Below are 72,089 nucleotides of genomic sequence, written 5' to 3'. Positions count from 1 at the left end.
ACACGGTGACACAGAGAAAGGTGCACATGACATTGAAGAGGAGGTGATAGATGACCCAGTTGTTGACCCAGATTGGCAGCCATTGGGGGAAGAGGGTGCCGCTGACAGTAGCTCAGAAGCGGAGGAGGATGATCCGCAGCAGCCATCTACATCGCAACAGCGTTCATCTGGCAGGCCCGTCTCAGGCCAAAAACGTTTGTCAAAAAAAAAAGTTTTAGGACAGCGTGGCCATCCGGTGAAAGTAGCACAGCGTGCAATGCCTGAAAAGGTATTCCATAGTAGGAATAGTGGAGTGTGGCAATTTTTTAACCAAGATCCGAATGATCAGTGCAAAGTTATCTGTAACAAATGCTCAAAGACCTTTAGCAGAGGGAAGGATCCCCAAAATGTAAATACAACGTGCATGCGTAGACATTTAACCAGCATGCACTTGCAAGCCTGGACTAACTACCAAACGTCCTGTACTGTTGGTGCACCTGCTCAGAATGAAGGTAGTCAGCAACGCTACATGGCTTCCCTAACTGTAAGCCCACCGGTTAGGACACCACCAGCAGCAAATGTGGAGGTATCGTCGCAAGGCCAATGCAGTCAGGGAATCACAAGGTTTTTGATAGGAAACACTGTATGTAGGTCAACATCGAGAATACCATCACCAACCCTCTTCCAATCCGCCATGTCCACCACCACCACCACCGCTAGTTCCACCATATACACCTCTCCAGTCCAGCTCACCCTGCAAGAGACTCTCGTTAGGAAAAGAAAGTACTCACCCTCTCATCTGCGTACACAGGGTTTGAACGCTCACATTGCTAGACTAATCTCGTTAGAGATGATGCCCTACCGGTTGGTTGAAAGCGAAGCTTTCAAAACCCTGATGTCCTATGCAGTACCACGCTATGACCTACCCAGTCGACACTTCTTTGCGAGAAAAGCCATCCCAGCCCTCCACCAGCATGTCAAAGACCATATTGTCCATGCACTGAGGCAATCAGTCAGTAGAAAGGTGCACCTCACAACAGATGCATGGACCAGTAGGCATGGCCAGGGACGTTACGTGTCCATCACGGCACACTGGGTTAATGTGGTGGATGCAGGGTCCACAGGGGACAGCCATAGTGGGACAGTTCTGCCTAGCCCACGGTCTAGGAAACAGTTGGCTGTAGGCGTTCGCCAGCCCTCCTCCTCCTCTTCCAGCAGAAGCGAAAACTCATCCACAGAGTGCAGTCGCACGACCACTCCATCCGCAGCTGCCAGTGTTGCACACGAGGTGTCCCATTATGGAACTGCTAGTGGTAAACGTCAGCAGGCTGTGTTGGAAATGAAGAGTTTGGGCGACAACAGACACACCGCAGAAGTTCTGGCAGAGTTCTTGCAGCAAGAAATTCAGTCATGGCTGTGCAGTGTACATCTTGAGGCAGGCAAGGTAGTCAGTGATAACGGAAGGAATTTTATGGCTGCCATAGCCCTTTCAGAACTGAAACACATACCTTGCCTGGCTCACACCTTGAACCTGGTGGTGCAGTGCTTCCTCAAAAATTATCTGGAGTTACCAGCCCTGCTCCTGAAGGTGCGAAGACTTTGCTCGCACATCTGCCGGTCGCCTGTACACTCCAGTCGTATGCTGAACCATCAGCGATTGCTGAATCTTCCCCAGCACCGCCTAATAATCGACGTTGCAACAAGGTGGAATTCCACACTGCACATGCTTCAGAGGCTTTGCGAATAGTGTTGAGCATTCCGATACCGCAAGTATCGGGTATCGGCCGATACTTGCGGTATCGGAATTCCGATACCGGTATTCCGATACTTGCCGCGTATCGGATACCGGAATCGGAAGTTCCAAGATTCAAAATTCAGAAATTCAGCCAATGAGAATGATTCCAAGTGTGGGCACATCCTGTTTAGCATGGAGGGCATGAAACTACTGGCAAGGCTGTGATTGGCTGCTGAAATTATGTCATGATGCAGTTTAAAAGTCGCTGGCGCCATTTTCCGATCACTCTGCTGTGAATTCAGTTAGTGACAGGACGCTGTTTGCTGACTGAGGGACAGTTTAGAGATAGCGATTTGCTTCTTTGTGCTTTCCAAAGGCTAATTTAGCAACCGCTGTGTTCACCTACTATTCACCTTGCTTTTGCCTTGTAGCGCTGTTTTCACAGCGATCTGCAAGGTCTGTGTGTGTGTGTGTGTGTGAGTGCAGCCCACTCTCTAGTCTGAGTGCAGCCACATAGGCCATCCATAGCTGGTTGTATTCAGTTCAGGGAGGGTGGTTCATTGCCTCATACTGTTCTTTTTTTTTTTTTTTTTTTCAAGTAGTGTAGTCTGCTGCTAATTTATTCAAAAAAATCCTATTAGTGTCTTTCCACCCGTCTCCAGCTAATTTGTGGAAAAACACTACATAGGATAAAGTAGAGGAGGGTTTTTGGGCCTTGCAGCGCCGTTTACGGCTGTCTGCACGGTCTCCGTGTGACTGCAGCTCGCCCTGTAGTCTGTGAGCAGCCGTAGCCTGGTTGTCTGCAGCTCAGGGTTGTTCACTGCGTCATACCGCCAAATCAATTTTAATTTTTTTTCAAGTAGTGTAGTCTGCTGCTAAATAATTTAAAAAAATCCTATTAGTGTCTTTCCACCCGTCTCCAGCTAATTTGTGGAAAAACACTACATAGGATAAAGTAGAGGAGGGTTTTTGGGCCTTGCAGCGCCGTTTACGGCTGTCTGCACGGTCTCCGTGTGACTGCAGCTCGCCCTGTAGTCTGTGAGCAGCCGTAGCCTGGTTGTCTGCAGCTCAGGGTTGTTCACTGCGTCATACCGCCAAATCAATTTTAATTTTTTTTCAAGTAGTGTAGTCTGCTGCTAATTAATTTTAAAAAATCCTATTAGTGTCTTTCCACCCGTCTCCAGCTAATTTGTGGAAAAACACTACATAGGATAAAGTAGAGGAGGGTTTTTGGGCCTTGCAGCGCCGTTTACGGCTGTCTGCACGGTCTCCGTGTGACTGCAGCTCGCCCTGTAGTCTGTGAGCAGCCGTAGCCTGGTTGTCTGCAGCTCAGGGTTGTTCACTGCGTCATACCGCCAAATCAATTTTAATTTTTTTTCAAGTAGTGTAGTCTGCTGCTAATTAATTTTAAAAAATCCTATTAGTGTCTTTCCACCCGTCTCCAGCTAATTTGTGGAAAAACACTACATAGGATAAAGTAGAGGAGGGTTTTTGGGCCTTGCAGCGCCGTTTACGTCTGTCTGCACGGTCTCTGTGTGACTGCAGCTCTATCTGTTGTCAGTTCAGCCCCCAAAAAAGAAATAAATAATAAAGTTCACCAAACACACCAGTTACACCACTTTACATTTGTGTAGGCCACATTAGCTCATATTAAAGTCTAGTCCACACTTTAGAAAATTAGTGTTTCTTATACCTGTTAGGAGGAGTTGCTCAGGAATAAGCACACAAATCCGTTAGTACTTTTCTGCTTATCTTTATCAGTCAACCAAGATGAAGAAGGCAGTGAGTAAGGCACGTGGGCGTGGGCGCGGAGCAGGGAGGGGACGTGGGGATTCTGTGCCTGCTGCGGGCACCGGTGACTCATCAGCACCCACTTTCACCAGGCAACAGTCGTTCATGCGCAGCTTTGTGTCAGAGCGCCGTACACCGCTGCTGCGTGAAGACCAAATTGAAGCCGTTGTCGGATGGATGGCAGCTAATGCATCAACTTCCATTAGTGCCACATCCTCTCAGACACAGAGCACTGGAGAGCAGCCATCTGTCTCTTCACCACCTGCCAAATTGCCCAGGCAGACAGAGAGCCCAGGACAGGAGCCGTCTCTACTTCTGTTCTCTGAATCTCTTGGCTTGGAAACAGGGGGCCAGCCAAGCAGCATTGGAGAAATGGAAGAAGAGGCAGGGTGCAGTGATGCCCAACAGCTTTTTCTGTCTTCCTCTGAAGAGGCGGGTGGGCCAGTGGCTCCGGTCACCACATCGCAGGCCGCATCAGCTGATGATGACACTCAGGTGCCACTTACTGGTGCGTGCTCTGCTGCTGAGACTACCCAGGAGGAGCAGTTGGGGGCAGAGGGTAGTGTAGATGATGAGGTCCTCGACCCATCTTGGCGTGAGGGACAGGAAGGTGGTGGGAGCAGCTCTGAGGAAGAGATTCCCCGTACGGCCCAAAGAGGGAGAGGGAGGGGGAAGACTGCGGATCCTGCAGCCTCCGCTTTGGCACCCGTTAGGAGCATGTCTCTTCCAAAAGCCAAAAAGGGCGCTCCCAAGACTTGCAGTGCCTGGTCCTTTTTTGACACAGTTGCAGATGACATTTGCTATGTCAGATGCAACGTGTGTCATCACAAAGTCAAAAGAGGTCGAAATGTCAGCAGCCTCAATACCTCCAACATGTGGAAACATGTGCGCACCAGGCACCCGGCGTTGTTAGAAAAACACACTGAAGAGGTAGGCCAACCAACAGCGGCAGCTACCACCTCTTCAGCTCGTGTTGCCTCTTCCTCTAGCTCACACGCAGCTGGTTCGGCTTCCTCCCAGGATCGCCGTGGAAGAACCTCTGGCCCTGTTGTCCAGAGACCCGCTGTAATTCCACCCGCAGCACCACTTTCCCAGTCATCCACACACTCCCAGCCCAGTCTACAGCCATCGGTAGTACAGGCATGGGAGAAAAGGCGGCCTTTCTCGTCAAACCACCCACGAGCACAGGCTCTGACTGCAGGCATTGCCAAACTTCTGTCACTGGAAATGCTGTCATTCAGGCTGGTGGAGACTGACAGCTTCCGTGACTTGATGTCATTGGCAGTCCCACAGTACAATGTGCCCAGCCGCTTTTACTTCAGCAGGCAAGCCGTCCCTGCCCTGCACAAGCATGTGGAGGGACACATAAAACACGCGCTACTGAACGCCGTCAGTAGCAAGGTCCACCTCACCACCGATGCGTGGACCAGTCAACATGGACAGGGGCGATACCTTTCCCTCACTGCCCATTGGGTTAATGTCATTGAGCCGGGTACAGACCGTGCGAGTGGCGCAGGACGTGTCCTGCCCACTCCAAGGATTGCAGGAATCCATTCTGTACGCATTGACTCCTCCTCTTACACCAGTTCCTCAGAATCATCGCTGCAGGAGCCGTCACAGTCCACCTCCACATGGACCCGTGATGAACGTGTACCTGTTACGACCGACATGAGCACAGCCGTGGCCAAACGTCAACAGGCCGTGTTGAAATTAATTTTTTTTGGGAATCGTAGCCACACAGCGCAGGAGCTCTGGAATGCCATCAAGCAGGAGAGCGATGTGTGGTTTGTGCCAGCGAATCTCCAGCCAGGCATGGTAGTGTGTGATAATGGCCAAAATCTGGTGGCAGCTCTGGGCCTCGGCAACCTCACTCACATCCCATGTCTGGCACATGTGCTCAATTTGGTCGTGCAGAGCTTTTTGAGGGACTATCCGGATCTTGATGCACTGCTGCACAAGGTCCGCCTAGAGTGTGCTCACTTGCGGCGTTCCAGCACGGCAAAAGCGCGCATTGCGGCTCTGCAGCGCCGACACCGCCTGCCGGAACATCGCATCATATGTGACCTACCTACCAGGTGGAATTCCACGTTACATATGTTGGAGCGGTTGTGTGAGCAGCAGCAAGCTGTAATGGAGTACCAGCTGCTTCAGGCGCAAAGAAGTCGCACTCAGCGCCGTACAGACTTCACAACCACAGAGTGGGCCACTATGAATGACGTCTGCCAGGTTTTGCGTCCCTTTGATTATTCCACGCGGATGGCGAGTGCAGATGATGCACTAGTCAGCATGACTGTCCCCCTTATCTGCCTGCTTGAAAAATCACTGCAAGCGCTAAGGGATGATGTTGTGGAAGAGGTGGAGGATGAGGATTCACCATTTCCATCATCTTCTGGACAGTCAGCGCCACGTGGTTCCTCACAAACGCTTAGGCAGGGGACAGTTTGTGAGGAGGATGAGGAGGAGTCAATGGAGGAGGAAGACGTCCGTCCAGAGGAGGGAGTTACCGAATTGTCCAGTACTCAGTGTGTACAGCGAGGGTGGGGTGATGACGAGCGGGCAGAGATCACGCCTCCAGCAGGGGACAGCGTTTCTTGGGCAGTTGGCAGTCTGCAGCACATGGTGGATTACATGCTGCAGTGCCTGAGAAACGACCGCCGCATCGCCCACATTCTCAACATGTCTGATTATTGGGTGTTCACCCTCCTCGATCCTCGCTACCGGGACAACGTAGAAAGCCTCATCACACCGTTGAACCGTGAGCGAAAAATGCGGGAGTACCAAGACACACTGGTCAATTCCATCATCTTCTCCATTCCAACTGAGAGAAGTGCTGCTAGTGCATTCCAAAGCAGCTCAGTGCGTCCAGGCAGTGGTGGAGGCTCTGCACAAAGAGGGAGCAGAAGCAGTGCCTCTGCCCAAGGCAAGACCAGTATGGCCCAACTGTGGCACAGTTTTCTGTGCCCCCCACAAAAGTCTACACCATCACAGACGGCTCCAGTCAGCAGGAGGCAACGGTTCCGTCAGATGGTGACAGACTACATGTCTTGCCCTCTTGCTGTACTCCCAGACGGCTCTTCCCCTTTCAAGTTTTGGGTCTCAAAGCTGGATACATGGCCAGAGCTAAGCCAGTATGCATTGGAGGTGCTGTCTTGCCCTGCGGCCAGTGTATTATCGGAATGTGTCTTTAGTGCTGCAGGTGGTGTACTAACTGACCGTCGCATGCGACTATCCTCCGATAACGTTGACCGGCTTACTTTCCTGAAAATGAACAAGGCCTGGATCTCGCAGGAATTTGCCACTCCTCCTCCTGATTAAATAATTAGGTCACTGTATACGTTATCCAGGTCTCCTGTTGTGTTCATCTTTCTACCACCTGAACTTAAATTCCTGTGCTCCAACACCGCCAGTTGAGGCTCAGAAGTGCCGTCTGCACAGTCAAAACATACGACCCAGTGTTATTGGGTTTCAGTAACGTCAGCTGATCCCCAGCTGTGTAGCCGGCAATGTGTCATGCGACCGCCACGCTGACACAACAACTGAAATGTAAGGGAATCTGTCCCCCCCCCCCCCAAGGCGTTTGTTACTGAAAGAGCCACCTTGTGCAGCAGTAATGCTGCACAAGGAAAAGGTAGCTATTTTTGTTTAGCTCCTTGCACACGCAGAACTTAACACTTATAAAATGTGTCCCCTGCAACCGTAAAACCGTCCCGGAGGTGGGACTTTCCTTCGTAATGTGACGCAGCACAGCCGTCATTCCTACCCCCCCGGCGCCGCGCACCGGCTCCTCAGCGTTGTTTTATTCCGTCCCGGAGCCTGCGCTGTTATGTTATCCCGTGGCCAGGCACACTTAGCGCTGCCGGTCTTCTGGCATCATTTGGTGTCAGGATGGCTGCGCCTGTGCGGCCGCGCTGGCAGAGAGCCCGCCTCGCAGTGTCTTCTGATTTAATCCCACTGGGGGCCTGGGATCCATGGACATGCGCAGTGCATATCTGAACCTCCACCTCTCACTCATTTCCCTATGGCTTCTTCAGACTGTTCGGTGTCAGCTGGTCCCTAATAGCATGCCACGGCCGTGACACCGCACAGTCTTAAGAAGCCGTAGGGAGGGGAGTGAGAGGCGAGGATATGCACTGCGCATGTCCATGGATCCCAGGCCCCCAGTGGGATTAAATCAGAAGACACTGCGAGGCGGGCTCTCTGCCAGCGCGGCCGCACAGGCGCAGCCAGCCTGACACCAAATGATGTCAGAAGATGGGCAGCGCTAAGTGTGCCTGGCCACGGGATAACATAACAGCGCAGGCTCCGGGACGGAATCAAACAACGCTGAGGAGCCGGGGCGCGGCGCCGGGGGGGTAGGAATGACGGTTGTGCTGCGTCATATTACGAAGGAAAGTCCCACCTCCGGGACGGTTTCACGGTTTCAGGGGACACATTTTATAAGTGTTTAGTTCTGCGTGTGCAAGGAGCATGATGAAAAGAGCCACCTTTTCCTTTTGCATCTTTTGTGCTGCACAAGCTGGCTCTTTCAGCTACAAACGCCTTGGGGGGGGGTTAAAGGTTCCCTTTCGACTTTCTCAGGCTTCGGCCTACATTGTGTTCCTCTGCTTTTCCACCTGTCCCTGGGCTCCAACACCGCCAGTTGCCGTCCAGAAGTGCTGTACGCACAGTCAACAGTCCCTCCTCTGTTATTGGGGTTCAGTAACGTCAGCTGTTCCCCTGCTGTGTGTGTGGCAATCCCTCCTACCTCCTCCAACCTCCTCCTCCTCCACCTGTCCCTGGGCTCCAACACCGCCAGTTGCCGTCCAGAAGTGCTGTACGCACAGTCAACAGTCCCTCCTCTGTTATTGGGGTTCAGTAACGTCAGCTGTTCCCCTGCTGTGTGTGTGGCAATCCCTCCTACCTCCTCCAACCTCCTCCTCCTCCACCTGTCCCTGGGCTCCAACACCGCCAGTTGCCGTCCAGAAGTGCTGTACGCACAGTCAACAGTCCCTCCTCTGTTATTGGGGTTCAGTAACGTCAGCTGTTCCCCTGCTGTGTGTGTGGCAATCCCTCCTACCTCCTCCAACCTCCTCCTCCTCCACCTGTCCCTGGGCTCCAACACCGCCAGTTGCCGTCCAGAAGTGCTGTACGCACAGTCAACAGTCCCTCCTCTGTTATTGGGGTTCAGTAACGTCAGCTGTTCCCCTGCTGTGTGTGTGGCAATCCCTCCTACCTCCTCCAACCTCCTCCTCCTCCACCTGTCCCTGGGCTCCAACACCGCCAGTTGCCGTCCAGAAGTGCTGTACGCACAGTCAACAGTCCCTCCTCTGTTATTGGGGTTCAGTAACGTCAGCTGTTCCCCTGCTGTGTGTGTGGCAATCCCTCCTACCTCCTCCAACCTCCTCCTCCTCCACCTGTCCCTGGGCTCCAACACCGCCAGTTGCCGTCCAGAAGTGCTGTACGCACAGTCAACAGTCCCTCCTCTGTTATTGGGGTTCAGTAACGTCAGCTGTTCCCCTGCTGTGTGTGTGGCAATCCCTCCTACCTCCTCCAACCTCCTCCTCCTCCACCTGTCCCTGGGCTCCAACACCGCCAGTTGCCGTCCAGAAGTGCTGTACGCACAGTCAACAGTCCCTCCTCTGTTATTGGGGTTCAGTAACGTCAGCTGTTCCCCTGCTGTGTGTGTGGCAATCCCTCCTACCTCCTCCAACCTCCTCCTCCTCCACCTGTCCCTGGGCTCCAACACCGCCAGTTGCCGTCCAGAAGTGCTGTACGCACAGTCAACAGTCCCTCCTCTGTTATTGGGGTTCAGTAACGTCAGCTGTTCCCCTGCTGTGTGTGTGGCAATCCCTCCTACCTCCTCCAACCTCCTCCTCCTCCACCTGTCCCTGGGCTCCAACACCGCCAGTTGCCGTCCAGAAGTGCTGTACGCACAGTCAACAGTCCCTCCTCTGTTATTGGGGTTCAGTAACGTCAGCTGTTCCCCTGCTGTGTGTGTGGCAATCCCTCCTACCTCCTCCAACCTCCTCCTCCTCCACCTGTCCCTGGGCTCCAACACCGCCAGTTGCCGTCCAGAAGTGCTGTACGCACAGTCAACAGTCCCTCCTCTGTTATTGGGGTTCAGTAACGTCAGCTGTTCCCCTGCTGTGTGTGTGGCAATCCCTCCTACCTCCTCCAACCTCCTCCTCCTCCACCTGTCCCTGGGCTCCAACACCGCCAGTTGCCGTCCAGAAGTGCTGTACGCACAGTCAACAGTCCCTCCTCTGTTATTGGGGTTCAGTAACGTCAGCTGTTCCCCTGCTGTGTGTGTGGCAATCCCTCCTACCTCCTCCAACCTCCTCCTCCTCCACCTGTCCCTGGGCTCCAACACCGCCAGTTGCCGTCCAGAAGTGCTGTACGCACAGTCAACAGTCCCTCCTCTGTTATTGGGGTTCAGTAACGTCAGCTGTTCCCCTGCTGTGTGTGTGGCAATCCCTCCTACCTCCTCCAACCTCCTCCTCCTCCACCTGTCCCTGGGCTCCAACACCGCCAGTTGCCGTCCAGAAGTGCTGTACGCACAGTCAACAGTCCCTCCTCTGTTATTGGGGTTCAGTAACGTCAGCTGTTCCCCTGCTGTGTGTGTGGCAATCCCTCCTACCTCCTCCAACCTCCTCCTCCTCCACCTGTCCCTGGGCTCCAACACCGCCAGTTGCCGTCCAGAAGTGCTGTACGCACAGTCAACAGTCCCTCCTCTGTTATTGGGGTTCAGTAACGTCAGCTGTTCCCCTGCTGTGTGTGTGGCAATCCCTCCTACCTCCTCCAACCTCCTCCTCCTCCACCTGTCCCTGGGCTCCAACACCGCCAGTTGCCGTCCAGAAGTGCTGTACGCACAGTCAACAGTCCCTCCTCTGTTATTGGGGTTCAGTAACGTCAGCTGTTCCCCTGCTGTGTGTGTGGCAATCCCTCCTACCTCCTCCAACCTCCTCCTCCTCCACCTGTCCCTGGGCTCCAACACCGCCAGTTGCCGTCCAGAAGTGCTGTACGCACAGTCAACAGTCCCTCCTCTGTTATTGGGGTTCAGTAACGTCAGCTGTTCCCCTGCTGTGTGTGTGGCAATCCCTCCTACCTCCTCCAACCTCCTCCTCCTCCACCTGTCCCTGGGCTCCAACACCGCCAGTTGCCGTCCAGAAGTGCTGTACGCACAGAGCCAAACACCTCGCCAATGTGTTAGTGGGGTTCAGCACCGCCAGCTGTTCCCCTGCTGTGTATACGGCAACGTGTACTGCGACCGCCACGCAGTCACAACAAGTTTACTTTAAGGGAACCTGTCCCCCCCCCCCCCCCCAGGCGTTTGTTACTGAAGGAGCCACCTTGTGCAGCAGTAATGATGCAAAGGGAAAAAGTGCCTCTTTTCGTGGTGCTCCTTGCACATGCGGAACCTAACAGTTATGAAATGTGTCCCATCACAGCGTTAAACCGTCCGGTAGGTGGAACTTTCCTTTGTCGTGTGACGCAGCACAGCCATCATTTTTACCCCCTTGGCGCCGTGCGCCGCCTCCTCAGCGTTGTTTGAATCTGTCCCGGAGCCTGCGCTGTTAGGTTAGCCCTTGGCCATGCACACATTTTGCGCTGCCCGTCTTCTGACATCATTTGGTGTCAGGCTGGCTGCGCCTGTGCGGGTGCGCTGGCCGAGATCCCGCCTCGCAGTGTCGTCTAATGTAATCCCACCGCGGGCCTGTGATCCGTGCCCGTGCGCAGTGCATATCCTCGCCTCTCACTCCCCTCCCTACGGCTTCTTCAGACTGTGCGATGTCAGCTGGTCCCTAATAGCATGCCACGGCCGTGACACCGCACAGTCTGAAAAAGCCGTAGGGAGGGGAGTGAGAGGCGAGGATATGCACTGCGCACGGGCACGGATCACAGGCCCGCGGTGGGATTACATTAGACGACACTGCGAGGCGGGATCTCGGCCAGCGCACCCGCACAGGCGCAGCCAGCCTGACACCAAATGATGTCAGAAGACGGGCAGCGCAAAATGTGTGCATGGCCAAGGGCTAACCTAACAGCGCAGGCTCCGGGACAGATTCAAACAACGCTGAGGAGGCGGCGCACGGCGCCAAGGGGGTAAAAATGATGGCTGTGCTGCGTCACACGACAAAGGAAAGTTCCACCTACCGGACGGTTTAACGCTGTGAGGGGACACATTTCATAACTGTTAGGTTCCGCATGTGCAAGGACCATAATTAAAAGAGCTAAGTTTACCTTTTCCAGCATTAGTGCTGTACACAATGGCTCTTTCAGCTACAAACGCCTGGGGGGGGTTAAAGGTTTCCTTTCAACTTGCTCGAGTGCAGGCTTCGGCCTACACTCCGCTCCCCCTGCTCCTCCTGCTGACCCTGGGCTCTAACACCGCCAGTTGGGGCCCGGAACTGCTAGCTGCACAGAGAAAAACACCAGCCAATGTGTCAGTGGGGTTCAGCACCGCCAGCTGTTCCCCTGCTGTGCAGCCGGCAACGTGTCCTGCAAAAGCCACGCAGACACAAGAACTGAAATTGAAGGGAACCTGTCCCCCCTCCCCCAGGCGTTTTTACGTTATCCAGCCACCTTGTACAGCGGTAATGCTGCATGTGTGCAAGGTGGCTCAGAAACGTATTCTCCTCGCACATGTGGAACGGAAAACACGTCTGCAATGTGTCCTCTGTGTGACCATTTAACCGTCCCGGTGGTGTGACTTTCCTTTGTAATGACACGCTGCAACCCCCTTGGTAGCGCTGCCCGTCTTCTGGCATCATTGTTTGGCTGGCTGCGCCTCTGCGGCCGCCCTGACCCACACAACGCCCCTCGGTGTCTTATTTATTGGGACTGCGAGGGTGTGATTGATGGGCAGGATCAGTGCATCAGTTCGCCTGTCCCTCCTCTCCTTCCGCCTTCTTCGGACTGTGCGGCTTCATGGCCGTGGCATGCGATAAGGGATCAGATGACGCCGCACAGTCTGAAGCGGGTGTAAGGACCCGAGTGTGAGAGGCCAACATATGTGCTGCGCAAGGCCCTGAATCCCAGCCCCGCAGTGTTTTGACAATGTTAAGACACTGCGGGGCTGGGATTCATGGTCATCGCGAAACGCACCGGCCGACATTAAATGATGTCAGAAGATGGGCAGCGCTAACAGCGCTAGGCCAGGGGATAACACGACAGCGCAGACTCCTGTACAGCAAATAACAACGCTCAGGAGGCTGCACCCAGCACCAAGGTGGGATTCTTGACATCTGTGCTGCGTCTCATTACAAAGGGAACTCGCGCCTCCAACACAGTTTGACTGTATAAAGGGCTAAATGTTATACGTGTTTCATTCAGCGTGTGCAAGGAGCGAAATTAAAAGAGCAACCTTTGACTTGTGCAGCACTACTGCTGCATAAGCTGTGGCTCTTCTACTTTCTAACCCCTGAGGGGGGGTTAAAGGTTACCTTTGAAATTGGTTCAAGTAGGCTTCGGCCTACACTCTGCTCCCCCTGCAGAGCCCGGGCTCCAACACCGCTAGTTGCTGTCCGGAAGTGCTGGCTGCACAGAGCCAAACACCTCGCCAATGTGTCAGTGGGGTCCAGCACCGCCAGCTGTTCCCCTGCTGTGTAGCCGGCAACGTGTCCTGCAAAAGCCACGCAGACACAACAGACCCAAAGCTGCCGCCAGTGCAGGCTTCGGCCTACACTCCCCTCCCCCTGCTCCTGCTCCTCCTCCTCCTGCTGACCCTGGGCTCTAACAAACCGCCAGTTGGGGCCCAGATGTGCTAGCTGCACAGAGAAAAACACCAGCCAATGTGTCAGTGGGGTCCAGCACCGCCAGCTGTTCCCCTGCTGTGCAGCCGGCAACGTGTCCTGCAAAAGCCACGCAGACACAAGAACTGAAATTGAAGGGAACCTGTCCCCCCTCCCCCAGGCGTTTTTACGTTATCCAGCCACCTTGTACAGCGGTAATGCTGCATGTGTGCAAGGTGGCTCAGAAACGTATTCTCCTCGCACATGTGGAACTGAAAACACGTCTGCAATGTGTCCTCTGTGTGACCATTTAACCGTCCCGGTGGTGTGACTTTCCTTTGTAATGACACGCTGCAACCCCCTTGGTAGCGCTGCCCGTCTTCTGGCATCATTGTTTGGCTGGCTGCGCCTCTGCGGCCGCCCTGACCCACACAACGCCCCTCGGTGTCTTATTTATTGGGACTGCGAGGGTGTGATTGATGGGCAGGATCAGTGCATCAGTTCGCCTGTCCCTCCTCTCCTTCCGCCTTCTTCGGACTGTGCGGCTTCATGGCCGTGGCATGCGATAAGGGATCAGATGACGCCGCACAGTCTGAAGCGGGTGTAAGGACCCGAGTGTGAGAGGCCAACATATGTGCTGCGCCAGGCCCTGAATCCCAGCCCCGCAGTGTTTTGACAATGTTAAGACACTGCGGGGCTGGGATTCATGGTCATCGCGAAACGCACCGGCCGACATTAAATGATGTCAGAAGATGGGCAGCGCTAACAGCGCTAGGCCAGGGGATAACACGACAGCGCAGACTCCTGTACAGCAAATAACAACGCTCAGGAGGCTGCACCCAGCACCAAGGTGGGATTCTTGACATCTGTGCTGCGTCTCATTACAAAGGGAACTCGCGCCTCCAACACAGTTTGACTGTATGAAGGGCTAAATGTTATACGTGTTTCATTCAGCGTGTGCAAGGAGCGAAATTAAAAGAGCAACCTTTGACTTGTGCAGCACTACTGCTGCATAAGCTGTGGCTCTTCTACTTTCTAACCCCTGAGGGGGGGTTAAAGGTTACCTTTGAAATTGGTTCAAGTAGGCTTCGGCCTACACTCTGCTCCCCCTGCAGAGCCCGGGCTCCAACACCGCTAGTTGCTGTCCGGAAGTGCTGGCTGCACAGAGCCAAACACCTCGCCAATGTGTCAGTGGGGTCCAGCACCGCCAGCTGTTCCCCTGCTGTGTAGCCGGCAACGTGTCCTGCAAAAGCCACGCAGACACAACAGACCCAAAGCTGCCGCCAGTGCAGGCTTCGGCCTACACTCCCCTCCCCCTGCTCCTGCTCCTCCTCCTCCTGCTGACCCTGGGCTCTAACAAACCGCCAGTTGGGGCCCAGATGTGCTAGCTGCACAGAGAAAAACACCAGCCAATGTGTCAGTGGGGTCCAGCACCGCCAGCTGTTCCCCTGCTGTGCAGCCGGCAACGTGTCCTGCAAAAGCCACGCAGACACAAGAACTGAAATTGAAGGGAACCTGTCCCCCCTCCCCCAGGCGTTTTTACGTTATCCAGCCACCTTGTACAGCGGTAATGCTGCATGTGTGCAAGGTGGCTCAGAAACGTATTCTCCTCGCACATGTGGAACTGAAAACACGTCTGCAATGTGTCCTCTGTGTGACCATTTAACCGTCCCGGTGGTGTGACTTTCCTTTGTAATGACACGCTGCAACCCCCTTGGTAGCGCTGCCCGTCTTCTGGCATCATTGTTTGGCTGGCTGCGCCTCTGCGGCCGCCCTGACCCACACAACGCCCCTCGGTGTCTTATTTATTGGGACTGCGAGGGTGTGATTGATGGGCAGGATCAGTGCATCAGTTCGCCTGTCCCTCCTCTCCTTCCGCCTTCTTCGGACTGTGCGGCTTCATGGCCGTGGCATGCGATAAGGGATCAGATGACGCCGCACAGTCTGAAGCGGGTGTAAGGACCCGAGTGTGAGAGGCCAACATATGTGCTGCGCCAGGCCCTGAATCCCAGCCCCGCAGTGTTTTGACAATGTTAAGACACTGCGGGGCTGGGATTCATGGTCATCGCGAAACGCACCGGCCGACATTAAATGATGTCAGAAGATGGGCAGCGCTAACAGCGCTAGGCCAGGGGATAACACGACAGCGCAGACTCCTGTACAGCAAATAACAACGCTCAGGAGGCTGCACCCAGCACCAAGGTGGGATTCTTGACATCTGTGCTGCGTCTCATTACAAAGGGAACTCGCGCCTCCAACACAGTTTGACTGTATAAAGGGCTAAATGTTATACGTGTTTCATTCAGCGTGTGCAAGGAGCGAAATTAAAAGAGCAACCTTTGACTTGTGCAGCACTACTGCTGCATATGCTGTGGCTCTTCTACTTTCTAACCCCTGCAGGGGGGTTAAAGGTTACCTTTGAAATTGGTTCAAGTAGGCTTCGGCCTACACTCTGCTCCCCCTGCAGAGCCCGGGCTCCAACACCGCTAGTTGCTGTCCGGAAGTGCTGGCTGCACAGAGCCAAACACCTCGCCAATGTGTCAGTGGGGTCCAGCACCGCCAGCTGTTCCCCTGCTGTGTAGCCGGCAACGTGTCCTGCAAAAGCCACGCAGACACAACAGACCCAAAGCTGCCGCCAGTGCAGGCTTCGGCCTACACTCCCCTCCCCCTGCTCCTCCTCCTCCTGCTGACCCTGGGCTCTAACAAACCGCCAGTTGGGGCCCAGATGTGCTAGCTGCACAGAGAAAAACACCAGCCAATGTGTCAGTGGGGTCCAGCACCGCCAGCTGTTCCCCTGCTGTGCAGCCGGCAACGTGTCCTGCAAAAGCCACGCAGACACAAGAACTGAAATTGAAGGGAACCTGTCCCCCCTCCCCCAGGCGTTTTTACGTTATCCAGCCACCTTGTACAGCGGTAATGCTGCATGTGTGCAAGGTGGCTCAGAAACGTATTCTCCTCGCACATGTGGAACTGAAAACACGTCTGCAATGTGTCCTCTGTGTGACCATTTAACCGTCCCGGTGGTGTGACTTTCCTTTGTAATGACACGCTGCAACCCCCTTGGTAGCGCTGCCCGTCTTCTGGCATCATTGTTTGGCTGGCTGCGCCTCTGCGGCCGCCCTGACCCACACAACGCCCCTCGGTGTCTTATTTATTGGGACTGCGAGGGTGTGATTGATGGGCAGGATCAGTGCATCAGTTCGCCTGTCCCTCCTCTCCTTCCGCCTTCTTCGGACTGTGCGGCTTCATGGCCGTGGCATGCGATAAGGGATCAGATGACGCCGCACAGTCTGAAGCGGGTGTAAGGACCCGAGTGTGAGAGGCCAACATATGTGCTGCGCCAGGCCCTGAATCCCAGCCCCGCAGTGTTTTGACAATGTTAAGACACTGCGGGGCTGGGATTCATGGTCATCGCGAAACGCACCGGCCGACATTAAATGATGTCAGAAGATGGGCAGCGCTAACAGCGCTAGGCCAGGGGATAACACGACAGCGCAGACTCCTGTACAGCAAATAACAACGCTCAGGAGGCTGCACCCAGCACCAAGGTGGGATTCTTGACATCTGTGCTGCGTCTCATTACAAAGGGAACTCGCGCCTCCAACACAGTTTGACTGTATAAAGGGCTAAATGTTATACGTGTTTCATTCAGCGTGTGCAAGGAGCGAAATTAAAAGAGCAACCTTTGACTTGTGCAGCACTACTGCTGCATAAGCTGTGGCTCTTCTACTTTCTAACCCCTGAGGGGGGGTTAAAGGTTACCTTTGAAATTGGTTCAAGTAGGCTTCGGCCTACACTCTGCTCCCCCTGCAGAGCCCGGGCTCCAACACCGCTAGTTGCTGTCCGGAAGTGCTGGCTGCACAGAGCCAAACACCTCGCCAATGTGTCAGTGGGGTCCAGCACCGCCAGCTGTTCCCCTGCTGTGCAGCCGGCAACGTGTCCTGCAAAAGCCACGCAGACACTTGCTCTTGGACCTTCTGCTCCCCATCCTGGTTCCAGTACCGTCAGCTGGTTCCGGGCAGAGCCTTTGGCTTAGGTGCCTCCCTTTGGTATCCGAGTTCCACCAACGTCAGGTGTTCCTTGGTAGTGCTTTCAGGCACGGGTACCTCCTGCTTAGTAACCGGGTTCCAGTAACGTCAGCTGGTCCTCGGTAGTTCCATTGGCTCTTGGACCTTCGGCTACCCATCCGGGTTCCAGCACCGTCAGCTGGTTCTCGGCAGTGTCTTTTGCTCTTGTACCTTCTGCTCCCCATCCTGGTTCCAGTACCGTCAGCTGGTTCCGGGCAGAGCCTTTGGCTTAGGTGCCTCCCTCTGGGTATCTGAGTTCCACCAACGTCAGGTGGTCCTTGGTAGTGCTTTCAGCACAGGTACCTCCTGCTTAGTAACCGGGTTCCAGTAACGTCAGCTGGTCCTCGGTCGTTCCATTGGCTCTTGGACCTTCAGGTAGCCATCCGAGTTCCAGTTCCATCAGCTGGTTCTCGGCATTTTCTCAGCCTTCTTGTACCTTCTGCTACATTTCCAAGTTCAAGAGACTAAACACGATGACCCGGAAGACCACCCCTAAGATGACGACGACACCAGAGACGACAACCACCGTGATGACGACGACCCTGGAGACGATGACCCTGAAGACCACCCCGATGACGACGACCCCGGAGACCACCCCGATGACGACGACCCCGGAGACGACGACCCTGGAGACGACGACGACCTGGAAGACCGAGAAGCAGAAGAACAAGAGGCTGCAGAACAAAGAGCAGAAGGACATTAAGCATAACACAAAATATCAGAGCAAAAAATATTATGTAAATTATAAGCAGAAGAAGACTAAGCAGTGTATGGGGGTGAGTCCGTTCCTCCTCGTGGTGCCCCTGGATAAAGCCTGATGCTGCAGGCCAAACTGAACGCGGACAAATGTAACTGTTTTGTGACAGGCAGAACGGAAGGTGTAATCTTCAAACTTTTATAGATAACAACTACGGGAATGCCTGTCACAAATAAGAATATGATGAAGAAGTAGAATATGATGAAGATAATAGTAAACTAAAAACAATATGAACAATGTAACCCAAAAAATAATAGGTAGAAGATGAAGAAGAAGATGAATAAGGTGAAGAAGTTGATGTCAAAGAAGCTGATGATGAGGATAATTAAGAAGAAAGCGTGGGAGAAGTAAAAAAAAAGGTGAAGGGCGTGGAAGCAGTGAAACATCAATATCTGACATTAAAAAAAAAATTAACATAGTCAAATTCTTTCTAACGCCGAACGTCATAAAAAAAAACGCAAAATCCTGCTATTCTATTACATTGGGCTAAACCTCTGTGCCTTTAATATCTCCGCCACGTCCCCCAATACATCCTACATTATTCTTAGTTGTTTTCCTTCATGTAGAATGAACCTACAAGTGTATAAAGGGTTTATTTTAATTCCGATATTTTCGTCCCATTGACTTGCATTGGGATCGGGTATCGGTATCGGATTAGATCCGATACTTTGACGGTATCGGCCGATACTTTCCGATACCGATACTTTCCGATATCGGAAGGTATCGCTCAACACTATTTGCGAACAGAGACATGCTGTAAAGTATTTGTGGGAGGATACACATACACGGGCAGGCAGTTGGATGGCAGACATGGAGTTGTCAGGTGTGCAGTGGTCGAAGCTACAAGACCTCTGTCAAGTCCTTCAGTGTTTTGAGGAATGCACATGGCTGGTAAGTGCAGACGACGCCATCTTAAGCATGAGCATCCCACTAATGCGTCTGCTGATGCAAAGTTTGATGCACATTAAGGAGCAGGCGTCTGCAGCCGAGGAGGAGGGAAGCCTTGATGGCAGTCAGCCATTGTCTGATCAGGGAACTCTCCTGGACAAGGTGGTGGACGAAGAGGAGGGGGAGGATGATGGGGATGAATATTTATGGGAGGAGGATGCTTCTCAGGGGGCAATAGAAACTGGTGACGTTGCAAGGGCAGGTACAGGGTTTTTGCGGGAGACAAGTGATGTTGATTTGCAAGACAGTGCTCCTCAACCCAGCACAAGCAGTGAATTGACACCTGGAACATTGGCCCACATGGCTGAGTATGCCTTGCGTATCCTAAAAAGGGACCCCCACATTATCAAAATGATGTCTGATGACTAGTGTTGAGAATTCCGATACCGCAAGTATCGGGTATCGGCCGAAATTTGCTGTATCGGAATTCCGATACCGAGTTCCGATATTTTTGCGATATCGGAAATCGGAATCGGAAGTGTGCGGTGCGTATGGTTCCCAGGGTCTGGAGGAGAGGAGACTCTCCTTCAGGCCCTGGGATCCATATTCATGTAAAAAATAAATAATACAAATAAAAAATATTGATATACTCACCCCTCCGGCGGCCCCTGCTCTTAGCGGTGCCTCCGTTCCTAAGAATGCAGGGAGTAAAGGACCTTCGATGACGTCGTGGCTTGTGATTGGTCACATGAGCGGTCACGTGACCAATCACAATCCGTGACGTCATCGAAGGTCCTTAACTCTGCATTCTTATGAACGGAGGCAGACGCTGGGACCGGTGAGAGCCGAGGCCGTCAGAGGGGTGAGTATATCAATATTTTTTATTTTTATTCTTTCTTTTATACATGAATATGGATCCCAGGGCCTGAAGGAGAGTTTCCTCTCCTTCAGACCCTGGGAACCATTCCGATATTTTGTGTCCCATTGATATGCATTGGTATCGGGTATCGGTATCGGCGATATCCGATATTTTTTGGATATCGGCCGATCCAATCCGATACCGATACCTTTGCATATCGGAAGGTATCGCTCAACACTACTGATGACGATTACTGGTTGGCCTGCCTCCTGGATCCACGATATAAAGAAAAATTACAAAATATCATGCCACATGAGAACCTTGAGCAAATATTGGCTATCAAACAAGTAACTCTTGTAGACCGTTTGGTTCAGGCATTCCCAGCACACAGCGACGGTTATGGTTCTCACACAAGCTGTAGGGGGCAACATGGCAGTGGTGTTAGAGGTGCACAAATCAGAAGTGGCGTTGGACAGAGGGGTTTTATGACCAGGTTGTGGAGTGATTTCGCTATGACCGCAGACACGACAGGTGCTGCTGCATCAATTCAAAGTGACAGGAGACTACATTTGTCCAGTATGGTTACAAACTATTTTTCCTCCCTTATCGATGTTCTGCCTCACAGGTCATTCCCCTTTGATTACTGGGCATCTAAAATAGACACCTGGCCTGATTTGGCAGAATATGCATTACAGGAGCTCGCTTGCCCTGATGCTAGCGTGCTATCAGAAAGATTCTTCAGTGCTGCTGGTTCAATACTGACCGAAAAAAGGATTCGTCTGGCTACCCAAAATGTTGATGATCTAACCTTCATTAAAATGAACCAATCATGGATTTCAAATTATTTTGCCCCACCTTCCCCTGCTGACATGTACAGGGCCGTCTCCAGGTTTTTGAGGGCCCTGGGCGAAAGAGTCTCAGTGGGAACCCCCTTTAACACATACCACGATTCATGATCGCATATAAACACAGCCGTGTAGTATATAACACAGCCCACGTAGCATATAGCACAGCCACGTAGCATATACCACAGCCATGTAGTATATAACAGCCCACGTAGCATATAACACAGCCACGTAGTATATAGCACAGCCCACGTAGCATATAACAGCCCATATAGTATATAGCACAGCCACATATTATATAACACAGCCCACGTAGTATATAGAACAGCCATGTAGTATATAGCACAGGAAAAAAGGAGAAGATCCAGCTCAACGATATAGTGAAAAGTCCATAGTTTTATTTCACCTCGAAAATAGCATGGTGTAAGGACAAAACATCAGCATACAAAAGGGTTAAAAACCAAGATCAACGCGTTTCCGGTGACTAAGCACCCTTAATCATGATACCTGGCACATGTCATGTCTCGTACTTTTATACTGGTATCCGGTCGGCACACCGGCATGACAATTAATCAATCCAATAGAATGGACACACATGAAAAATAAGCACAAAACAAGCATGGTAATAGAACTAAGGCAAATGTTCTAGTTGGATGGAATTACGGAAAAAGGAATACAGAAAAAGCATAGAAAAACTACATACAAAATTTAACACTGAAATAATTAATTAAATAAATAGATCTATACAAAGTTTAATTATAATTGTAATTAAATAACCTAAAATATATAGAAAAAATTATTTATATGATATATAATAAAATATATTCTAATGACAATATGAAAAAAATACTATTTTTAAATATAAATTAAATTTGTGGAAGCAACCTAATCCACTTGAGTTGATGACAATTTTACATGGGAGGGAGAGAAATTTACAAGGGAAAACAAAATCGCCTGAAGTGGGACACGAACTCATATGAGTTCTTTATTCGGAGGTGAGACATGCATGTAAATCTCGTAATGAACAGAGCTACAAGCTTCTTTGACTCGAGAGTCGGCCTTGGAATGTTACGGACTTATAGATGGCCAAGGCTGAAAGAGCAAAGTAAACAAATTAGAGGCAATCAAAGTCGAAGTGAATTAGTGCACAGCAGGAGACGCCGTTACAATGTAGAAGCGGCCGACAGGAAGGAATCATTTTAAATGGATAGTAAATAATAGATAAATAAATAAAAAAATATTATACATAACAGGAAAACAGGGAAACATACAGAAAATGTAACCTATACATATAGTAAGCAGATAAACGAATGCGCAGTCCATAAGCTGTCAGAAGATTAATAGAAGAGCATTAGATCCTTTCTTTTGTTTAAGCCATGTGGTATTCTAGTACCAAGCTTGAAGATCCACCATGTTTCTCTATTTCTAAGGATCACCTCAACATCTCCTCCTCTAAATGATTTATGAATTTTTTCAATCGCATAAACTTTAAGTGACTCAAGATTTGAATGATGAAAATTAATAAAATGTTGTGAAACTTGTGATATGTTTCTGTTGACATTGATATTCTCAACATCATAAATGTGTTCACGGATGCGTGTTTTTAGGGAACGTATGGTACTCCCCACATATTTGAGGTTACACATTGTGCATTCCATGATATATACCACATTTTTGGTGTTGCAATTCAAAAATGTTTTGATAGGGAAAGTATTCTGGTCACTAGCATCAGTAAAATTACAGCGTTTTCCCGAAAATGTGCAAGTTTTGCATGTCACCGCACCACATTTGTAAAAGCCTTTCGTACTAAGCCAATGAGAGGGCTGTGCAATAGGGGTATTGAGAGAGCTCGGTGATAAGCTGGAACCCAAAGAAGGTGCTTTTCTGGATACAATTCTACATCCATTACTCAAAATTTTGGCTATATCAGGATCCTCTTTTAGAATAGTCAAATTATTAATAATCGTTTTTTTGATTAAATTAAACTGATTACTATACTGGAGAACTATAGTGATTGGATCTTGAGGAAGTAGACTTTGGTTTTGTTTTTTGTGAAAACGTGGTCGTCGTGCGACGATTTTTTCTGCTCTTTTTAAGTGCCAGTCACTATAGCCTCTCTGTGAAAGTCTTTCCTTTATACCCTCGATTTCTTGTGAATAATCTTTCTGTGTGCTACAGTTACGTTTTGCTCTTACCATTTCCCCCACAGGAATACTTTTAATTGTATGTTTGGGATGGTGACTGTTTGCGCGCAATATCATGTTTCCTGCCGTGGTTTTCCGAAATGTGGAGGTAACAATAGGAGCATATGGTATGCCCTTCAATTTTAGGTCTAGAAACTCTATACAGGTGTAATCTTGGCGAGAAATAAATTCAAGATTAAAGGGATTGCCGTTGAAATAATTTGTTAAATCCTGTACGGTAGATACATCAGAATTCCAGATTAATATCAAATCATCGATGTATCTACCGTACCAACATATGCAGTCCTTAAATGGGTTTTCATCATTGTATATATAGGATTCTTCCCACCAACTCATTACCAAATTGGCAATGGAAGGTGAGTATTTAGCACCCATTGACACTCCGCTAATTTGCATGAAATACATTTGATTAAAGCAGAAAAAATTGTTGGTCATGAGAAAAGAGGTGACCTTTATAACATAGGACTGAAGGTCCGCAGAGAAATCACTATATTTCTGCATGTGAAATTTAAGAGCAAATAACGCCACTTCATATGGTATAGAGGTATATAACGAAGTGACATCTGAGGTGATCCATGAAAAGTTTGGCTGCCATATGAACTCCTCCATGAAGTTGAGGACATCAGTACTGTCCCTAAGATAGCCAGGAGTTCTCTGGACGAGAGGCTGGAGGAGCAGATCCAGCCACTCCCCCAGCCTCTCACCCAGAGATCCAATACCCGATACAATCGGCCTCATGGGTGGTGGATATTTATTTTTGTGGGTTTTGGGTAAGGCATACAAAATTGGAGTTACTGGATTTAAAACTTTCAGATGGTCACCTTCCTTTTTGTTAAATAATCCCAAATTAAGCCCCTCGTCTATCAGACTATGGATTCTATTTTGTATTTGTAGAGTGGGATTGGCAGGCAGGCACTTGTATACAGTTGAATCCATGAGCATGTCATTAACCCATGTGATATAATTAGCTTTGTCCATTATAACAACGGACCCACCCTTGTCAGAGTTTTTAATGACAAGGTCGTCATTATTTTGTAGTTCACGAAATGCCTTCTGTAACCTGGGTTTAAGATTACTATTGTGCAGGTGTCTGTCCCGCATGCCTTCAGAGAGATTTCTCAACTGAGATTCCATCACATTTTGAAATCTGTCCATAGCAGGTTTGCGTGCTTGGACAGGATAATAATGAGGGTTAGGCACTTTAATTACATTTTTTGGAATAGTTAAATCTTTACTCGCATCTAAACTTTCTTCCTGTAGTTCTAATAGACACATGAGTGATAACTGGTCTGAAAAGTCAAGAGATCTGAATACATTATTATGAGAATTAGTATTGCTTTTTACCTCTGATGAATCATCCTTAAAATGCAATTTAAGAGTGATATTTCTAATAAATCTATTCACATCACAAACCGTGGAAAAAAGGTCAAAATTGCAGCTTGGTACAAAATTAAGGCCATATGATAGAAGTTCTTGTTGGTCATCTGTAAGGGAAAAAGAAGACATATTGACAACATTGTAATGACCTAACGCTGGCGTCTGAGATGATATCTCGGAGGATTTCTGTTTGCTTCGGTGTTTCCTTCCTTTTCTTCGATAGATCTTCTGTTGAAAAACGGAGGTTTGCTTTTTTTGTAATAGGAGTTTTTTGAACTCTGTGCAGGTTCAGAGTCTGAGTCCTCCGTGGCTCCAGTTGAAGTATCCAAATCTGACGAGCTGAAAGTGACCTGTCTTCGCATGCGATTTCTATGCGTGCGGTTTCTGTGGGGTTTAAGGATTGAGCTTTGGGATTGGTTCATTTTATCCCACCTTCCCCACTCATAAACCTGTTCATTAGCATAGTCATAAAGATCACGATCCAACTTGCGTTTTTTTATGTCCATAATAGCTTCCTCCGCTTTAGAGATTTTAGAGTTACTGGTGTTAATGAACTCATCGAATTGTGCTGATGTCATTTTGTCCTTCACTTCTCTGGTCATAGTCTCGATGTTTTGTTGCAACTGAATCAGAGAATTTTCCTCGTGTTGTATTATCAGTGCAATTAGTTTCAACGAACAGTCAGATAAAATTGTGTTCCACTCCTGAACAAAGGTGTCTGAAAACACAGTGCTAGGAATTTTCTTCACTCTCAACCCTCTTGGGATGACATTTTTTTCTTTATAGTTTTTCAGTGAACTAAGGTCCCACCAAAGGCGGTTCTCCTTAAGCATTGAAGATAATAAATTATCAAGTAATCCATCCTTATTACTAGTCACAGGAGTTTCCTCCGTGGCTGACGATGCAAACAATTTCTCTGCTTTGTTTTGTCTTTTTGACCTATCCATTTTGTTGCATCAAAGTCCGTTATGCTGATGTTTAGATAAGATAAATCCTTTTGCCAAAATAAATAATGGGGGTCCAGGCAAGCACGGAGACACAAATAAACAGAGTAAAGGAACAAAGTCCAGCTCACCATACCGACATTCCCCAGGTCTCGGAGCACGGAACCGCTGTGTCAGGGCGTGAACAAACAGGAAAAAAGGAGAAGATCCAGCTCAACGATATAGTGAAAAGTCCATAGTTTTATTTCACCTCGAAAATAGCATGGTGTAAGGACAAAACATCAGCATACAAAAGGGTTAAAAACCAAGATCAACGCGTTTCCGGTGACTAAGCACCCTTAATCATGATACCTGGCACATGTCATGTCTCGTACTTTTATACTGGTATCCGGTTGGCACACCGGCATGACAATTAATCAATCCAATAGAATGGACACACATGAAAAATAAGCACAAAACAAGCATGGTAATAGAACTAAGGCAAATGTTCTAGTTGGATGGAATTACGGAAAAAGGAATACAGAAAAAGCATAGAAAAACTACATACAAAATTTAACACTGAAATAATTAATTAAATAAATAGATCTATACAAAGTTTAATTATAATTGTAATTAAATAACCTAAAATATATAGAAAAAATTATTTATATGATATATAATAAAATATATTCTAATGACAATATGAAAAAAATACTATTTTTAAATATAAATTAAATTTGTGGAAGCAACCTAATCCACTTGAGTTGATGACAATTTTACATGGGAGGGAGAGAAATTTACAAGGGAAAACAAAATCGCCTGAAGTGGGACACGAACTCATATGAGTTCTTTATTCGGAGGTGAGACATGCATGTAAATCTCGTAATGAACGGAGCTACAAGCTTCTTTGACTCGAGAGTCGGCCTTGGAATGTTACGGACTTACGGACTCAACTTCATGGAGGAGTTCATATGGCAGCCAAACTTTTCATGGATCACCTCAGATGTCACTTCGTTATATACCTCTATACCATATGAAGTGGCGTTATTTGCTCTTAAATTTCACATGCAGAAATATAGTGATTTCTCTGCGGACCTTCAGTCCTATGTTATAAAGGTCACCTCTTTTCTCATGACCAACAATTTTTTCTGCTTTAATCAAATGTATTTCATGCAAATTAGCGGAGTGTCAATGGGTGCTAAATACTCACTTTCCATTGCCAATTTGGTAATGAGTTGGTGGGAAGAATCCTATATATACAATGATGAAAACCCATTTAAGGACTGCATATGTTGGTACGGTAGATACATCGATGATTTGATATTAATCTGGAATTCTGATGTATCTACCGTACAGGATTTAACAAATTATTTCAACGGCAATCCCTTTAATCTTGAATTTATTTCTCGCCAAGATTACACCTGTATAGAGTTTCTAGACCTAAAATTGAAGGGCATACCATATGCTCCTATTGTTACCTCCACATTTCGGAAAACCACGGCAGGAAACATGATATTGCGCGCAAACAGTCACCATCCCAAACATACAATTAAAAGTATTCCTGTGGGGGAAATGGTAAGAGCAAAACGTAACTGTAGCACACAGAAAGATTATTCACAAGAAATCGAGGGTATAAAAGAAAGACTTTCACAGAGAGGCTATAGTGACTGGCACTTAAAAAGAGCAGAAAAAATCGTCGCACGACGACCACGTTTTCACAAAAAACAAAACCAAAGTCTACTTCCTCAAGATCCAATCACTATAGTTCTCCAGTATAGTAATCAGTTTAATTTAATAAAAAAAACGATTATTAATAATTTGACTATTCTAAAAGAGGATCCTGATATAGCCAAAATTTTGAGTAATGGATGTAGAATTGTATCCAGAAAAGCACCTTCTTTGGGTTCCAGCTTATCACCGAGCTCTCTCAATACCCCTATTGCACAGCCCTCTCATTGGCTTAGTACGAAAGGCTTTTACAAATGTGGTGCGGTGACATGCAAAACTTGCACATTTTCAGGAAAACGCTGTAATTTTACTGATGCTAGTGACCAGAATACTTTCCCTATCAAAACATTTTTGAATTGCAACACCAAAAATGTGGTATATATCATGGAATGCACAATGTGTAACCTCAAATATGTGGGGAGTACCATACGTTCCCTAAAAACACGCATCCGTGAACACATTTATGATGTTGAGAATATCAATGTCAACAGAAACATATCACAAGTTTCACAACATTTTATTAATTTTCATCATTCAAATCTTGAGTCACTTAAAGTTTATGCGATTGAAAAAATTCATAAATCATTTAGAGGAGGAGATGTTGAGGTGATCCTTAGAAATAGAGAAACATGGTGGATCTTCAAGCTTGGTACTAGAATACCACATGGCTTAAACAAAAGAAAGGATCTAATGCTCTTCTATTAATCTTCTGACAGCTTATGGACTGCGCATTCGTTTATCTGCTTACTATATGTATAGGTTACATTTTCTGTATGTTTCCCTGTTTTCCTGTTATGTATAATATTTTTTTATTTATTTATCTATTATTTACTATCCATTTAAAATGATTCCTTCCTGTCGGCCGCTTCTACATTGTAACGGCGTCTCCTGCTGTGCACTAATTCACTTCGACTTTGATTGCCTCTAATTTGTTTACTTTGCTCTTTCAGCCTTGGCCATCTATAAGTCCGTAACATTCCAAGGCCGACTCTCGAGTCAAAGAAGCTTGTAGCTCTGTTCATTACGAGATTTACATGCATGTCTCACCTCCGAATAAAGAACTCATATGAGTTCGTGTCCCACTTCAGGCGATTTTGTTTTCCCTTGTAAATTTCTCTCCCTCCCATGTAAAATTGTCATCAACTCAAGTGGATTAGGTTGCTTCCACAAATTTAATTTATATTTAAAAATAGTATTTTTTTCATATTGTCATTAGAATATATTTTATTATATATCATATAAATAATTTTTTCTATATATTTTAGGTTATTTAATTACAATTATAATTAAACTTTGTATAGATCTATTTATTTAATTAATTATTTCAGTGTTAAATTTTGTATGTAGTTTTTCTATGCTTTTTCTGTATTCCTTTTTCCGTAATTCCATCCAACTAGAACATTTGCCTTAGTTCTATTACCATGCTTGTTTTGTGCTTATTTTTCATGTGTGTCCATTCTATTGGATTGATTAATTGTCATGCCGGTGTGCCGACCGGATACCAGTATAAAAGTACGAGACATGACATGTGCCAGGTATCATGATTAAGGGTGCTTAGTCACCGGAAACGCGTTGATCTTGGTTTTTAACCCTTTTGTATGCTGATGTTTTGTCCTTACACCATGCTATTTTCGAGGTGAAATAAAACTATGGACTTTTCACTATATCGTTGAGCTGGATCTTCTCCTTTTTTCCTGTTTGTTCACGCCCTGACACAGCGGTTCCGTGCTCCGAGACCTGGGGAATGTCGGTATGGTGAGCTGGACTTTGTTCCTTTACTCAGTATATAGCACAGCCCACGTATCATATAACAGCCCTCGTAGTATATAACACGGCCCACGTAGTATATAGAACAGCCATGTAGTAAATAACACAGCCCACGTAGCATATAACAGCCCACATAGTATATAACATGGCCCATATAGTATATAGAACAGCCACGTAGTATATAGAACAGCCATGTAGTATATAGCACAGACATGTAGTATATAGCACAGACATGTAGTATACAGCACAGCGCCCCTCCCCCCAAGAATGGCCCCATAGTCCAGTACTCACTGTTAGTTACAAAAAAAAACACTCCTCACCACTCAACGTTCTAGCGCCGCGCTGCTCCCTCCCTGCTCCGGTCTCAGCGGCTGCCGCTGCACTACCTGACACACAGCGAGTGCGCGATGACATCATCGTGCACCCACAGCGGCAGTGTCAGAGGCAGAGTGGGGAATGATGTGAGAGGGAGCGTCTGGTGACGCTCTCTCCTCAATCATTTGCTTTGAACTTTACCGGCAGACACCGGTAAAGTTCAAAGCGGCGGCGGGGAAGTTGGCGCTTGCGACAGGCGGCTCCCCCTGCCTCACAGGGGCCCCATAGCAGCTGCATGATGTGCCGCTAGCTGAGGGCCCCTGGGGGAGCGGGGGCCCTAGGCACTGGCAGCTGCCTGCCCCTAACGCCGGCCCTGAATGGGCCCCCCTGTCTTGCCAGGGCCCCGGCACTTGCCCGGGTACGCCGGGTGCTGACGCCGGCTGTTGTGAATTCTGCTCTTGGGCTCCCTCTGGTGATTGTAAGTGGTAGCGCTGCTGTCTCTGAATCGCAGCATTTATCAGGTGTGTTCACTTTCTGCAAATCTGACTGGGCTATTTAGTCTTGCTTCACCCTTCAGCCAGTGCCAGTTGTCCATTGTTCCTGGAGGATTCACATCTCTGCCTGGTCTCTCCTGCTTTGCAGTTCTTTTCAAAAAAGATAAGTTCTGGCCTTGATTTTTTGCTGTCCACATGCTGTGGACTTATTGTTCAGTTCTTTTCCATGTTTTTTGTCTTGTCCAGCTTGGTCTGTATAAGGATTTGTTTAGCCAAGCTGGTATCTCTGGAGATGCAGATATACCCTCCATATCTTTAGTTAGATGTGTGTGTCGTTTTTGTATGTTCTGTGGTGGATATTTTCTAGTGTTTTTATACTGACCGCATAGTACTCTGTCCTATCCTTTCTATTTAGCTAGAAGTGGCCTCCTTTGCTAAATTCTGATTTCAGTCTGTGTATGTTTTTTCCCTCTCCTCTCACAGTCAATATTTGTGGAGGGCTGCCTATCCTTTGGGAATTTTCTCTGAGGCAAGATAGTTTTCCCTTTTCTATCTCTAGGGGTAATTAGTCCTCCGGCTGTGTCGAGATGTCCAGGGAGCGCTAGGTACATTCCACGGCTACTTCTAGTTGCGGTGTTAGGTTCAGGGTCTGCGGTCAGTACAGGTAAAACCTTCTCCAGAGTACGTCTCATGCTGCTCTTAGGCCACCAGATCATAACAGTACAACTGGCCAACAATGAGTTAACCGCATCTCAGAAGAAGGGAAAGAAAGTGCTGAGCCATTTTTTTTTCTGTACTCTGTTGTGTTTTTTTTTCTTCCCTCTTTACCTCTGGGTGGCTCAGGAGTTCGGCGCTGGTATGGATGTTCAGGGATTGGCTTCTCGTGTGGATCAACTTGCTGCTAGAGTACAGGGTATTTCCGATTATATCGTTCAGACTCCGGTTTTAGAGCCTAGAATTCCAACTCCTGATTTGTTTTTTGGGGATAGGTCCAAATTTCTGAGCTTTAAAAATAACTGTAAACTGTTTTTTGCTCTGAAACCCCGTTCCTCTGGTGATCCCATCCAGCAGGTTAAAATTGTTATATCTCTGCTGCATGGTGACCCCCAGGATTGGGCATTTGCCCTGGAACCTGGGAATCCGGCGTTGCTTAATGTAGACACCTTTTTTCAGGCGCTTGGGTTATTGTATGACGAACCTAATTCAGTGGATCATGCTGAGAAGACCTTGTTGGCCCTGTCTCAGGGTCAAGAAGCGGCAGAATCATATTGCCAGAAGTTTAGAAAATGGTCTGTACTGACTAAATGGAATGAGGATGCTGTTATGATCCTAGTGGCTGAGGATCACAAAACGGACTAGCTAAGTTTATGAACATAGACACGAGCTCTAGGGAGGTGGTAACTGGACTGACCGCAAACCTGATCCTAACCAACACACTAAAGGAAGCCGGTGAACATGCCTAAAATCCTGGACGTCTTGACGCAGCCTGAGAAACTATCTACTCCTGGAGGGAAAGTAAGACCTCACTTGCCTCAAGAGAAATCACCCCAAAGATATAGGAAGCCCCCAACAAATAATAACGGTGAGGTAAGGGGAAAACACAAACGTAGAAATGAAAACAGATTAAGTAAATGAGGCCCGCTAATACTAGATAGCAGAAGACAGATAGGGAACTGTGCGGTCAGTAAAAAACCCTATGCAAAATATCCACGCTGAGAATACAAGAACCCCCACACCAACTAACGGTGTGAGGGGAGAAACTCAGCCCCCTAGAGCTACCAGCAAGCAAGGAAATCACATATTAGCAAGCTGGACAAAAATAAACCAAGAAACATGTGACCACTGATGGTCAAAAAATGAACCAAGCAAAACTTAGCTTCTATTGAAGAGACTGATAACGAAGGACTGCAGGAGAGCTCCAAAATAGCACTGAAGACATTGACAGCAGGCAACAACTGAGAGTCCAGGTGAACTAAATAGGAAACCAGCTAAGAGATAACGAGACAGCTGATCCTGCCTCAGACCTGCAGAATGACACAAAGAACCAACAGAGGGAGCCCAAAGACAGCACTCACACAGTACCAGTTGTGACCACAAGAGGGAGCCCAAAAACAGAGTTCACAACAGTACCCCCCCTTGAGGAGGGGTCACCGAACCCTCATCAAAACCCCCAGGGCGATCAGGATGAGCCACATGGAAGGCATGAACCAAATCGGCCGCATGAACATCAGAGGCGACAACCCAGGAATTATCCTCCTGACCATAGCCCTTCCACTTAACCAAATACTGAAGCCTCCGTCTAGAAATACGAGAATCCAAGATCTTCTCCACCACGTACTCCAATTCGCCCTCAACCAGCACCGGAGCAGGGGGTTCAACAGAAGGAACCACAGGCACCACATACCTCCGCAACAAAGACCTATGGAACACGTTATGAATGGCAAACGACGCTGGGAGGTCCAAACGAAATGACACCGGGTTAAGGATTTCCAAAATCTTATAAGGACCGATGAAGCGAGGCTTGAATTTAGGAGAGGAAACCTTCATAGGAACATACCAAGAAGACAGCCATACCAAATCCCCAACAAGAAGTCGGGGACCCCCACCGCGACGGCGGTTGGCAAAGCGCTGAGCCTTCTCCTGTGACAACTTCAAATTGTCCACCACATGGTTCCAAATCTGCTGCAACCTATCCACCACAGAATCCACCCCAGGACAGTCAGAAGGCTCAACCTGACCCGAGGAAAAACGAGGATGAAAACCAGAATTGCAGAAAAAAGGCGAAACCAAAGTAGCAGAACTAGCCCGATTATTAAAGGCAAACTCGGCCAATGGCAAAAAAGTCACCCAATCATCCTGATCAGCAGAAACAAAACATCTTAAATAAGTTTCCAAGGTCTGATTAGTTCGCTCGGTTTGACCATTCGTCTGAGGATAGAAGGCCGACGAAAAAGACAAATCAATGCCCATCTTAGCACAAAAGATCCGCCAAAATCTGGACACAAACTGGGATCCTCTGTCAGACACAATATTTTCAGGGATGCCGTGCAAGCGAACCACATTTTGAAAAAATAGAGGAACCAAATCGGAGGAGGAAGGCAACTTAGGCAAGGGCACCAAATGGACCATTTTGGAAAAACGATCACACACCACCCAGATGACAGACATTCTCTGAGAGACTGGAAGATCCGAAATAAAATCCATGGAAATGTGCGTCCAAGGCCTCTTCGGGACAGGCAAAGGCAAAAGCAAACCGCTGGCACGAGAACAGCAAGGCTTAGCCTGAGCACAAATCCCACAGGACTGCACAAAGGAACGCACATCCCGCGACAAGGAAGGCCACCAGAAGGACCTAGCCACCAAATCTCTGGTACCAAAAATCCCAGGATGTCCTGCCAACACCGAAGAATGAACCTCGGAAATAACTCTGCTGGTCCATCTATCTGGGACAAACAGTCTCTCTGGTGGGCAACGGTCCGGTCTATCCGCCTGAAATTTCTGCAGCACTCGTCGCAAATCTGGGGAAATGGCAGACAAAATCACTCCCTCTCTGAGGATACCAGCCTGCTCTGAAACTCCCGGAGAGTCAGGCACAAAACTCCTAGAAAGAGCATCAGCTTTCACGTTCTTCGAACCAGGCAGGTACGAGACCACGAAATCGAAACGGGAGAAAATCAACGACCAACGAGCCTGTCTAGGATTCAGCCGCTTGGCAGACTCGAGATAAATCAGATTTTTGTGATCAGTTAAGACCACTACACGATGCTTAGCTCCCTCTAGCCAATGTCGCCACTCCTCAAATGCCCACTTCATAGCCAACAACTCCCGATTACCAACATCATAATTTCGCTCGGCAGGCGAAAACTTTCTTGAAAAGAAAGCACAAGGCTTCATCACAGAGCAATCAGGGCTTCTCTGCGACAAAACAGCCCCTGCTCCAATCTCAGAAGCATCAACCTCGACCTGAAAAGGAAGAGAGACATCAGGCTGACACAAAACTGGAGCCGAAGAAAACCGGCGCTTCAGCTCCCGAAAGGCTTCCACGGCCGCAGGAGACCAATTAGTCACATCAGAACCCTTCTTGGTCAAATCCGTCAAGGGTTTAACCACGCCAAAAAATTAGCAATGAAGCGACGGTAAAAATTAGCAAAACCCAAGAACTTCTGAAGACTCTTAACAGATGTAGGCTGAGTCCAGTCATGAATAGCCTGGACCTTGACTGGGTCCATCTCAATAGTAGAAGGAGAAAAAATAAAACCCAAAAAGGAAACCTTCTGTACTCCGAAGAGACATTTAGAGCCCTTCACAAATAAGGCATTAGCACGCAGGACCTGAAATACCATCCTGACCTGCTTCACATGGGACTCCCAGTCCTCAGAAAAGACCAAAATGTCATCCAGATACACAATCATAAATTTATCCAGATATTCTCGAAAGATGTCATGCATGAAGGACTAGAACACAGAAGGAGCATTAGAGAGTCCAAAAGGCATCACCAAGTACTCAAAATGGCCTTCGGGCGTATTAAATGCTGTTTTCCATTCATCCCCCTGCTTAATGCGCACAAGGTTATACGCACCACGAAGATCTATCTTGGTGAACCAACTGGACCCCTTAATCCGAGCAAACAGATCAGACAACAATGGCAAAGGATACTGAAATTTGACCGTGATTATATTTAGAAGACGATAATCTATACAAGGTCTCAGAGAACCATCCTTTTTGGCCACAAAAAAGAATCCTGCACCAAGAGGGGAGGAGGACGGGCGAATATGTCCCTTCTCTAAAGACTCCTTTATATAGCTCCGCATTGCGGCATGTTCTGGTACAGACAAATTAAAAAGTCGTCCCTTAGGGAACTTACTACCAGGAATCAAATTTATAGCACAATTACAATCCCTGTGAGGAGGCAGGGCACCGGATCTGGGCTCATCAAATACATCCTGGTAGTCCGACAAAAACTCAGGGACCTCAGAAGGAGTGGAAGAAGCAATTGATACCAAAGGAGCATCGCCATGAATCCCCTGGCAACCCCAACTTGACACAGACATAGCTTTCCAATCCAGAACTGGATTATGGGCCTGCAGCCATGGCGGACCCAATACGACAACATCATGCAAATTATGCAGCACAAGAAAGTGAATCACCTCCTGATGTACAGGAGTCATGCACATGGTCACCTGAGTCCAATATTGAGGCTTATTCTCAGCCAATGGTGTAGCATCAATTCCCCTCAGTGGAATAGGGAATTCCAAAGGCTCCAGGACAAAACCACAGCGCCTGGCAAACGACAAATCCATCAGATTCAGGGCAGCACCTGAATCCACAAAAGCCATAACCGAGTAGGATGACAAAGAACAAATTAAAGTAACAGACAAAATGAATTTAGGCTGTATAGTACCAATGGTGACAGGTTTAGCGATTTTTTTAACGCGCTTAGAGCATGCTGAGATAACATGAGTTGAATCACCACAGTAAAAGCACAACCCATTTTGACGTCTATGATTTTGCTGCTCAATTCTGGTCAGAACTCGGTCACATTGCATAGACTCAGGTCTCTGTTCAGAAAACACCGCCAGATGGTGCGCAGATTTGCGCTCCTGCAAACGCCGATCAATCTGAATGGCCAAAGCCATTGAGTCATTCAGACTTGCAGGAGTGGGGAACCCCACCATAACATTCTTAATGGCTTCAGAAAGACCTTCTCTGAAAATTGCAGCCAGGGCACACTCATTTCAGTAAGTACCGACCATTTCCGAAATTTTTGACAATACACCTCAGCTTCATCCTGGCACTGAGAAAGAGCCAGCAAGGCCTTTTCTGCCTGGTTCTCAAGATTAGGTTCCTCATAAAGCAGTCCAAGCGCCAGAAAAAACGCATCCACATTCAGCAATGCAGGATCTCCTGGCACCAGAGAGAAGGCCCAATCTTGAGGGTCGCCACGTAACAAGGAGATAACAAATTTTAACTTGCTGAGCGGAATCACCAGAGGAACGAGGTCTCAAAGATAGAAATAATTTACAATTATTCTTAAAATTCAGAAACCTAGATCTATCTCCAGAAAACAACTCAGGAATAGGTATTTTTGGCTCTGACATAGGGCTATGAACAACAAAATCTTGAATGCTTTGCACCCTTGCAGCAAGATGATCCACACTAGAAGTCAGACTCTGAATATCCATGTCTGCAGCTGAACACAAAACCACCCAGAGATTAAGGGGATGAGAGAAGCTGGACAGACTGCAGCAAAGATAGAGAGAAAAAAAAAAATTGTACTCAGGGCTTCTCTTATCCCACTTCTGCGATGCATTAAACACTTTTTTGGCCTGCTGTACTGTTATGATCCTAGTGGCTGAGGATCACAAAACGGACTAGCTAAGTTTATGAACATAGACACGAGCTCTAGGGAGGTGGTAACTGGACTGACCGCAAACCTGATCCTAACCAACACACTAAAGGAAGCCGGTGAACGTGCCTAAAATCCTGGACATCTCGACGCAGCCTGAGAAACTATCTACTCCTGGAGGGAAAGTAAGACCTCACTTGCCTCAAGAGAAATCACCCCAAAGATATAGGAAGCCCCCAACAAATAATAACGGTGAGGTAAGGGGAAAACACAAACGTAGAAATGAAAACAGATTAAGTAAATGAGGCCCACTAATACTAGATAGCAGAAGACAGATAGGGAACTGTGCGGTCAGTAAAAAACCCTATGCAAAATATCCACGCTGAGAATACAAGAACCCCCACACCAACTAACGGTGTGAGGGGAGAAACTCTGCCCCCTAGAGCTACCAGCAAGCAAGGAAATCACATATTAGCAAGCTGGACAAAAATAAACCAAGAAACATGTGACCACTGATGGTCAAAAAATGAACCAAGCAAAACTTAGCTTCTCTTGAAGAGACTGATAACGAAGGACTGCAGGAGAGCTCCAAAATAGCACTGAAGACATTGACAGCAGGCAACAACTGAGAGTCCAGGTGAACTAAATAGGAAACCAGCTAAGAGATAACGAGACAGCTGATCCTGCCTCAGACCTGCAGAATGACACAAAGAACCACCAGAGGGAGCCCAAAGACAGCACTCACACAGTACCAGTTGTGACCACAAGAGGGAGCCCAAAAACAGAGTTCACAACAGGATGCCTTGGCGGCAATCTTCAGAAAGGGTCTTTCTGAATCCGTTAAAGATGTTATGGTGGGGTTCCCCACGCCTGCTGGTCTGAGTGATTCTATGTCTCTGGCCATTCAGATTGATCGGCGCTTGCGCGAGCGCAGAGTTGTGCACACTATGGCATTGTCTTCCGAGCTGAGTCCTGAGCCTATGCAGTGTGATAGGATTGTGTCTAGAGCTGAACGACAAGGATTCAGATGTCAGAATAGGTTGTATTTTTACTGCGGCGATTCTGCTCATGTTATTTCTGATTGCCCTAAGCGTACCAAGAGAATCGCTAGTTCTGTTACCATCAGTACTGTGCAACCTAAATTTCTGTTATCTGTGACCCTGATCTGCTCATTATCGTCATTTTCTGTCATGGCATTTGTGGATTCAGGCGCCGCTCTAAACTTAACCCCTTCGTGCCATGCGCCGTACTAGTACGGCGCTGCCGGCACTGCATTAGTGCCAGCCGCAGTACTAGTACGGCGCCCCGATCACCACGGTCTCACGCTGAGCGCCGCGGTGATCGGGTGCGGGTGTCAGCTGTATATGACAGCTGACACCCCGCAGCAATGCCCACGATCGGCGCTATAGCCGATCGCGGGCATTTAACCCCTCTGATGCCGCTGTCAATAGTGACAGCGGCATAGAGGGGGATCGCGCAGGGACGGGGGCTCCCTGCGCTCTCCCACCGGAGCAACGCGATAAGATCGCGCTGCTCCGGTGACCTGGAAGGAGTCCCCGGATCCAAGATGGCTGCGGGACTCCTTCCGGGTCATGAGATGACCCTGCTTGCCGGCGTCTGCTGAGAATTCCTCATAGCAGGCGCCGGCAAGCCTCTGCAATGTGCCTGTCACATCGGTGATCTGACAGAGTGCTGTGCACACTGTCAGATCACCGATCTGTGATGTCCCCCCCTGGGACAAAGTAAAAAAGTAAAAAAAAAAAAAAAATCCACATGTGTAAAAAAAAAAATAAAAAATTCCTAAATAAAGAAAAAAAATAAAAAATATTCCCATAAATACATTTCTTTATCTAAATAAAAAAATCACACAATAAAAGTACACATATTTAGTATCGCCGCGTCCGTAACGACCCCAACTATAAAACTGTATCACTAGTTAACCCCTTCAGTGAACACCGTAGGAAAAAAAGAAAAAAAACGAGGCAAAAAACAACGCTTTATTCTCATACTGCCAAACAAAAAGTGGAATAACACGCGATCAAAAAGACGGATATATATAACCATGGTACCGCTGAAAACGTCATCTTGTCTCGCAAAAAAATAGCCGCCATACAGCATCATCAGCAGAAAAATAAAAAAGTTATAGTCCTCAGAATAAAGCGATGCAAAAACAATTATTTTTTATATAAAATAGTTTTTATTGTGTAAAAGCATCAAAACATAAAAAAAATTACATAAATGAGGCATTGCTGTAATCGTACTGACCCGAAGAATAAAACTGCTTTATCCTTTTTACCAAACGCGGAACGGTATAAACGCCCCCCCTAAAAGAATTTCAGGAATTGCTGGTTTTTGTTCATTCTGCCTCCCAAAAATCGGAATAGAAAGCGATCAAAAAATGTCATGTACCCGAAAATGGTACCAATAAAAACGTCAACTCGTCCCGCAAAAAACAAGATATCACATGACTCTGTGGACCAAAATATGGAAAAATTATAGCTCTCAAAATGTGGTGATGCAAAAACTATTTTTTGCAATAAAAAGCGTCTTTTAGTGTGTGATGGCTGCCAATCATAAAAATCCGCCCAAAAAACGCTATAAAAGTAAATCAAATCCCCCTTCATCACCCCCTTAGTTAGGGAAAAATAATAAAATTTAAAAAAATATATTTATTTCCATTTTCCCGTTAGGCTACTTTCACACTAGTGTCGGTACGGGGCCGTCGCGCTGCGTCGGCCCGACATACCGACGCATACTGTGCAAGCGCCACACAACGGGGGCAGCGGATGCTGTTTTTCCACGCATCCGCTGCCCCATTGTGAGGTGCGGGGAGGTGGGGGCAGAGTTCCAGCCGCGCATGCGCGGTCGGAAATGGTGGACCGTCGGCACAAAAAAAGTTACATGTAACGTTTTTTGCTGCCGGCGGTCCGCCACAACACGACGCAACTGTCGCACGACGCTTGCGACGTGTGTCAATACGTCGCAAATGTTAGTCTATGGGGAAAAAACGCATCCTGCAGATGCGTTTTTTCGCCAAAACGACGCATTGCGACGTATGCAAAAAAACGCTAGTGTGAAAGTAGCGCTAGGGTTAGGACTAGGGTTAGGGCTAGGGTTAGGGTTGGGGTTAGGGTTTCAGTTAGAATTGGGGAGTTTTCACTGTTTAGGCACATCAGGGGCTCTCCAAATGCGACATGGTGTCTGATCTCAACGCGTTTGTTTGCGTTAAAAACGCATGCGTTTTTATAGAAAAAAAACAGAATACACACTGAAAAGTCACCCACCACCATCAAGGTGATAAAGGGATCCAAACCCTAACCCTACCCCTAAACTCACCCCTAACCGTTTAATGAACATTTTTTGACAGTCATAGTGCCACGTATTTCAGTGCCAAATATTTCAGTGCCACGTATTTCAGTGCCACGATATTTCAGTGCCACGATATTTCAGTGCCACGATATTTCAGTGCCACGTATTTCAGTGCCACAATATTTCAGTGCCACGTATTTCAGTGCCACGTCTTTCAGTGCCACGTATTTAAGTGCCACGATATTTCAGTGAAATACGTGGCACTGAAATATTGTGGCATTTACGTGAAATACGTGGCACTTAAATACAGGGCACTTATATACGTGGCACTTATATACGTGGCACTTATATACGTGGCACTTAAATACGTGGCACTTAAATACGTGGCCACTGAAATATCGTGGCACTTATATACGTATATAAGTATATACGTATATAAACGTATTTCAGTGCCACGTATTTCAGTGCCACGTATTTCAGTGCCACGTATTTAAGGTTAGGGTTAGGGTTAGGGGTAGGGTTAGGGGTAGGGTTAGGGGTAGGGGTAGGGTTAGGGGTAGGGTTAGGGGTAGGGTTAGGGTTTTTTGGTTTTTTCTTGTTTTCTTGTGTTTTTCTATAAAAACACATGCGTCTAAAAAACGCATGCGTTTTACCGCGTTTACATGCGTTTTTTCACACATGCGTTTTTTAAATAAACGCATGCAGATAAAAACGCAAGTGTGAAACCAGCCTTACCCTTGGGAAAATAAAAACGTGGGGGCTAAAATATAATTTTTGTGGAAAAAAAAATATTTTTTATTTTCACGGCTCTGCGTGATAAACTGTAGTGAAACACTTGTTGGTTCAAAGTTCTCACAACACATCTAGATAAGTTCCGTGGGGGGTCTAGTTTCCAATATGGGGTCACTTGTGGGGGGTTTCTACTGTTTAGGTACATCAGGGGCTCTGCAAATGCAACATGACACCTGCAGACCAATCCATCTAAGTCTGCATTTCAAACGGCGCTCCTTCCCTTCCGAGCTCTGCCGTGCGCCCAAACAGTAGTTCCCCCCAATGTATGGGGTATCAGCTTACTCAGGACAAATTGGACAATAACTTTTGTGGTCCAATTTCTCCTGTTACCCTTGGGGAAAAAAAAATTGCGGGCTAAAACATCATTTTGTGGAAAGAAAAAATGATTTTTTAATTTTCACAGCGCTACATTCTAAACTTTAGTGAAACAATTGGGGGTTAAAAGGGCTCACCACACATTTAGATAAGTTCCTTAGGGGGTCTTCTTTCCAAAATGGTGTCACTTGTGGGGGTTTCCACTGTTTAGGCACGTCAGGGGCTCTCCAAACACGACATGGGTTCCGATCTCAATTCCAGCCAATTTTGCATTGAAAAGTCAAATGGCGCTCCTTCCCTTCCAAGCTCTGCCATGCGCTCAAACAGTGGTTTATCCCCATATATGAAGTATCAGCATACTCAGGACAAATTGCACAACAACTTTTGGGGTCCAATTTATCCTGCTACCCTTGGGAAAATAAAATATTTGGGTCAAAAAGATCATTTTTTGTGAAAATTAATATAAATTTTTTTTTACGGCTCTACATTATAAACTTCTGTGAAGCACTTGGAGGTTCAAAGTGCTCACCACACATCTAGATTAGTTCCTTAGAGGGTCTACGTTCCAAAATGGTGTCACTTGTGGGGGTTTCCACTGTTTAGTCACGTCAGGGGCTCTCCAAACACGACATGGGTTCCGATCTCAATTCCAGCCAATTTTGCATTGAAAAGTCAAATGGCGCTCCTTCCCTTCCGAGCTCTGCCATGTGCCCAATCAATGGTTTACCCCAACATGTGGGGTATCGGCGTACTCAGGACAAATTGTACAATGACTTTTTTGGTCCAATTTCTCCTGTTCCCCTTGGTAAAATAAAACAAATTGGATCTGAAGTAAAAATTTTGTGAAAAAAAAGTTAAATGTTCAATTTTTTTTAAACATTCCAAAAATTCGTGTGAAGCACCTGAAGGGTTAATAAACTTTTTGAATGTGGTTTTGAGTACCTTGAGGGGTGCAGTTTTTACAATGGTGTCACTTTTGGGCATTTTCTGTCATATAGACCCCTCAAAGTCACTTCAAGTGTGAGGTGGTCCGTAAAGAAAATGGTTTTGCAAATTTTGTTGCAAAAATGAGAAATCGCTGGTCAACTTTTAACCCTTATAACTCCCTAACAAAAAAAAATTATGTTTCCAAAATTGTGCTGATGTAAAGCAGACAAGTGGGAAATGTTGTTTATTAACTATATTATGTGATATAACTCTCTAATTTAAGGGCATAAAAACGAAAAATTTGAAAATTGCTAAATTTTCATAATTTTCGACAAATTTCTGTATTTTTCACAAATAAATGCAAGTCATATCGAAGAAGTTTTACCACTATCATAAAGTACAATATGTCACGAGAAAACAATCTCAGAATCACCAGGATCCGTTGAAGCGTTTCAGAGTTATGACCTCATAAATTGACAGTGGTCAGAATTGTTAAAATTGGCCGCCCGTGTCACTTAGGTGAAAACAGGCTTTGGGGTGAAGGGGTTAATGGACTTAGAATATGCCAGACGTTGTGGTTTCCCCTTGCAGCCTTTGCAGAGTCCTATTCCTTTGAGGGGCATTGATGCTACACCATTAGCTAAAAATAAACCTCAGTTTTGGACACAGCTGACCATGTGCATGGCGCCAGCCCATCAGGAAGATTGTCGTTTTCTGGTGTTGCATAATTTGCATAATGCTATTGTGCTGGGTTTCCCATGGTTACAGGTGCATAATCCGGTATTAGATTGGAAATCTATGTCTGTGACTAGTTGGGGTTGTCAGGGGGTTCATGGTGACGTTCCTTTGATGTCAATTGCCTCCTCCCCCTCTTCTGAAATTCCTGAGTTTTTGTCAGATTTCCAGGATGTATTCGATGAGCCCAAGTCCAGTTCCCTTCCACCGCATAGGGACTGTGATTGTGCTATTGACTTGATTCCAGGCTGTAGGTTCCCTAAGGGCCGACTTTTCAACCTGTCTGTGCCAGAACATACCGCCATGCGGAGCTATGTTAAGTAGTCCTTGGAGAAGGGACATATTCGGCCATCTTCTTCACCATTGGGAGCAGTTTTTTTTTGTTGCCAAAAAACATGGCTCCTTGAGACCCTGTATTGATTATCGCCTCTTGAATAAGATCACGGTCAAATTCCAATACCCTTTGCCTTTGCTTTCTGATCTGTTTGCTAGGATTAAGGGGGCTAGTTGGTTTACTAAGATTGACCTTCGAGGGGCATATAATCTGGTTCGTATTAAACAGGGTGACGAATGGAAAACTGCGTTTAATACGCCTGAAGGCCATTTTGAATACCTTGTGATGCCATTCGGACTCTCTAATGCTCCATCTGTGTTTCAGTCCTTCATGCATGATATATTTCGGAATTATCTTGATAAATTCATGATTGTATATTTGGATGATATTTTGATTTTTTCAGATGATTGGGAGTCTCATGTGAAACAAGTCAGGATGGTATTTCAGATCCTTCGTGATAATGCCTTGTTTGTGAAGGGGTCTAAGTGCCTCTTTGGAGTACAGAAGATTTCTTTTTTGGGCTTCATTTTTTCTCCCTCATCTATAGAAATGGATCCGGTTAAGGTTCAGGCCATTTATGATTGGATCCAACCCACATCCGTGAAGAGCCTTCAGATATTTTTGGGCTTTGCTAATTTTTATCGCCGTTTCATTGCCAACTTCTCCAGTGTGGTTAAACCCTTGACCGATTTGACGAAGAAAGGCGCTGATGTGACGAATTGGTCCTCTGCGGCTGTTTCTGCCTTTCAGGAGCTTAAACGCCGATTTACTTCTGCCCCGTGTTGCATCAGCCGGATGTTTCTCTTCCTTTTCAGGTTGAGGTTGATGCTTCTGAGATTGGGGCAGGGACCGTTTTGTCTCAGAGAAATTCTGATGGTTCCTTGATGAAACCGTGTGCCTTCTTTTCTCGAAAGTTTTCGCCTGCGGAACGCAATTATGATGTCGGCAATCGTGAGTTGCTGGCTATGAAGTGGGCATTTGAGGAGTGGCGACATTGGCTTGAGGGGGCCAAGCACCGTATTGTGGTCTTGACTGATCATAAGAATCTGATTCATCTCGAGTCTGCCAAACGGCTGAATCCTAGACAGGCCCGATGGTCCCTGTTTTTCTCCCGTTTTGATTTTGTGGTCTCGTGTCTTCCGGGTTCTAAGAATGTTAAGGCTGATGCCCTCTCTAGGAGCTTTTTGCCTGATTCTCCTGGGGTCCTTGAGCCGGTCGGTATTCTGAAGGAAGGGGTGATTCTTTCTGCCATCTCCCCTGATTTACGACGGGTTCTTCAGGAATTTCAGGCTGATAAACCTGACCGCTGTCCAGTGGGGAAATTGTTTGTTCCTGATAGATGGACTAGTAAAGTGATTTTGGAGGTTCATTGTTCTGTGTTAGCTGGTCATCCGGGGATCTTTGGTACCAGAGATTTGGTTGGTAGGTCCTTTTGGTGGCCTTCTTTGTCACGGGATGTGCGTTCTTTTGCGCAGTCCTGTGGGACTTGTGCGCGGGCCAAGCCTTGCTGTTCCCGCGCTAGTGGGTTGCTTTTGCCTTTGCCGGTCCCTGAGAGACCTTGGACGCATATTTCTATGGATTTTATTTAGGATCTTCCGGTTTCCCAGAGGATGTCAGTTATCTGAGTGGTTTGTGACCGGTTTTCTAAGATGGTTCATTTGGTACCTTTGCCTAAGTTGCCTTCCTCTTCTGATTTGGTTCCGTTGTTTTTTCAGCATGTGGTTCGTTTGCATGGCATTCCGGAGAATATTGTGTCCGATAGAGGTTCCCAGTTTGTTTCTAGGTTTTGGCGGGCCTTTTGTGCTAGGCTGGGCATTGATTTGTCTTTTTCTTCCGCATTTCATCCTCAGACAAATGGCCAAACCGAGCGAACTAATCAGACTTTGGAAACTTATTTGAGATGCTTTGTGTCTGCTGATCAGGATGATTGGGTGGCTTTTTTGCCATTGACCGAGTTTGCCCTTAATAATCGGGCTAGTTCTGCTACCTTGGTTTCACCCTTCTTTTGTAACTCTGGTTTTCATCCTCGTTTTTCTTCGGGGCAGGTTGAGCCTTCTGATTGTCCTGGGGTGGACTCTGTGGTTGACAGGTTGCAGCAAATTTGGGCTCATGTTGTTGACAATTTGGTGTTGTCTCAGGAGGGGGCTCAGCGTTTTGCTAACCGTCGTCGCTGTGTTGGTTCCCGGCTTTGGGTTGGGGATTTGGTCTGGTTGTCTTCCCGTCATGTCCCTATGAAGGTTTCTTCCCCTAAGTTTAAGCCTCGGTTTATTGGCCCTTATAGGATTTCTGAGACTATCAATCCAGTGTCTTTTCGTTTGGCCCTTCCAGCCTCTTTTTCCATCCATAATGCTTTTCATAGATCTTTGTTGTGGAAATATATATAGTTACATAGTTATTAAGGTTGAAGGAAGACTGTAAGTCCATCTAGTTCAACCCATAGCCTAACCTAAAATGCCCTAACATGTTGATCCAGAGGAAGGCAAAAAAAACCCATGTGGCAAAGAGTAACCACCATGGGGAAAAAAATTCCTTCCCGACTCCACATACGGCAATCAGACTAGTTCCCTGGATCAACGCCTTATCAAGGAATCTAGTGTATATACCCTGTAACATTATACTTTTCCAGAAAGGTATCCAGTCCCCTCTTAAATTTAATTAATGAATCACTCATTACAACATCATACGGCAGAGAGTTCCATAGTCTCACTGCTCTTACAGTAAAGAATCCGCGTCTGTTATTATGCTTAAACCTTCTTTCCTCCAGACGTAGAGGATGCCCCCTTGTCCCTGTCTCAGGTCTATGATTAAAAAGATCATCAGAAAGGTCTTTGTACTGTCCCCTCATATATTTATACATTAAAATAAGATCACCCCTTAGTCTCCGTTTTTCCAAACTAAATAGCCCCAAGTGTAATAACCTATCTTGGTATTGCAGACCCCCCAGTCCTCTAATAACCTTGGTCGCTCTTCTCTGCACCCGCTCCAGTTCAGCTATGTCTTTCTTATACACCGGAGACCAGAACTGTGCACAGTATTCTAAGTGTGGTCGAACTAGTGACTTGTATAGAGGTAAAATTATGTTCTCCTCATGAGCATCTATGCCTCTTTTAATACATCCCATTATTTTATTTGCCTTTGTAGCAGCTGCCTGACACTGGCCACTGAATATGAGTTTGTCATCCACCCATATACCCAGGTCTTTTTCATTGACGGTTTTGCCCAGAGTTTTAGAATTAAGCACATAGTTATACATCTTATTACTTCTACCCAAGTGCATGACCTTACATTTATCCCCATTAAAGCTCATTTGCCATTTATCAGCCCAAGCTTCTAGTTTACATAAATCATCCTGTAATATAAAATTGTCCTCCCCTGTATTGAGTACCCTGCAGAGTTTAGTGTCATCTGCAAATATTGAAATTCTACTCTGAATGCCCCCTACAAGGTCATTAATAAATATGTTAAAAAGAAGAGGGCCCAATACTGACCCCTGTGGTACCCCACTGCTAACCGCAACCCAGTCCGAGTGTGCTCCATTAATAACCACCCTTTGTTTCCTATCCCTGAGCCAGCTCTCAACCCACTTACACATATTTTCCCCTATCCCCATTACTCTCATTTTATGTAACAACCTTTTGTGTGGCACCGTATCAAAAGCTTTGGAAAAGTCCATATACACTACGTCCACTGGGTTCCCTTGGTCCAGTCCGGAACTTACCTCTTCATAGAAGCTGATCAAATTAGTCTGACATGAACGGTCCCTAGTAAACCCGTGCTGATACTGGGTCATAAGGTTATTCCTCTTCAGATACTCCAGTATAGTATCCCTTAGAATGCCCTCCAGGATTTTACCCACAGTAGAGGTTAAGCTTACTGGCCTATAATTACCGAGTTCAGTTTTTGCCCCTTTTTTGAATATTGGCACCACATTTGCTATACGCCAGTCCTGTGGTACAGACCCTGTTATTATGGAGTCTTTAAAGATTAAAAATAATGGTCTATCAATGACTGTACTTAGTTCCTGCAGTACTCGGGGGTGTATCCCATCCGGGCCCAGAGATTTGTCAATTTTAGTTATTTTTAGACGCCGCTGTACTTCCTGCTGGGTTAAGCAGGTGACATTTAATGGGGAATTTTTATCACTAGTCATTTTGTCTGCCATTGGATTTTCTTTTGTAAATACTGATGAAAAAAAGTCATTTAGCATATTGGCTTTTTCCTCATCCTCATCCACCATTTCCCCCAGATTATTTTTAAGGGGGCCAACACTGTCATTTTTTAGTTTCTTACTATTTATATAGTTAAAGAATATTTTGGGATTATTTTTACTCTCTCTGGCAATGAGTCTCTCTGTCTCAATTTGTGGTGCCCGTTGTTCCCTCTGTTGATCCTCCTGCCCTGGTGTTGATTGATGGGGAGTTGGAGTATGTGGTTGAGAAGATTTTGGATTCTCGTTTTTCGAGGTGGAAGCTTCAGTATCTTGTCAAATGGAAGGGTTATGGCCAGGAGGATAATTCTTGGGTTGTTGCCTCCGATGTTCATGCTGATGATTTGGTTCGTGCCTTTCATTTGGCTCATCCGGATCGGCCTGGGGGCTCTGGTGAGGGTTCGGTGACCCCTCCTCAAGGGGGGGTACTGTTGTGAATTCTGCTCTTGGGCTCCCTCCGGTGGTTGTAAGTGGTAGCGCTGCTGTCTCTGAATCGCAGCATTTATCAAGTGTGTTCACTTTCTGCAAGTCTGACTGGACTATTTAGTCTTGCTTCACCCTTTAGCCAGTGCCAGTTGTCCATTGTTCCTGGAGGATTCACATCTCTGCCTGGTCTCTCCTGCTTTGCAGTTCTTTTCAACAAAGATAAGTTCTGGCCTTGATTTTTTGCTGTCCACATGCTGTGGACTTATTGTTCAGTTCTTTTCCATGTTTTTTGTCTTGTCCAGCTTGGTCTGTATAAGGATTTGTTTAGCCAAGCTGGTATCTCTGGAGATGCAGATATACCCTCCATATCTTTAGTTAGCTGTGGAGTTTTTGTATTTTCTGTGGTGGATATTTTCTAGTGTTTTTTTACTGACCGCATAGTACTCTGTCCTATCCTTTCTATTTAGCTAGAAGTGGCCTCCTTTGCTAAATTCTGATTTCAGTCTGTGTATGTTTTTTCCCTCTCCTCTCACAGTCAATATTTGTGGGGGGCTGCCTATCCTTTGGGAATTTTCTCTGAGGCAAGATAGTTTTCCCTTTTCTATCTCTAGAGGTAATTAGTCCTCCGGCTGTGTCGAGATGTCCAGGGAGCGCTAGGTACATTCCACGGCTACTTCTAGTTGCGGTGTTAAGTTCAGGGTCTGCGGTCAGTACTGGTACCACCTTCTCCAGAGTACGTCTCATGCTGCTCTTAGGCCACCAGATCATAACAGCCGGCACTGGACACGTAGCTTGCCTGAAAATGTCTTGCTTTTGGCCTCCTCTTACTGACTGCTCCAATTCCTCCATTTGCAGCTGCTGAATGTCCACCATAGGCCATTTTTTTCCTCCCTAAATTGCCTGATTCCCCCCACAGAGCCGTGATCACCACCTAGCGCAAGCACCCATGTGAGTGCCATTTGCCTGGACAGGTGGGTGTGCCCACTCTTGGGCGATGGCACTGGCACAGGGTCCCCCATAGTACAATGAAGTGTCTCTGATGGTGGTGGTGCTGTTATGACCCCAATGGCGAGGGTCTCAGAGGAACGTGGAAGTCTGCAGAATACAAAAATCCAGCTCATAGGGCAGTGGTAACTGGGTTGACCATATATCTACTCCTAACGCCAACACTAGAAGTAGCCGGGGATCATTCCTACGTTGATTCTAGATGACACGCGCCAGCCGGAGAATCTAGCTACCCCTAGTAGAGGAAAACAAAGACCTTTCTTGCCTCCAGAGAAGGGGACCCCAAAGCTGGATAGAAGCCCCCCACAAATAATGACGGTGAGGTAAGAGGAAATGACAAACACAGAAATGAACCAGGTTTAGCACAGAGAGGCCCGCTTACTGATAGCAGAATAAAGAAAGGTAACTTATATGGTCAACAAAAACCCTATCAAAATCCACACTGGAAATTCAAGAACCCCCGAACCGTCTAACGGTCCGGGGGGAGAACACCAGCCCCCTAGAGCTTCCAGCAAAGGTCAGGATATAGATTTGGAACAAGCTGGACAAAAATACAAAACCAAAACAAATAGCAAAAAGCAAAAGGCAGACTTAGCTGATATAACTGGAACCAGGATCAGTAGACAAGAGCACAGCAGACTAGCTCTGATAACTACGTTGCCAGGCATTGAACTGAAGGTCCAGGGAGCTTATATAGCAACACCCCTAACTAACGACCCAGGTGCGGATAAAAGGAATGACAGAAAAACCAGAGTCAAAAAACTAGAAACCACTAGAGGGAGCAAAAAGCAAATTCACAACAGTACCCCCCCCCTTAGTGAGGGGTCACCGAACCCTCACCACGACCACCAGGGCGATCAGGATGAGCGGCATGAAAGGCACGAACTAAATCGGCCGCATGAACATCAGAGGCGACCACCCAGGAATTATCCTCCTGACCATAGCCCTTCCACTTGACCAGGTACTGAAGCCTCCGCCTGGAGAGGCGAGAATCCAAGATCTTCTCCACCACGTACTCCAACTCGCCCTCAACCAACACCGGAGCAGGAGGCTCAGCAGAAGGAACTACAGGCACAATGTACCGCCGCAACAAGGACCTATGAAATACATTGTGAATAGCAAACGACACAGGAAGATCCAGATGAAAAGATACAGGATTAAGGATTTCCAATATCTTGTAAGGCCCAATAAAACGAGGTTTAAATTTGGGAGAGGAGACCTTCATAGGAACAAAGCGGGAAGAAAGCCACACCAAATCCCCAACGCGTAGTCGGGGACCCACACCGCGGCGGCGGTTGGCAAAGCGCTGAGCCTTCTCCTGTGACAACTTCAAGTTGTCCACCACATGATTCCAGATCTGCTGCAACCTATCCACCACAGAATCCACCCCAGGACAGTCAGAAGGCTCCACATGACCCGAAGAAAAGCGAGGATGGAAACCAGAGTTGCAGAAAAAAGGCGAAACCAAGGTGGCGGAACTAGCCCGATTATTAAGGGCAAACTCAGCCAACGGCAAGAATGTCACCCAATCGTCCTGATCAGCAGAGACAAAACACCTCAAATAAGCCTCCAAAGTCTGATTGGTTCGCTCCGTCTGTCCATTAGTCTGAGGATGGAAAGCAGACGAAAACGACAAATCAATGCCCATCCTACTACAAAAGGATCGCCAGAACCTGGAAACGAACTGGGATCCTCTGTCTGACACAATATTCTCAGGGATGCCGTGCAAACGAACCACGTTCTGGAAAAACACAGGAACCAGATCGGAAGAGGAAGGCAGCTTAGGCAAAGGAACCAAATGGACCATCTTGGAGAAGCGATCACATATCACCCAGATAACGGACATGCCCTGAGATAGCGGAAGATCAGAAATGAAATCCATGGAGATATGTGTCCAAGGTCTCTTCGGGACAGGCAAGGGCAAGAGCAAACCGCTGGCACGAGAACAGCAAGGCTTAGCTCGAGCACAAGTCCCACAGGACTGCACAAATGACCGCACATCCCTTGACAAGGAAGGCCACCAAAAGGACCTGGCCACCAGATCTCTGGTGCCAAAAATTCCCGGGTGACCTGCCAACACCGAGGCATGAACCTCGGAAATGACTCTGCTGGTCCACTTATCCGGGACAAACAGTCTGTCAGGTGGACAAGACTCAGGCCTATCAGCCTGAAATCTCTGCAACACACGTCGCAGATCCGGAGAAATAGCTGACAAGATAACTCCATCTTTAAGAATACCAACAGGATCAGCGACTCCAGGAGCATCAGGCACAAAGCTCCTAGAAAGAGCATCGGCCTTCACATTCTTTGAACCTGGTAAATACGAGACAACAAAATCAAAGCGGGAGAAAAACAATGACCAGCGGGCCTGTCTCGGATTAAGGCGTTTAGCAGACTCGAGATACATCAGATTTTTGTGATCAGTCAAGACCACCACACGATGCTTAGCACCCTCGAGCCAATGACGCCACTCCTCAAATGCCCATTTCATGGCCAACAACTCCCGATTGCCCACATCATAATTTCGCTCGGCAGGCGAAAATTTCCTAGAGAAAAAGGCACAAGGCTTCATAACAGAGCAACCAGGGCCTCTCTGCGACAAAACGGCCCCTGCCCCAATCTCCGAAGCATCCACCTCAACCTGAAAGGGAAGTGAGACGTCAGGCTGGCACAAAACAGGCGCCGAAGTAAACCGGCGTTTCAACTCCTGGAAAGCCTCCACGGCAGCAGGAGCCCAGTTAGCTACATCGGAGCCCTTCTTGGTCATATCCGTCAAAGGTTTCACAATGCTAGAAAAATTAGCGATAAAACGACGGTAGAAGTTAGCAAAGCCCAAGAACTTCTGAAGACTCTTAACTGACGAGGGCTGAGTCCAATCAAGAATAGCTCGGACCTTGACTGGGTCCATCTCCACAGCAGAAGGGGAAAAAATGAACCCCAAAAAGGGAACCTTCTGTACACCAAAGAGACACTTTGAGCCCTTGACAAACAAAGAATTTTCACGCAAAATTTTAAAGACCAACCTGACCTGCTCCACATGCGAATCCCAATTATCAGAAAAAACCAAAATATCATCCAGATAAACAATCAAAAATTTATCCAGATACTTCCGGAAAATGTCATGCATAAAGGACTGAAAAACTGAAGGCGCATTGGAGAGCCCAAAAGGCATCACCAAGTACTCAAAATGACCTTCGGGCGTATTGAATGCGGTTTTCCATTCATCACCTTGCTTAATGCGCACAAGGTTGTACGCACCACGAAGGTCTATCTTGGTGAACCACTTGGCACCCTTAATCCGGGCAAACAAGTCAGACAACAGCGGTAAAGGATACTGAAATTTGACAGTGATCTTATTTAAAAGCCGATAATCAATACAAGGTCTCAAAGATCCGTCCTTTTTTGCCACAAAAAAGAATCCCGCACCAAGAGGGGAAGAAGACGGACGAATATGTCCTTTTTCCAGAGACTCCTTGATATATGAACGCATAGCGGTATGTTCAGGTACCGACAGATTAAACAGTCTTCCCTTAGGAAATTTACTGCCTGGGATCAAATCTATAGCACAGTCACAGTCCCTATGAGGAGGCAGTGCACTGGACTCAGACTCACTGAAGACATCCTGATAATCAGACAAATACTCCGGAACTTCCGAAGGCGTAGAAGAAGCAATAGACACAGGCAGGGAATCCTCATGAATACCACGACAGCCCCAACTTGAGACTGACATAGCCTTCCAGTCCAGGACTGGATTATGGGTCTGTAACCATGGCAGCCCTAAAACGACCAAATCATGCATTTTATGTAAAACCAGGAAACGTATCACCTCGCGGTGTTCAGGAGTCATGCACATGGTAACCTGAGTCCAATACTGCGGTTTATTTGCTGCCAATGGTGTAGCATCAATACCCCTAAGAGGAATAGGATTTTCTTATGGTTCAAGAGTAAATCCACAGCGCTTAGCAAATGAGAGATCCATGAGACTCAGGGCAGCACCTGAATCTACAAACGCCATGACAGGATAAGATGACAGTGAGCAAATCAAAGTTACAGACAGAATAAATTTAGGTTGCAAATTACCAACGGTGACAGGACTAACAACCTTAGCTATACGTTTAGAGCATGCTGAGATAACATGTGTAGAATCACCACAGTAGTAGCACAAGCCATTCCGGCGTCTATGAATTTTCCGCTCATTTCTAGTCAGGATTCTATCACATTGCATTAAATCAGGTGTCTGTTCAGACAACACCATGAGGGAATTTGCGGTTTTTCTATCACATTGCACCGAATTAGGTGTCTGTTCAGACAACACCATGAGGGAATTTGCGGTTTTGCGCTCCCGCAACCGCCGGTCAATTTGAATAGCCAGTGCCATAGTATCATTCAGACCTGTGGGAATGGGAAAACCCACCATAACATTCTTAATGGCTTCAGAAAGGCCATTTCTAAAATTAGCGGCCAGTGCACACTCGTTCCAATGTGTCAGCACGGACCATTTCCGAAATTTTTGGCAATACACTTCAGCCTCGTCCTGCCCCTGAGACATAGACAGCAAGGCCTTTTCTGCCTGAATCTCAAGATTGGGTTCCTCATAAAGTAAACCGAGCGCCAGAAAAAACGCATCAAGATCAGCCAATGCCGGATCTCCTGGCGCCAGCGAAAAAGCCCAATCCTGAGGGTCGCCCCGTAAGAACGAAATAACAATTTTTACTTGCTGAGCAGAATCTCCTGATGAACAGGGTCTCAGGGACAAAAACAATTTACAATTATTCACGAAATTCCTAAACTTAAACCTGTCTCCGGAAAACAGTTCAGGAATCGGTATTTTAGGTTCTGACCTAGGATTTCTGATAACATAGTCTTGTATGCCCTGCACACGAGTAGCCAGCTGGTCCACACTTGTAATCAAGGTCTGGACATTCATGTCTGCAGCAAGCATAGCCACTCTGAGGTAAAGGGGAAGGAGAAAAAAAAAACTCAGAATCTTCTTTCTTATAATCCCTCTTCTGCAATGCATTAAACATTTAATACTGGCCTGGCAAACTGTTATGACCCCAATGGCGAGGGTCTCAGAGGAACGTGGAAGTCTGCAGAATACAAAAATCCAGCTCATAGGGCAGTGGTAACTGGGTTGACCATATATCTACTCCTAACGCCAACACTAGAAGTAGCCGGGGATCATTCCTACGTTGATTCTAGATGACACGCGCCAGCCGGAGAATCTAGCTACCCCTAGTAGAGGAAAACAAAGACCTTTCTTGCCTCCAGAGAAGGGGACCCCAAAGCTGGATAGAAACCCCCCACAAATAATGACGGTGAGGTAAGAGGAAATGACAAACACAGAAATGAACCAGGTTTAGCACAGAGAGGCCCGCTTACTGATAGCAGAATAAAGAAAGGTAACTTATATGGTCAACAAAAACCCTATCAAAATCCACACTGGAAATTCAAGAACCCCCGAACCGTCTAACGGTCCGGGGGGAGAACACCAGCCCCCTAGAGCTTCCAGCAAAGGTCAGGATATAGATTTGGAACAAGCTGGACAAAAATACAAAACCAAAACAAATAGCAAAAAGCAAAAGGCAGACTTAGCTGATATAACTGGAACCAGGATCAGTAGACAAGAGCACAGCAGACTAGCTCTGATAACTACGTTGCCAGGCATTGAACTGAAGGTCCAGGGAGCTTATATAGCAACACCCCTAACTAACGACCCAGGTGCGGATAAAAGGAATGACAGAAAACCCAGAGTCAAAAAACTAGAAACCACTAGAGGGAGCAAAAAGCAAATTCACAACAGGTGCACAACCAACGTCAGACACACCGTCGTAATATGAGGGGCCCTGTGCCAGTACCGCCGCCCACAAGAGAGTGTTCCCCCCAGGTTGAACAGTGCTCTACCACTTGCAAAACTTACCTCTCCCTGCTCCACCACTGTGTAGTCTGTGCTGTTAATTCCTTCAATGGCACTGCCAATACAAATTTGTTGAAATGATAGATGATAGTAAAAATATACAGGGGCCCTGGCCTCCATTTAGACCAGTTAATACTTTGCGCCAACTACCACTGTCTGCTACTCAGCAGAGGAGCCCACCCCTGTACCTAGCTATGCCACCTGTTTATTTATGAACATTTTTTTGGCAGACATTTACCTCACTTTATTATTTTGGCCTACTAACTGTGTCAGCCACTCCTTACAGTTGTCCTCCACTGAACAACGCTATGCCGCCTGCGTACTCCTGTAACCAATTTTGAACTGCATTGAGCCTACTTTTTTATTTTAGGCCTACTACCTGTGTCTGTCTGTGCCACTCCTTACAATCGTCCTCAGCTGAACAAACTTATGCCACCAGTTTACTCCTGTAACCTATTTTGAACTGCATTGAGCCAACTTTTTTATTTTAAGCCTACTACCTGTGTCTGTCTGCACCACTCCTTACAATCATCCTCCGCTGAACAAACCTATGCCCCCAGTTTACTCCTGTTACCAGTTTAGAACTATATTGAGCCTACTTTTTTATTTTAGGCCTACTACATGTGTCTGTCTGCGCCACTCCTTACAATCATCCTCCGCTGAACAATACTATGCCGCCAGTTTACTCCTGTTACCAGTTTTGAACTGCATTGAGCCTACTTTTTTATTTTAGGCCTACTAAGTCTGTCTGTGCCACTCCTTACAGTTGACCTCCAGTGAACAAACCAATGCCACCAGTTTACTCCTGTTACTATTTTTGAACTGCTTGGAGCCTACTTTTTTAATGTGGGCCTACAAACTGTGTCTGCGCCAGTCATTACAGCTGTCCTCCACTGCACAAAGCTATGCCGCCTGTTTACTCCTGTTACCAGTTTTGAACTGCAATGAGCCTACTTATTTATTTTAGGCCTACTACGTGTGTCTGTCTGCGCCACTCCTTACAATCATCCTCCGCTGAACAAACCTATGCCGCCAGTTTACTCCTGTTACCAGTTTAAAACTGCATTGAGCCTACTTTTTTATTTTAGGTCTACTACCTGTGTCTGTCTGCGCCACTCCTTACAATCATCCTCCGCTGAACAAACCTATGCCGCCAGTTTACTCCTGTTACCAGTTTTGTACTGCATTGAGCCTACTTTTTTATTTTAGGCCTACTAAGTCTGTCTGCGCCACTCATTACAGCTGTCCTCCACTGCACAAAGCTATGCCACCTGTTTACTCCTGTTACCAGTTTCGAACTGCAATGAGCCTACTTTTTTATTTTAGTCCTACCACCTGTGTCTGTCTGCGCCACTCCTTACAATCATCCTCCGCTGAACAAACCTATGCCAACAGTTTACTCCTGTTACCAGTTTAAAACTGCAATGAGCCTACTTTTTTATTTTAGGCCTACTACATGTGTCTGTCTGCGCCACTCCTTACAATCATCCTCCGCTGAACAAACCTATGCCACCAGTTTACTCTGTTACCAGTTTAAAACTGCATTGAGCCTACTTTTTTATTTTAGGCCTACTACCTGTGCCTGTCTGCGCCACTCCTTACAATCATCCTCCGCTGAACAAACCTATGCCACCAGTTTACTCCTGTTACCAGTTTAAAACTGCATTGAGCCTACTTTTTTATTTTAGGCCTACTAAGTCTGTCTGCGCCACTTCTTACAGTTGACCTCCACTGAACAAACCAATGTCACCAGTTTACTCCTGTTACCATTTTTCAACTGATTGGAGCCTACTTGTTTAATGTGGGCCTACAAACTGTGTCTGCGCCACTCATTACAGCTGTCCTCCACTGCACAAAGCTATGCCGCCTGTTTACTCCTGTTTTGAATATTAAACTGCATTTGGTCTACTTGTTTGGTTGGGCCTACTAACGGTGTCTGCCGCTGCTTGTTGTTCTCCTCCACTGAACAAAGCTGAGCCTCAATTTTCATCATGTTTCAGATACTAAACTGCATTTGGCCTACTTGTTTGGTTGGGCCTACTAACGGTGTCTGCCGCTCCTTGCTTTTCTCCTCCACTGAACAAAGCTGAGCCTCAATTTTCATCCTGTTTTGGATATTAAACTGCATTTAGCCTACTTGTTTGGTTGGGCCTACTAACGGTGTCTGACGATTCTTGCTGTTCTACACTGAACAAAGCTGAGCCTCAATTTTCATCCTGTTTCGGATATTAAACTGCATTTGGCCTACTTGTTTGGTTGGGCCTACTAACGGTGTCTGCCACTCCTTGCTTTTCTCCTCCACTAAACAAAGCTGAGCCTCAATTTTCATCCTGTTTCGGATATTAAACTGCATTTGGCCTACTTGTTTGGTTGGGCCTACTAACGGTGTCTGCCTCTCCTTGCTTTTCTCCTCCACTGAGCAAAGCTGAGCCAAAATTTTCATCCTGTTTCGGATACTACACTGCATTTGGCCTACTTGTTTGGTTGGGCCTACTAACGGTGTCTGCTGCTTTTTGCTTTTCTCCTCCACTGAACAAAGCTGAGCCTCAATTTTCATCCTGTTTCGGATATTAAACTGCATTTGGCCTACTTGTTTGGTTGGGCCTACTAACGGTGTCTGCCGCTGCTTCTTGTTCTCCTCCACTGAACAAAGCAGTGCTGCCTGTTTACTCCTGTTACCAATTTTGAACTGCATTTGGCCCACTTTATTACTTGGCCCTATTAACTGTGTCTGCCACTCATTACAGTTGTCCTCCACTGAACAAAGCAATGCAGCCTGCTTAGTCCTGATACCACATTTGAACTGCATTTAGCATACTTTATTATTTGGGCCTATATCTGTGTTTCCTCCTCATCCTGCCCATTGCCCAGCCACTGCTAGATGAGTCTGCTGGTACATTGACCCAGACCACTACATTCCCCTTGCACTCTACACAGCCAGAATCTAACCCTGCTGAAAGTCAGGTTCCCCTTCCTGCATACTATACCACCTTACACAGGGACAAAGAGGAAGGTGCAGATAAAAGTGCAGGTTCCTTCATCAGGTGGGGGGGCATACTTGTTGGCGACGTCACTGGCACAGGGCCCCTCATAGTACGCAAAAGTGTCTCTGCCGGTGGGAGGCACCCCCGCCATCAAACACACCACCGTACTTTGAGGGGCCCTGTGCCAGTGCCAATGCGAACGAGTGGACCCCCCCTGCTTGCTCAGGATCATAGCAAGACACCGTAGTGACGTAGTCCGCGTTTCCTGGGCCCACGAAAAACTTGAACCAGCCCTACCCCCCCACAATTTTAGCCAAATGACCCCCAATTTTCAATGACTAACTATTATTATAAGGTAAATTAAGATTGACAAGCTTAACACTAGAACTACTGAACCCGTGACGCGACAAGAACTACTGAATGTAGTCATTTTGACTACTGACTTGTTTTTGTTTATTTTTAGAGTTTCATTTGTGGTTATTTATTAATATTTTTAATGTATTATTATTGTGAGAGCCAACAGTACTGCTTTGGAATGTTTTTTTTTTTTTTTCATATTTTTCCACAGGAAATAACAAAAGTAAACTAAGTAAAACAATAATAATAGACATATAATGTTTGTTCATTTTTGACTGGACCTATAAAAGTCTTGATGCTTTAGCTAATTTATACATTGCAGTGTGTCTTCAAGAAAATGGCGCCGGAAAGCGCGGACTGCGCAGGCGCCGATTCCGGGAGCAGGACCAAGAAAATGGCGGCAGAAATGAATCAGGTGGCGACAGCCGCCACACCCAGCACAGCCGTCCACAGCCGACGCACCCAGCACAGCCACCGCACCCAGCACAGCCATCCACAGCCGCCGCACCCAGCACAGCCACCGCACCCAGCACAGCCATCCACAGCCGCCGCACCCAGCACAGCCACCCACAGCCGCCGCACCCACCACAGCCACCGCACCCAGCACAGCCACGCACAGCCGCCGCACCCAGCACAGCCACGCACAGCCGCCCACAGCCACGCACAGCCGCCTACAGCCACGCACAGCCGCTGCACCCAGCACAGCCACCGCACCCAGCACAGCCGCCGCACCCAGCACAGCCACCCACAGCCGCCGCACCCACCACAGCCACCGCACCCAGCACAGCCACGCACAGCCACCGCACCCAGCACAGCCATCCACAGCCGCCGCACCCAGCACAGCCACCCACAGCCGCCGCACCCACCACAGCCGTCGCACCCACCACAGCCGCCGCACCCAGCACAGCCACCGCACCCAGCACAGCCGCCGCACCCAGCACAGCCGCCCACAGCCACGCACAGCCGCCTACAGCCACACACAGCCACCACACCCAGCACAGCCGTCCACAGCCGCCGCACCCAGCACAGCCACCGCACCCAGCACAGCCACCGCACCCAGCACAGCCGCCGTACCGAGCACAGCCGCCGCACCCAGCACAGCCACGCACAGCCGCCCACAGCCACGCACAGCCGCTGCACCCAGCACAGCCACCGTACCCAGCACAGCCATCCACAGCCGCCGCACCCAGCCCAGCCACGCACAGCCACCCACAGCCGCCCGCAACCAGCACAGCCACCCACAGCCGCGCCACATACAGCCGCCCGCACTCAGCACAGCCACATACAGCCGCCCGCACTCAGCACAGCCACCCACACTCAGCACAGCCGCCCGCACTCAGCACAGCTGCCCGCACTCAGCATAGCCACCCGCACTGATGGGGGCGCAGGATGGAGCAGCACGTGATAGGATGGGGGCGCAGGATGGGAGCACATAACAGGATGGGGATGCAGGATGGAGCAGCACATGACACGGTGGAGCAGCACATGACAGGATGGGGGTGCAGGATGGAGCAGCACATGACAGGATGGGGATGCAGGATGGAGCAGCACATGACACGGTGGAGCAGCACATGACAGGATGGGGGCGCAGGATGGAGCAGCACATGACACGGTGGAGCAGCACATGACAGGATGGGGATGCAGGATGGAGCAGCACATGACACGGTGGAGCAGCACATGACAGGATGGGGGCGCAGGATGGAGCAACACATGACAGGATGGGAGCAGCACATACCAGGATGGAGACCATATACCAATATAAATGCTCGCTACCCGGGCGTAGAACGGGTTCAATAGCTAGTTGGATTATAACGAAATTGGATTATGTTTCCCATGCTTTACACTACACCTCTTCTCTCTGAGGTCAGTGCTATGGTATGTGACATTGGATAAGGCTACTTTCACACATCCGCTGCCCCGTTGTGATTTGATTTCACAGGATGCGTCGGTACGTCGACCTGACGCACTGCGAAGGGTCCGTACCGACGCTAGTGTGAAAGTACCCTAACACAAGGAAAATGTGAAAAGTTGCCATCTGAATTTAACTACATCTATATGAACAGCAGGGTAAATAAGATAGAGTGAATAAATTATGCACAAAATTTTACAGCAACATTTAGTGACAAAAGGACAGCAAAATATAGCAGGTAGTCAAAATGACTACCTTTAGTAGTTAGGGTAAATTGTGAAAAAAAGCGCAATTTTTTCACCAAAATTATTTATTGTCACAAAATCTTTTTTAACATCCTATTTTAGGAAAAGTCACCGAGTCTCAAGCCGGAATTCCGAAAAATGTAGTCACAGAAGAGAAATAAAAAATGAAAATAGTCAAAATGACTATACCAGTAGTTCTAGTGTTAAGTAACAAGAATTGATGTTTTTGGCATTAAAATGGGCACTGTAGGTGTTTTCCTGGCCTCCACTCACTGCCGACTTTGTTTCCCCATTGACTTGCATTTGGTTTCGTGTTTCGGTCGGCCCCCGACTTTTCGCAATAATCGGCCGATTTCGCCCGACCCGACTTTTGAGAAAGTCGGGTTTCGCGAAACCCGACTCGATCCTAAAAAAGTAAAAGTCACTCAACTCTACCTACAACATTTACATATTCATACTGTATTATAAGCTGGGTATAGTTTTAACTTACTTGACCAGCTGCTTCTAAATTGTTACTTTACATTGCTATTTTACATCTGCCTCAACTAACTTTACTTCAGGGGTTTATCTGTAATTACAACAATATAGTTTAACCTTGTACATTTTGAATATGTTTCCATCTAGTGGTGCTATCTGGTAGTGCTATCCTGTGCTGCAGTTTAGTCTTTTCTGTAGCATTCTTCACGAGGGTTTTTTTTCTCATAACATCTTCCTGTGATGGCCTTTGTTTCTTTATCACAGCTTTCCAAAATAATTTTTTTTTTCCTTATGAAAGCTTGTTTTTAAACAATAAACTGCAATTTTTTTTGCTATCCATTAACCCCTTCACGACATATGACATATATTTGCATCATATGTCGTGTCCCTGACATTGATTCAGGCTCACTGTCACAATCCATTTTTGGATTGGTGGAAGCTCTGGTTCCACTATGTTTTAAATGTAGATTTTTTCTTTTCAGGCCAGCATGTGTTAATGTCAGTTTCCCTTGCTGACATCCTGCTGCAACTGCAGAGTTGCTAGGTCAGCTAATGTGGGTGGTAATCACTCGCACCATCCTTTATATGGTCACATGATGCATCAATTGACTGTTGGTGATAAAGTTTCTCTGGAGACCAGCCAATGGGTGAGGAACTTTCTAGTGTCAGAGTACCTGGTTTACTGATGGCTTCAGGCAACCGCAGTCCAGGGCACCAGATCACAGGTACAGGCAGGGTCTGGCCAGCTTGAAAGCGTATTCAGAGTCCCCTTTACCAGGTGGAGTTAGAAGCTTTCCTATTAGCACGGTGATGTTGTCGTCCCTTACTGCCTATGGCTTCTGGCAAGGTCCTCACAGTTCTCTCTGTCCTCCATAAAGGTTAGGACACAAACCTGTATGACAGGTGGCTCGAGCCTTTTTGCACTGTCTCTATCACGTCCCGGGCTCTATGTGCCACTGTGCCACCTGGGTATTAGGTCAGACAGGTGATATGTAATCCAGCTGTCCTGCCGGTTTCTGCTGTGCCTCCTAGAGTCCGACACAACCTTGGTCTTCCGGCTACCGGAATCTGCGCTCGGCCCGGGAGGTAGCCCAAATGCTGCTATGCTCCCCTGGTGTCTCTCTCCTGTGCTTCCTTCTCCTGCAATGGTCACTAAACAATATTCTTCCTTTTGTATTCTCTCTCTTTCTCCAGGAGCTGCAGCGACTCTGGCTGCACGGCCCCTTCAGTCCTTCTGACACTCAAGGTCTGACTGCTCTCTTCTCTGTCCTCTGACAGACTGCCTGACTTCCTTTCCCTCCAGACCAGAATATAAGGAAGTTCCCCTTAATCTGGGTTCAGAGCTCCCCCTTCTGGCCTGGAGTGTGAACATGTTGTATGTATGATGGTTACCTGGTGAAAGAGATCTTCCTTCACTTCCAAGCGTGAAATCACTCTCCCCATGAGGAAAGCAAAGCCACTGTGATGACCAGAACCATGGGGCATCACAATCCTACATGCACAGAGCTTCCATCCCCCCACACTATCAAAGCCATTCCAGTTGGGGAATTCACAATGGCAAGGAGAAACTGCAGTGACACATCCTTCCAAAAGGAATATCAAAGCATCAATTCCAGATTATTGTCAAGAATTTACCATGCCTGGTGTTAGGTGTCGAGTTCCCGCCGCTGCACAGTGGGAATCTTGAACCATGTCCGCTGTGGTCTCCCATTCTCCTTCAACCACAGTGGAGACGTCGATTGCAGCGTCTGGCTGAAGCTGATACTGTGCGCTTAGTTACTGCTACCTTTCCAAGCTCTGCCTTTGTAGCCAGCACTGATCAGCAGTGAGCAGACGCTTTTGGGACTGAGTCCTGACTTCCCCATACTGAGCATGCCCACGGGATGACCTCCCATTGGAGGTCAGGGGTCACAATGTCAGGTCCTATTGCAACTTCTATTGGACCATCTGGAAGGTCCCGGAGCGCTACTACTGTAAAAGGTCCGCATGGCCGCTCGGCAATGCGCTAGTGTAAACCAGTTGTTGTGTGTGTGGATGTATGTCTGTTCTGGTGAAAGCTCTGAATCATTCCCATCACTATAGCTGTTGAATACTCGTGAATGTTTGAGCTGCCTAGTGCCAGTTAGTGCCATCCAACACAAGGCACAATCTCACAGCCTCCATTAGCAGCGTTATCCAGTGCGGCATCGAACCCAACCAGTGCGCTTTTCAGACCCTAGTTAGGGCGGTTAGTGGTGTCCGTCAGAGCAGCGCTGTGTGTACCCAGTGCGCTAAATCTATTTAGTTTAGTTATTTCCCTGACACCACTGTAGCATTGTCGAGCGCAAGAGGTCTAGAGGGACTCTTACCCTGAGTCTGGGGGCAGAGTTCTGTGACTGCTTGCTCTCTCTGTGCAGTATCGCGGCCCTGTGACGCAACAGGGTTCGCTTTCTTCATACCGGGTGAAGTAACCCGTGTGTGTCTTCTCTTAATGCCGCCATATAGTCTGTCATTACCGAGCAGCAGCTGTCTTTTCTGCACGGTGGATCCCGGACTTTGAACGCATCTTATATCGCCTCTAATTAATATTTGGTGCGTTCCGCCAGTCCTAACACCTGGTCTCTAAATCGTGCAGCATTAATCGTGCAGATCGACTTAAAAAAGAGAAGCGAAAAGAAGTATACAATACCAACTTTAGTACTCACCTACAACACTCATTTCTTGGCTATTTCTAATATGCACTTGTGCTCAAAAGTTTACACCCCCCTCAGACTTTTTGCTTTCTTGGCCTTTTTTCAGAGAATATTAATGATAACACCAAAACTTTTTCTCCACTCATGGTTAGTGGTTGGGTGATGAGGTATGTAAACTTTTGAGCACAACTGTAGTTAGGCGTAATCTAAACATTTTAAGGGAAGACTTAATTTTATAGAAAGGTATTAGGGTGTTTTCTCGTAAAGCCCCCACAATAGGCAATAGCCTGTCATCTAGCCTATACAATCCTCACACTACTACTACACATAGCAACTGGTTGTCTGTCAGTGGCTTCCACAAATTTGGCTCCACCAATTGTACAACTTATTCATTCGCCATTAAAAAAATATTGTTTTCCAATATTGATAATAGTCAAACATATACCATTAAAGGTTTTTTTGAACTGTAAAACAGATCATGTGATCTGTGTTATTGAATGCACCATATGCAAACAAAAATACATTAGTTCCATTACAAGGAAACTTAAAATGAGAATAAGAGAAGGTCTATATGATATTGCTCATCCATCTAATGGCAGCATCTCCTATGCATCCAGACACTTCATAAATAGTAGCAGTAATAGAGAAAAAACATTTTGTAACAGAGATGTTTATTGATTGGATCTTTGTTTTAGATACTAGGGTCCCCTCGGATTTACGCCTTAGAAAAGAAATTATGTTACACTATTAACTTTCTTGGTTTTCAATACTGTTTTTAATGTAACCATTGTTGTTTTTATTCTTCACTTTATCTTGTTGTTCTCATATGTTGCATTTATATACTGCATTTATTGGTGACACAATTAGTGATGTTTACATATAAGGTTGCTCTCTTTTTCTGATCCACATTCAAACTAAATTTAAGAACATATGTAACGTATGAAAGATGTCTGGTAATAATATCCATCTTTATCCCCATTCCTTCATTTCTTTCGTCATGGACTATAGCTCCATATATTTTTAAATATGTACCTGGTCACTCACTTGTTTTTAACCTATTTTTGAATAAAGAAACTAGATATTTTATTGAAACTTGGCATTCTGTGAGTTGGATCATCTGCCTCTTTAGAACATTCCTCAGACAAACATTAATAACTTAATTGATAGCAGACAAGATGTGTAAATGCGGGAATTTCTGTTTGTGACACTCATTCTCAATATTGAATAAGTTGAGATGTTATGAAAATTTTGTTTCCCTTTTTCTTTGTTTGCATATCATTAACATATTTATCACTTCAATGATGTTCGTAATTCCACAACTTTTCATTCTTGGTGTTGCAATTTCAATGCTGAGAGTATATATAGGTATTTCCTGTTTGTCTTAAGGCAGCACTTTCACAAGCAGGTAAATATCGTTTACAGGGAATCTGTCATCACATTTCACATATCTAAACTATTAATATAGGCATACAGGTTATAGACTGCTAAAAAAAAGAAAGTCATTCCTGTATGACTCATATCAGATACTGTACCTTGTTGCTGAGTAGTGATGAGTGAATACATTTGGCACTATTCGTTACTCGCACGAATAGTTCACTATTCAAGCTATTTGTTACTCGACGAGTAATTTGCAATTCGCCTCTGTATATTGGAGTGACCCACCCAGTGTGTTTGGCGTTTTATTTGCAGCCAATCAACATGCAGGGCTTGCTTACCAATCTCAGTAATGCCGGAACCATTTTTGATGTGGCATTATTGTGATTGCCTGGCCTTATAGCGCCATAGGGGATATTTAATCACTACAGGTGCCATCTTGCACAATATACAGCCGTAAACAGCGTAGTGAGAGTGTAATGTGAGCGTAGGGAGAGTGAAAGCAGCCTATAGTGAGAGTTTGTGATTACAAAATGCTCTTTTAAGAGGTACTGAGAGTGAAGATTAGTTCTCTGTTAGGTGGAGATAGTATAGGAAGAGATTTAATACAAGGGAGAGGGAAAGGCAGGCCCCTGGGTGTTATCATTGCAAGTGCCAGCATATACTAAACATCTTTTTTAAAAGCTAATTGCTAAATAATATTCCTTGCCTTTTGCTAATATAGCCTGATATAGCTAATATTTATCTAGCAGTTATGCGACTGGCGCAAAACCTTCTGAGATGCGCAAACGTCACTATTTACCAGTAATTTTCCAGAGTCTGCTGTTGGCATGTGTCATAAAGGCGATATGAAAAAATATTCTGTTGGTTAAATCAACAGCATATATTTATCCAGCAGTTTGTGTGACTGGCATAAAGCCTGCAGAGATACACAACCGCCACTATTTACTAATAATTTTCCTGGTTTTGCTTTTGGTGTGTGTCATAAAGGCAATATAAAAAAATTACTCTGCTATTGGTTAAATAAATAGCGTACATTTATCTAGCAGTTGTGCGACTGGCGCAAAGCCTGCTGAGATACACAAACGTCACTATTTACCAGTGCCACTCATTTTCCTGAGTCTGCTGTTGGCATGTGTCATAAAGACGATATAAAAAAATTACTGTATATTGGTTAAATAAATAGAGTATATTTATCTAGCAGTTGTGCTACTGGCACAAAGCCTGCAGAGATGCGAAAACATCAATATTTACCAGTGGCAATAATTTTCCAGAGTCTGCTGTTGGCGTGTGTCATAAAGATAATACAAAAAAATTATATTGGTTAAATAATAACCTCAGAAAAAAGAGCTTAAGTGCAAAGAATAAAGAATTTATTTATGAATCTTTATTCTTCATGGACTAAAAACATATCTGGAACAAATACCAATGCCAAAACAGAGGCCGCAAATTCAATAACAGTTTAGGAAAACTTAAATTCATCTTTGGCTCATAGCAATAAAGTGCTTTATAAATATCGGCTGCTGCTGAAAAGCATGCAATCATAATTGTGCATTCAATATGGTATAAAGTGCTGTGACATTCATATGCACATCAAAATAAGCATAGTAAAATAAAGGAACTTATATATAAGTACAAGGTCTGACGTACGTACTCCCGCTGCCCAAACGCGCGTTTCTTGATAGTCACTTCCTCAGGAAGCGCCTATTTTACTATGCTTAATTTGATGTGCATATGAATGTGACAGCACTTTATACCATATTGAATGCCAAATTATGTGTGCATGCTTTTCAGCAGCTGCCTATATTTAAGCACTTTATTGTATCCAATATATACTCAATCACGTTTGTATCTAATATGCATTGTAAGCTTTAGCACTTTTTAACGAAGCACTTTATAGGATTATATTTTATGCACTATTTATTTGCATTTTTTAGCTATCTAAAAAAATGTTTTTAAGCATTTAATATATTTCTATGCCGGTTAGGATTTTGCCTATGAGCCAAAGATGAATTAAGGTCTCCCTAAACTATTATTGGATTTGAGGCCTCTGTTTTGGCATTGGTATTTGTTCTAGATATGCTTTTAGTCCATGAAGAATAAATAAAGATTCATAAAAAATGTATTTATGTATTTATTCTTTGCACTTAAGCTCTTTTTTCTGAGGTTATTAGTATTTTCAGAGTTGTGTACATTATTGTTTTGGGTATTTGTATAACAGTATTGGTTAAATAAATAGCGTATCTTTATGTAGCTGGTGTGCGACTGGTGCAAAGCCTGATGAGATACACAAACGTCACTATTTACCAGTGCCACTAATTTTAAAGGCGATATAAAAAAAAATAATGTTTGACTCTTTGTAGTCTGCCACACATGTAACAGATAATGTCCAGATGCCTTTCTCAAGACCCTCGCATGAAAGACATTTTGCTCACCATGAAATACTAGCTGTGCACCTTTCTTGACCCCTGGCACAAGGAGAAATTTACTTCTCTCATGTCGCAGGCAGATGTGCTATTTTCAGTGCATGCTTTACAAAGGGGCGTTGATGAACAGTTGCTGAAAGAATTACCCTCAGACAATGCTGCTGGCAGAGGATTACAAGGGAGGGCCATGCACACTAGATGCAACTTGGGGGAGGGGATTGTCCACCAATTGGGCCATGTTCATGAAACATCACATCAGCAAGGGCTACCTGTGGGTGTAACTATGACAAGGAGGGGGAAGTTGACCAAGATGTGAAGGAGTACTTAAGTGACCATACCAGTGTCCTTCCAGATTCTTTAGTGCCCTTTAACTATTGTTTGTCTAAGCTGCACACTTGGCCCGACCTATCCTTGTATGCCAGGGAGGTGCTGCCATGCCCTGCCGCAAGTGTGTTGTTGGAGAGGGTTTTTAGTTCATCCAGTGCAATCATCAATGGATATGCGCGCACGCCTGTCAACAGAAAATGCAGACAGGCTGACTCTTCTAAAATTGAACAAGGGCTGGATTTCCTCCAACTTTTTAAGCCCTCTAGATGACAGCAACTCAATGTAAATTCAGCCCAAATGTTCTTTTTTGGAAGTTGTCTTGACATCCATCCCTTACCATCCAAACCCATTTTGTTCTACTCTACCTGCTTCTGCTGTAAGTATTTAGTGGCCATATATGTATACCCCATGTGGGTAATGATTTTAAATTTGTAAACCTTTGTACATTGTGCAATGGTGAAACTTGTACCCCCTATGTCTAGCTATTCTTATAACTGCAAAATTTATTGTGAGGTCACAATCACGGTCTCTTTCAGTGTGTATGATACAGACCCCTTGGGTAATTTTTGGAAACCTTTGTACATTGTGCAATGATGAAACTTGTACTCCCTACTTCTAGCTATTCTAATAACTACAACATTTATTGTGAGGTCCACATCATGGTCTCTTTCAGCGTGTATGATACAGACCCCTTGGGTAATTTTTGGAAACCTTTGTACATTGTGCAATGGTCAAATTTCTATTCTCAATCTCTATATAATCTATTATTATAATTTTTTTTATTGTGTTGCCCTTCTCACGGTCTCTTTAAGTGAGTATCTTGGAGCCTGATGTTAATTTTTGAATCTGCACTTGAACACTTTGGAACATCAATGCATTAATATGCTCCACACACTTCTTCAGGTCTCAGCCTTACACAGAATTATAATATGAGTAATGAAACATGCTCTATATACATATATATGCTGCTAGTTTGAAAATCTTACCCTCACATCCCTTTATAAAGGAAAATTCAACATAATGCCTCTCTTAGCATACACCACATACTAACATATGCAGCAGCCCAGTAGGTGGGCGGAACGCCTGGGTACAAAATCTGTGTGTGAGAGTGAAACATTGTCCATTCCACTGTGTTACAGCCTTACCAATCTGCTGTCCAGGAAGCAGGCGCTGATGCCTCTTGCCCACAAATTGCAGTTGCACAGACACAACCATGTCTAGTTTGTTGTCTCATCACAGCGTTCAGCTGTCCCTTGTCAGCATAACATTGTCTGATGCTGGACATTTTTATTAAAATGTCACTTCCCATAAATGTTATAAATTTTAGTGCAAAAATGGTGGCGGGGTATTGGCAAGTTTCTATTCATTTTAAGCAGGTCAAAGAGACTGGGTTAAAATGCTCCACAAACCTATTGCCTATGGTCATTGCCACGCTAAGGCCTTTGCCTGATCTCTGTAGCACTGCCTGACCCCTTAGTAATGCACTCCACAGACCTCGTCACTCTCTGCATCATATTATGTTATTACTCCACTGTTGCTCAAAGCCATGCAAAAAATAAATTTTGCCTGGTTGGGTAGTTTCAAGAAGAAGTGCGTAGGCTTGTGCAGATAGGTTAATGGCACTCGTGTGCCTTGAGGAGGCGGCTTCCAAGTGAAAAGAGGCTTGTACATGTTTCAGACCTGACAGACTGACCACAATACAGGCCCTCGCTTGTATATACTGTATTTTGCATTTAATTCTAATGCTTTTGGTGTCTGGTAGAATCCACTTTACTGACATTGAGTATACAGCTCACTCAACCCGCTATGACAGTGACTCCACTAGAATCCGGTGGCCAAAATGAACTGTGGAGCTCACAAAACTCAGGTTTTATGGCACCTGCTGGCCCTCTGGAAATGGCAAGCGAGGGACGCATAATGACATGGTGGTGGATGCGGTGGTGGTGGGGGAAGCACAAAATTCAAATGGGCATGTTTTAGCTGGCATTATAAAGTGCTGGGGAATATGTATTCCACTATCTAGCTAACAATTTTGAATGAGGGAGGGACCTTCCAAATGTATGCGTGAGTGCTCTCCCAAATGTATGATACAGGTCCCCCTGAGGGCCCTTCTCAAACTCAGGTTTCACAGCACCTGCTGGCCCTCTGAAAGTATCAAGTGGGGGCCGCATAATGATATGGCGGTGGATGTGGTGGTGGTGCGGGCGAAGCTCAAAATTCAAATGAGCATGTTTTAGCTGGCATTGTAAAATGCTGAGGAATATGTATTCCACTATCTATGTAACCATTTTGAATGAGGGAGGGACTTCCCAAATTTAGGAGTGAGAGCCCTTACAAATGTAAAAGGAAAAACTAAAGCCAAAACGCTCCTCATGAACATATGTTAACCCCTTCACCCCCAAGGGTGGTTTGCACGTTATGGACCGGGCCAATTTTTACAATTCTGACCACTGTCCCTTTATGAGGTTATAACTCTGGAACGCTTCAACGGATCCCGGTGATTCTGACACTGTTTTCTCGTGACATATTGTACTTCATGATAGTGGTAAAATTTCTTTGATATTACATGCGTTTATTTGTGAAAAAAATGGAAATTTGGTGAAAATTTTAAAAATGTGGCAATTTTCAGGCCGGCGTCACACTTGGCGTAAGACAATACGGAACGTATTATACGTCCGTACTACGGCCGTAATACGGAGAAATGTTCCCAAAATATTGATCCATAGTCAGGGTGTGTCAGCGTATTTTGCGCATGGCATCCTCCGTATGTAATCCGTATGGCATCCGTACTGCGATATTTTCTCGCAGGCTTGCAAAACCGACATCTAATGGATTTATGTGCTCAAATGTTCGGGAAAACATATATACAGTATATATATATATATATATATATATATATATATGTAATTGAGACACATATATATATATATGAGAAAAGCAAAGAGCGGCACTAAACCGCACTCCAAATTAGGATACGACCGCTTTTAAGTGGGGCTATCAGATGTGAACTGCTGACTACGCCAAGATATTGGACCTCGGGTGCTCCTCCATAGAAACAAAGTCTTAAAACATGAGTCTTTAGAAGTAGGAATGATGAGGGCACTCACCGGTCTTCCGTGAAAAAACTTCTTTATTATCACTGATACATCCAGAAAAAAGTGGAGGCCGGGGGAGAGAGGGAGCAGGGGAGGTGTGTGTGTTTTTTAACCCTTTCAGGCAAATGGATTAATAATGGATAGGTGTCATAATTGACGCCTCTCCATTATTAATCTGGCTTAATGTCACCTTACAATAGCAAGGTGGCATTAACCCTTCATTACCCCATATCCCACCGCTACACGGGAGTGGGAAGAGAGTGGCCAAGTGCCAGAATAGGCGCATCTTCCAGATGTGCCTTTTCTGGGGTGGCTGGGGGCAGATGTTTTTAGCCACGGGGGGGCCAATAACCATGGACCCTCTCCTGGCTATTAATATCTGTCGTCAGTCACTGGCTTTACCACTCTGGCGGAGAAAATTGCGCGGGAGCCCACGCCAATTTTTTCCGCCATTTAACCCTTTATTTTAGCAGCTACAGTGCCCAAATTTTGCACATACACACTACTAACATTAGTAGTGTGGAATATGCAAAAAAAAAAGGGGATATGAGCAGGGGCGGGCTGGGCCAGGTGGCACAGGGGCAAGCGCCCCCCGGGCCTGTCTCCTCAGCAGCAGATGCGGGCCGCCGGGCTTTCTGCTGCCTAGAAGATGGCTTTTGGCACTGTTGTACTTTATCCTGTAAGTGGTGGCCGGCCATCCCTGAATTGTAGACACACCCACTCTGCACACTGTGTGGCCGTGCACTGTCTTCTGATCTCACCTCAGCTGCGCGCTGGCCGGGTTGCTTCCTCGTGGAGGACTGGAGAGCAGTTTGAGAGAAGAGGTCTGCAGGGGTCAGGAGATCAAGGACCCGGCCGGATCCTGCTTCTTGTGTCTGCAGTCGCTCTGAGGCACAGTGAGTGTGATGATTTATTGCACCCATTTGACCTTTCATGCAGCTCAGATCACTATCAGTGGAGTTTTCGGCTCCTGCATCACCCGTTCAAGCTGATGCAATAACTCCCAGTCAGGGTCAGACACAAGTATACAGTCATCCTGACTGCTCATGAGCCTGGCTCCAGGACACCATATATCATATATAATTCCATCCATTATAATGTGAGGTCCAGGTATAATCCGTGCATATAACACTGCAGGCATGTGCACATAGTATAGTACATCAGTGCACAGATTAGTGTATGACTGGGATGTAATATTGTAATACAGACACCAGACGTCTCATGACTGTAGTCACAGTATATCATACACTAGACTTGGGCAAAGTGCAGTCTAAGGCTATATGCACACGTTCGGAATTGCCGCAGAACTTTCTGTGGCAATTCCGCAACTCCCTGCTGCGAGAAATAAGCATTCGGAATTCGCACGCATTTTCCCGCTAAACACTAGCATTTTGCAAGCGTAATTAGCTTGCAGAATGCTAACATTTTCCAAGCGATCTGTAGCATCGCTTGGAAAACTGACAGGTTGGTCACACTTGTCAAACATAGTGTGTCAAACATAGTGTTTGACAAGTGTGACCAACTTTTTACTATTGATGCTGCCTATGCCGCATCAATAGTAAAAAGATATAATGTTAAAATAAAAAATTGTTCTATTCTCACCTTCCGGCAGCCGCTGCAGCCTTCTTGCTCCTTGCGATGCTCCCGGCAGCTCCTGTTCCCAGCGATGCCTCGCGGCAATGACCCCAGATGACGTAGCATCACACAGGACCGCTACGTCATCACAGGTCATTGTGCAAGGCATCACTGGGAACAGGAGCTGCCGGGAGCATCGCTAAGGCCTGGGCTGGATCCGGGGGCCGGCAGAAGGTGAGTATATAACTATTTTTTATTCCCATGGCCTGGAGGAGAGTCCCCTCTCCTCCACCCCGGGTACCATCCGCACATGATTCGCTTACTTTGCGTATGGTGGGCATAGCCCCATGCGGGAAGTAAGCAGATCAATGCACTCGTATGTGTATGGAATCGCCGTGATTCCTCACAAAGAATGAGCATGCTGCATATTTTTCCGGAATGCGATTCCGCCGCAGAAAAATATGCAGCATTAGCACAGCATTGCGGAATCCCATTGAATTCAATGGGTTGTGTTGTGTATGTGTTTATGCCGCGAAAAAAACTTGGCAAAAACGCATACAATCCGCAACGTATGCACAGCCCAAGGCCGGGTTCACATTTGCAAGCTCGCGCTTCACCCCCCGGTGCTGCTGGCGCAACTGGGGACCGGAGTGTGCGACTGCATAGAAATACATACACCCGCACGCTCCGGTCCTGAGTGCCGGGTATTGATGCAAGAGACTCGCGCAAATTTCTCGCATCACACTCGCAAATGTGACCCCGGCCTTAGGCCTGAAAACTGTGGTCCACGGGCTGCACTATGCCCTCCCAGGCCTGCATCCCTCAGGATGCAGACAGCGGTGAATACATTGGTGGAGCATGCAATAGAAATACTTGGCACTCAGGAAGTTGTAGTG

The sequence above is a fragment of the Ranitomeya variabilis genome, chromosome 8, assembly GCF_051348905.1.
Source record: "Ranitomeya variabilis isolate aRanVar5 chromosome 8, aRanVar5.hap1, whole genome shotgun sequence".
Taxonomy (NCBI): Eukaryota; Metazoa; Chordata; class Amphibia; order Anura; family Dendrobatidae; genus Ranitomeya; species Ranitomeya variabilis.
The sequence above is the reverse complement of the archived record's forward strand: the minus strand, read 5'-3'. Positions refer to the sequence as shown.